This window comes from Miscanthus floridulus, chromosome 19 (genome assembly GCF_019320115.1).
Source record: "Miscanthus floridulus cultivar M001 chromosome 19, ASM1932011v1, whole genome shotgun sequence".
NCBI lineage: Eukaryota > Viridiplantae > Streptophyta > Magnoliopsida > Poales > Poaceae > Miscanthus > Miscanthus floridulus.
Window position 1 is genome coordinate 74,478,787 of NC_089598.1, and position 72,089 is coordinate 74,550,875.

The following is a 72,089-nucleotide window of genomic DNA, read 5'->3' on the forward strand; positions in this document are numbered from 1 at the left end:
CGTAAACTGAGTAAAATCCTCCCCAAAGTGAGCCTGTCAGTCGGTCAGTGAAAAAGACTTGGTGAAATTTGCTAAGTGTGGAAATCAGTGATTTGATGATTTTTGAAATCCAATTTCACACATGTTAGGAGCTGAATTAGTCAAAGGCCCAAAAATCAAAGTTGTTCCTTATGTCAAACACTACAACATTGCTTTAGTGAACTCCTCCATGCAAGGTCTCTAACACCTAGTTCCAAATTGATCAAACACGTCACATTTAAAAGAGGAAACACATCAAAGCATGGCTTAATGACCAAACTAGCCCTAGCACTACATACCAAAGTTGTTCCTAATGATATCCTAAGCATGTTTAAGCAATTTGCAAGGCCATTCAAGCATTTCATGTAGTAGTCACTCATAGAGCTATTGAAAGTAATCACATGAAATATGCCTTAAAGACTTGACCATGAAAAATGACATTCATGATCCAGGTTCCATTTGTGAACCTAAGCATTGCCAAATATTTCTGGTGACTCAAATCTACCAAGCACATGTTTACCTTCATGATCAGTTGCATAAGTAAAAAAGAAACATGCAATAACAAGCAACGTTGCATATGTTTCGATTCAATGTTTCAATTATAAATGCTTGTTTATGAATGCGTGATGATCATGCTCATGTTATGCAAGTCAAGTTATGCAAGGCTAACACCCGAGGTGTTACAACCCCTCCCCCTTATAAAAATCTCGTCCCGAGATTTGCAAGACCTACCATTCTTGGAAAAAGGTGGGATAGGCTTCTCGTAGATAATCTTCTCTTTCCCACGTAGCATCTTGTTCACTATGATTGTTCCACACCACCTTATAGAACTTAATAATCTTACTCCTTGTCACTCTCTCCATCTCTTCTAATACTCGAATTGGCTTTTCTTCATAGGTCAAATCCGATTGAAGCTGCACGTTGGTGGGTGCAATCGCTTCTTCCGGTACTCGAAGACATTTCTTTAGCTGAGAAACATGGAACACATCAAAGATTGCACTCATCTCTGGTGGTAGTTGTAGCTTATACGCAACATTTCCTTTTCGCTCCAAAATTTTGTATGGCCCTACATATCTTGGTGAAAGCTTCTTTCTCATTCCAAATCTTTTCACACCTTTCATGGGTGATACTCTCAAGTATACATAGTCACCCACTTCAAAAGTTAGTGGTCTTCTTCTTCTGTCGGCATAACTCTTCTGTCTTGATTGAGCTGCCTTCATGTGCTGTTGGATGATACGTACTTGTTCTTTGGCTTCATTGACAAAGTCAATACCAAAGTATCTCCTTTCACCGGGCTCAATCCAATTCAATGGAGTTCTGCACTTTCTGCCATACAAGGCTTCAAATGGAGCCATTTTGATACTCGCTTGATAACTATTGTTATAGGAGAATTCAGCTAACGGTAACCATTTCTCCCATGAACCTTTTGAAGATATAACATAAGCTCTAAGTAAATCTTCTAGGATTTGGTTCACTCGCTCTGTCTGTCCCGAAGTTTGCGGATGATAAGCTGAACTTCTGATTAGTTTGGTTCCCAAAGCCTGGTGTAAGTGCTCCCAGAAATAAGCTATGAACTGTGGTCCCCTATCTGAGATTATGGTTTGGGGTACTCCATGCAATCTCACGATCTGGGATACATATATCTCAACGTATTTCCCAACTATATACCGCGTGTTCACGGGTATAAAGTGTGCTGACTTGGTGAGACGATCAACAATGACCCAGATTGAATCGTGACCTTGTGGCGTTGTTGGAAGGCCTGTAATAAAGTCCATACTGATTTCCTCCCATTTCTATCCTGGAATAGGCAGTGGCTGAAGTAATCCAGCGGTTTTCATATGGACGGCTTTCACTCTACTGCAGTTATCACACCTAGCAACATAGGCTGCGATCTCTTTCTTCATCTTAGTCCACCAAAAATGGGTTCTTAGATCTTGATACATTTTACTACTACCCGGATGGATAGACAATTTGGACGAGTGAGCTTCTTCTAAAATTTGATTCCTTAGCTCACGGTCTTTTGGTACCACTAGCCGGTCCTTGAACCATAATACACCTCTTTCGTCCAATCTAAAATGTTTGGTTTCTTGCTCTTGCATTTTTCTCTTAATGTGACTTATTCCTACATCTGTCTGCTGTAGCTCTATGATTTTGCCCTCAAGCAAACAACTGATTGTGATATTGTGTAGTACAGCAGGATGTAGCAAGTTGAATCCATCTTCTAATAGTGCTTCCACAGTGTTGCAATGGGACTTCCGACTAAGTGCATCGGCTACTACATTGGCTTTACCCGAATGGTAATGCACTTCCAAATTGTAATCCTTAATTAATTCCAACCATCTATGTTGTCTCATGTTCAGTTCTGGCTGGGTAAAGATATACTTGAGGCTTTTGTGGTCAGTATAGATATGACATACATTGCCCAACAAGTAATGCCTCCATATCTTTAATGCATGGACAACGGCTGCAAGTTCCAAATCATGTGTAGGGTAGTTGACTTCATGTTTTCTCAATTGCCATGAGGCATATGCGATTACTCTCCCTTCTTGCATAAGTACACATCCTAAACATATTCCTGATGCATCACAAAATACATCAAAAGGCTTTTTAATGTCTGGTTGTGCTAGCATAGGTGCGGTAGTCAACAAAGTTCTAAGGGTGTGAAAAGCTGTTTCACATTCTAGTGTCCATTTGTACTTCTCATCTTTCTGAAGTAGTCTGGTCATAGGCTTAGCTATCTTTGAGAAGTCTGGAATAAACCAACGATAGTATCCTGCTAACCCTAGAAAACTCTGAACTTCATGAACTGAAGTTGGGGCTTTCCAATCCATGACCTCTTGTACTTTTGATGGGTCTACTGAGATTCCATCTCTTGATAAAATGTGACCTAAGAAAGGTACTTTGCTCATCCAAAATTCACATTTGCTAAACTTGGCATATAGCTTATGCTCCCTCAGTCTGGATAGGACAATCCTCAGATGCTCTTCATGATCTGACTCATTTTCTAAATAAATTAATATATCATCGATAAACACGACCACGAACTTATCAAGTTTGGGCATGAATACCGAGTTCATTAGGTACATGAAATAGGCTGGAGCATTTGTTAGTCCGAAAGACATAACCAAATACTTGTATAAGCCGTACCTAGTAGAGAAAGCAGTTTTAGGTATATCCTCTGGTCTAATCTTTATCTGATGGTAACCTGATCTCAAGTCAATTTTGGAGAATACCTTTGCCTTCGCTAGCTGATCGAACAAGATGTCAATGCGGGGCAATGGATATTTGTTCTTGATGGTCACAGCATTGAGTGGTCTGTAATCTACACACATCCTCAGTGACTTGTCCTTCTTTTTCACAAACAATGCTGGGCATCCCCACGGAGATGAGCTAGGTTGGATAAGACCTTTGTCCAATAGATCTTGCAATTGAACCTTAAGTTCTGCTAACTCATTGGGTGGCATTCTATAGGGCCTTCTGGATATTGGTGCGGTACCTGGCACTAATTCAATCTTAAATTCCACGTCCCTATCCGGTGGTAGACCTAGTAATTCCTCTGAAAATACATCCGAAACTCACAAACTACTGGGATATCACACATGATGGTGGCTTGGATAGCACAGGCTAAATGTTGGGGTTTGAAATCGCGGGAGAGTGGGACAAGAAAAGCATTCCCTCCCATGGGTTCTCTCAACATAATAGTGCGAGTGCTAGTGTCAATAAGAGCACCATGATACTTCATCCAATTCATGCCTAAGATTACACTTATCGACAACCCCGGCAATATTATCAAATCTGTTGTGTACTCCCTCCCTTGTATCGAGATGAGTACATTTTTGAATATCTTTTTGGTAGCAACAGTTCCCCCTGCTGAACTTATGTTAAAACCCCCTTTGCTTACTTCAATTATTTCTTGATCATGTCTAGATGCAAATGCTTGACTCATAAATGAATGAGAAGCTCCTGAATCAAATAAAACAACAGCGGGATGCTTGTTGACGAGAAACATACCAGCCGTGACAATTTCTCCGGCAGGCACTTCCTCCACAGCGGTATAATGCACTTGTCCCTGACGTGCCCTAGCATTCACCTACCTCTGATTGTTCTGATTTGGGTTGCCATTCCTCTTAGGGTGGGGGCACTCCTTGGACCAATGACCCAGTTGGTTGCAGTTGAAACATGGTTGATTACTTTTGAATCCGGTGGAGCTGTCCTAATTACCATTTCCTTTTGGTAAGGCAATAGTGAACGCCTTACGAAATGGTTTCTGTGGCCTATTATTCTGAGCTTTTGGTGGTGGAGGCCTGAACTTGGGTGCAGGTGGACGGAATTGTGGCCTAGCGGTGATAGGCGCTTTCGACTGGAAAGATCCGGATGCACCGGCCTCATATGCCCTCTTGCGACCTTTAGCAACTGCATGCATGTTGTTGTGGTTTTCTTGGGTCAAGGCATCACTAATAAACTCATTGTACGTGGTACATCTAGAATTTGCCATAGTCTTCATCAGTTTGGTACCCAAACCTCACTTGAAACTCTCAATCTTTTTCTCTTCAGTATCCACAAAACTTGGAGCGTATCTTGACAAGTTGTTGAATGCATGCATATATTCTGTGAGTGACTTTGTTCCCTGAGTGAGCCTCATAAATTCCGCTGCTTTCATGCGCATCAGGCCCGGGGGAATATGGTGTCCCTAAAAGCCAGCTTGAATTGATCCCAGGTCACTCTCGCATTAGCAGGCAGAGACGACAGGAAGTGCGTCCACCAGATTCCTGCTGGTCCTTGCAGCTGATGAGAAGCATATTCAGCTTTCAGGTGCTCTGTGACCCTTAGTAGACGAAATTTCTGCTCGATGGTATTTAGCCACTCATCGGCCTACAGTGGTTCCTCAGCCACCTTGAAGATCGGAGGCTTCGTGTCCAGAAACTCCTTGAATGAACTGTGCTAATTTGGCTCGGCCCCCGGTTGCTGTGGGTGGCCACGAGCAGTGTTTTGCGCGATGAGGCGCAAAGCTTCTTCCATTGTCCTCTGGCTCCCCAGGAACTGGGTAAAGAATTCCTGAGCAGACGGCGGCGGTGGGGGTGGCAAGTCATCCTGGTTGCCGTCCTGGCTACCACCAGCTCCAGCACGGGTGCGCGTCATCTACGAAGTTGCAACAATAAGCGATTATTGGTTGATGCCAAGAGATTGCAGATGAATTAGACTCATGCCAAACTGAAATTACTGGAGAACTTTCTCAAAAGCACAATAAAAATAGAGGCATAACAATTCATTCCTGCAACCTGACATCGCCAATTTGACCACTTATCGTGCTCATAACGCATGCAAATTTAAAGCGTGATTATCGACAAAGAACTGGAATTGTATTGACGTTCATCCAACGTGCGATAACATTACATGAATAAAGGTGATACATTAGTCTTCCCACTACATGCTAAGCGATCTAATCCTCATCATGATCACTATCAAGGTCAGATGCAGAATCATCTCCTTCCTCAGGTTCTACTTCTTCTTCATCGTCGTATCCTTCTAGATCCATTTCTGCGGCTCTAGGTGGGACATAAGGGTGGAGCTGATTGTTCAGTAGATGAACCTCTTCATGCAGATTATCGTTGTATTCTTCCGCATTGGCCAGCTGCTGTCCTAGCTCAAACTGTCGAGCTCTTAGGACATCTTCCCTGGACCAGGCTGCATTCCGCTGGTGAGTTAACTGAGTCATTTCTTCAGTGAGCCTTTCAATCTCGGCGTCGTGCTCCCTCTAAAGCTGATGTCGGTCCTCGCGGGCATGACCAAGAGCACCAGACACACGTCTAAGGCTACCTTCTACTCCCTCTAACACTCTCATCATTGCGAACATGGCGCTCATGGAAGGGTTATCACTGTTCTGCCCTTCTGCTACACCAATCTCCAAAGACCTTCCTCTTGCCTGCTGCCATGAGTTAGTGGAGGGGTTACCTCTTGGAAAGACTCCAACCAAAGCGGCTACCAGCTCTTGAGGAAAACGATCCATGATATCCCTTAGGATCCCAAAGGCTGCCCTGCTAGCTGCTTCTTCCGCAGTCCTGCCAGTTGACTCATAACACCAGCCTGTCCACTCAGAATCGTCACCACAGGGGCGAACAACGGCCTCCACAGTAACTAAGAGACCTTCTCCCAACCGCTCATTTGCCTAGAAGTAGCGAGGTTCCATTCCACCCGGATAACCTACATAGCTGAGCACTCTCCATAAGAGTCTAGGCATCCCAAACTCTCTAAGGAACGTGTGACATTGACGGGTACGTGGAGCAAGCTGACGGCTAGGAGCTCTGCCTCCGGTGGACTTGCGAGCAGTCTGCTTGGTGCGTGCCATCTACACCATTAACATGTACCCTTTGGTGAGACAAAGCCATAATGGATAAGAGTTACATAACCGAGTAAGAATTTTATAAGGGGAGGAACCATGTAGTTATGTGAATGGTAATTTTAACATGATGCATGCTCGTTCCGTACCTCCTCACAAACTTAGGAAAATTTTGTTTTTAACAGTAGACACGGTGGCATACATACGTTCTCTCACAAATAGCGTAACTAGTCGAGCTACATGTTTCGTTGTTAGTGTACCTGCATAAAATTTCATTTCAGCCCTAAACCCAAAATGAATATGCAGAATGTATATGTAAATACTTTCATATATGTATACCCATACATATACTTCCGTATCAATCTACCCGACAAGAATTTAAACCCACAATTAAATACGTACCATATACGCATGCAAGCATGCATACATAGCCGTACCAAAGCTATCTCTTCCCGACCGCACGCTCACATCTTGCGGTCATACACTCATCTTACCTTGGCGTAGAGGCATTTGATCCATACATTACCACTCAAGTGAATGGCATCCATACTATAGCACGCCGTATGGACGACAAAGTAAAAACCCCCATGTTAGTACTTAAATAGCCACCTAATAGTCCTTAATTTGGGCATAAGAAAAGTGATCATTGGCACACTTAGATTTCAAATACCTATTAAATAACTATTAGTTGCCAGAGAAGGGTTTTTGGAAAACAAAAACTTTTATTTTAAATACACTTGTGACAATTAACGTTGAATCTTGCTCTGATACCAGCTGTCGCAGAACCGACCAATTTATAAGAATACAAGTACAATGGTAATCCACAAGCGGTCGCACTATCATACTTGAACCTATATAAACCCGGTAGTCCATCGAGTACCATGACGGGTCTCGATAAACGATTTACAATAACCAAGATCGTACAGGATTCAACATACATGCCACATATTACATAAAGTTCACAGATACTTTTCATCATCAGAGTACGAATAAAAGTTATTACAAACCGAGTTTGATAAATAAAGCGAAAGCAAATAAGTTTGAAGATAAAGTTTCCAACATAGTTGATACAGTGCCAAGCCAGATCACGGTCCATAAAAGCAAAGATAGGAATTACTAAAGAAGCCTGCCCAAGGCTTACTCCTCATCCACAGCGGGATAGAAGCAACTCTTGCAATACCCATGATACACAGTGCCATCTGCAACAATGGGAAAATAAACCCTAAGTACGAGAAGGTACTCAGCTAGACTTACCCGTCATGAACCAGAAATAAAATGACTCCAAGGATTATGCAAGGCTGTATAAGTGGACGTAACTTGACAACATTTTGCGTAAAAGGCAATTACCCGTTGTACAATTATGATTACTTTATCAAGTTAATTATAACTATCCATTTCTAGATTAGCAACTATCCTGTGCCAAACATGTTGTATATCATTAAGAAGCATACAATAGTAACCATAGCAGGTATTGTAATTCCATATTCATCTGAACCATCATGTTTCATAATATAGTTGCTATGATGTTGGAACTAGCCAAGTTTCTCACTATCCGGGAGAGACGGCGATTCGAATCGATTTCAACCAGCTGGGAATTTATTCCTAACACAAACCCAGATCTACCAGCCACTATAGTCTTAGGTCACCTTTGGTACAACTCCGGTACACATTTCATGGGTCCGTACTGCGCCGCACAATCTGGAACACCAGATGCCAGGATGCTCAGGCCAAGCCTGCCCTTGGGCTCAGTCTGATCGTTCCCCGGAAGGAGCGCACAACAGAACGATTCCCGGCCTGAGTTGAATTACTTGGCTTCGCGGTCGGAACGAGTTATCCAGCCAGCTAAGTGAGAGGCATGCGTTCAATCTTGTCAGAAGCACCAACAACGGTACGGTCCTTAATCGACACAGACAGGGATAGATCCACACCCAAGACCTCCATGTCTTGTTGCTTCTCTATCTACCTCCCATCTGGTCTCGATTTATTTTTACCTCATGGTTCTGTTCCACGATAGTAGATATAGCCAACCGTGCTCCGGTATCCACCTACATCTCGCAGGTGACAGGACATCACCCGACTTCTACCGGTCTAAGCATGGCTAAGCATATATTTGACCCTGGACCTATACCGGTTAAAGGGTTAATATCTGGACAAGGAATTTACATGCATCAAGTGGTTTCATTCAACTCTTATAACCTAATGCATCAATCATAAGTATGTAAGTAAACATTTGTAAATTACTGGGAGACTTATAATGCTCTGGGGCTTGCCTCGCAGAAAGGAAGTAGGGCGATGGCTAGGGCACTCCGGAAGCTCTTCAGGGTTCTGCTCCACGCCTTCGGGAGCTGCGGCTTGCGGATCCTCCTGCGGGTTCCCTTCCTCTGCTTCTTCGAATTCCAGCAACGTGATCTCTTCCTCCGATCCTAGATGCATGAGTATGGTATAAGTATTACGAATGCATATATGTTAACAAGTGCATCACGTTGTCTGAGTAGGTGCATATCTCTTCTCGATTATTGCTTAACTACTTCTACAATGCATCGACTATGCCACAAACAGTAGCTACTTGTTTCACTCATAACTGGAGTTCTACAAATCCAAAAACAGTGATCCTGGACTTTCTGGAAAGCTTATCAAATTCTCTACCACTTTGTTATTAACCATTTTTACAGTACACATCAGTTTCAACATACAACTCATCACACTCTAGAATTAGTCCGGAAACCATTTAACATGCAATATAAAGTAATAATACTTCTACTTCATGTAATCATTCAAAATTTGACAACATATAATTTACCAACAGTTTAAGCATACTAATTACATTTAATATAATATAATGGTGGAGCCCAAACTATTTATTTAATTGCCTTTATTATTTTATTTAGATACCTAGGTTAAATAATAAACATATACCATATGTACTTAATAAATTCTCAAAAATTTACAGTGCCTTACTAATGCTATCAAAGGACTACTATAAAAATTTCATGTCATTTTACCAAGTAGAACATTCTGTACAAAAATGATAAGGCAGCAAGGCTTGAAATAGCATAAATGGAAAATCCTATTGAAAAGTGTCAAGCAACAGATTTCCTATTTTTCTTAACATCCATATGGTACTAGGATTACCTCCAACAAATTTCATGAATTTTGGACTCATAAAAAATTTATAAAAATTCATGCAAGGATTGATTAGTCATAAAAGAAAAATCTATAACTATAATTCTACACGTGCACTGGTCCTCAAATTTTTACCCAAGCTCATATATGCTAAGACTAGCTTACCACAAAAATTTCATAATTTTTGGAGCACAGGAACTCTAGATATAAAATAAACAAATTTGAATGCATTCAAAAGCACATTTCAAATCATTATTTAAATCTCCAAAACTTTCTACTGTAGATGTTAAAAACATATTTTTACTAAATACTACACTTCCTAAGGAACACTACAACATTTATTTCACAAATTTAGCAGCTACCAAACTGAAGATACAAAATTCACAAAACAAATCAAAATCTGGAATATTTGAACTAGCCTACAACACTGCTGTCGCTGACCGGTGGGACCCGCTGGTCAGGGGACCCCACGCGTTAGTGACACGAAACAGGGCAGCGGCGCTGCACAGCGCTGGCACGGCCAGAGCTCGCCGACGGCGAACTCGCCGGCGGTGACATCATCACGGCATGACCTAGGTGACCTGGCGCATTGATTGAGCTACGTGGGTGGCCTTCTCGTCGGAGCTAGCGACTACGGCGGCTACAATGGCGGCACGGCGGGGCGGAACGACGGCGACACGTCGGAGGAGGCCACGGCGAAGCAAGCTCAAGCTCGGACGAGCATATACTAACTAATACGCACTCGACGCACTAGCTAACGCATGGAGAGGTGGACGGTGGCGCTCCGGCCACGGTGACGGGGCTCGCGGTGAAGCTCCGGTGAGGTCGCACGCGTGGCGGTGGCTTACCAAGCACGGTCAGCGAGCACGGGAGGAGGCAGTGGGTCACTGGGGCACTAGTGGAGGCGTTGCAGGGGTGGAGAAGCAGTGAGGGTGAGCTGGCATTGGCTATGGCGACGGCGGAGGTGCGGGCCAAGCTCGGCTGTCGCGACGGCGAGGAAGACGGAGCAGAAAATGGGAAATGAGGCGCGGGATGGCTCGGGCGGGCGCTGGTGATGTTAAGGCCGCGCTCGGGCATGTCGTGGCCTGGCTGGGTAGAGAGAGGCAACGCGCGGCTGTTTCTCCTCCACGCGGCGGCCATGGCCTGACGGCGGTCGGCCACTGAATCAGCCGATTCAGTTCGCCAGTCGCGAACGGTGATGCCTGACAGCGCGTTCTCAAGTCGACATACCTGCTAATCCATGGCTCCTTTGTGTAAACATCCTAAACAAATTTTGTAGACTCATGTACCAGCTACAAATGTTGTTCAATGATCATGTTCCAATTCTCAACGTAAACTGAGTAAAATCCTCCCCAAAGTGAGCCTGTCAGTCGGTCAGTGAAAAAGACTTGGTGAAATTTGCTGTGGAAATCAGTGATTTGATGATTTTTGAAATCCAATTTCACACATGTTAGGAGCTGAATCAGTCAAAGGCCCAAAAATCAAAGTTGTTCCTTATGTCAAACACAACAACATTGCTTTAGTGAACTCCTCCATGCAAGGTCTCTAACACCTAGTTCCAAATTGGTCAAACACGTCACATTTAAAAGAGGAAACACATCAAAGCATGGCTTAATGACCAAACTAGCCCTAGCACTACATACCAAAGTTGTTCCTAATGATATCCTAAGCATGTTTAAGCAATTTGCAAGGCCATTCAAGCATTTCATGTAGTAGTCACTCATGGAGCTATTGAAAGTAATCACATGAAATATGCCTTAAAGACTTGACCATGAAAAATGACATTCATGATCCAGGTTCCATTTGTGAACCTAAGCATTGCCAAATATTTCTGGTGACTCAAATCTACCAAGTACATGTTTACCTTCATGATCAGTTGCATAAGTACAAAGAAACATGCAGTAACAAGCAACGTTGCATATGTTTCGATTCAATGTTTCAATTGTAAATGCTTGTTTATGAATGCGTGATGATCATGCTCATGTTATGCAAGTCAAGTTATGCAAGGCTAACACCCGAGGTGTTACAGACTTGACCTGATGGGTGGGTCACTTGGACGTATCTAGGTGAACATGATATGATACCTTGGTGAATGGTTAGTCAATCCATGCCTAAGATAACATCTAGGCTCGTGGAAGGTAACAGGGTTAGGTCGGCTTTAAAGATAAGACCCTCAATGGTAAGACTCACTCCCTTACAGATGTGGGTACACTTTAGGTCTCCTAAAGGTGAGCTGGTGATGATAGGCTTTCCACGTGGGGTTACAGGCAGGTCATGCTCTCATGCAAACTTGGATGATATGTAAGAACAAGTTGCTCCAGAGTCAAATAAAACTGATGCAGTATTGCCATTAACTAAAAACATACCGTACACAACATCAGAGTCAGCCTGTGCTTCCTCGGCATCCAAATGGTTGAGATGTCCACGAGTAGCAAATCCCTTGAACTGAGACTTCTGAGCAGCTGAGTTCTGAGGGCACTCGGCGGCTCTGTGACCCAGTTGGCCACAAGCGAAGCAGGTGAAAGGCGCACCGCCTGTAGGGGTTAGCGCGGGTGCCTTCCAGTTTCTAGTGCCTAGTGCGGAGCAGTTCTATGTTGGGCGTTCATTCACAGAGCGGGAATGGTTGAAACGGTCCTGAGTGTTGGGTCCTGAGCATAATGATCTTGGGTGTAGCGATCCTAAGCAGGGCGGGAGTATTTGGTGGTGTAGCCTCCACTACCCCTACTCGAGCCAGGGTTGTCATCCCTATTGTGGCGAGAGCGTTCCTTGGGTGGTGCATCTCTGTGGAACCTCTTGCGATCACATCCACGAAGGGACTCCTCAGGCTTATGCTTCCTCTCCCTGTACTCCTCTCCAGCTTTAGCACGGTCCTTCTCAATCTAAATGCAGCGATCCACCAGCGCTCACAGCATGCTACTCTCAATACCGCCAAACTTCAGCTTGATGTGTGGGTTAAGTCCCTTGTGGTAATAGTATAGCTTCTCCTTCTCAGAGTTCACAATATAGGAAGGTGCATAGCGTAGAAGGTTGGTGAAGCGAGTGGTGTACTCTGTCACCCTGTCCTTTCCCATCTTGATGTTGCGGAACTCCTCAGCTTTGGCCTCCATGATACCCTTGGGAATGTGATACTCGGTGAAGGCTTCAGCAAACTCATCCCACGAGATGTTGGCAGGGTCCTCATGGGAATCACTAAAACTATCCCAGCAGGTGCGTGCTGCACCTATGAGCTGGTGTGTGGTAGCTCCAACACACTCATCGTCGACGAAAGTAGTGAGGTCAAGCTTCTTCTCCATCTCCTTGAGCCAGTCATCGGCTACCAGTGGGTCAGGGTCGGTGCCATCATAGGTAGGTGGCCTTAGCTTCAGAAATCCTTCTAGCTTCCTTTGGAAGTCATTCTGCTGTCCTCCCTAGCGATGGTTTGCTCCGTCAACAAGAGCTGCAAGAAGCTAGGTCTGTTGTGCCATCACCTCTACCAGAGTCGGTGGTGGTGGTGGTGGAATGTTCTCCTCAGGCGGCAGGGTATTCTCCAGGTTGAAGGGTATCCCTCCACATCCACAGCCATGGCCACGGCCACGATTGTTGCCACCACGCCCCCCATTTGGTTTGACTGGTTCGGGAGTGGGCGCACGTCCATGGTTCATCAGGCGATCAGATCGTTGGTTCGGCATCTGCAACACGGATCACAGGAATTTTGTGCTTGTGCCATAAGTGCTTATGATTCAGTATGATTACATGATTTTGATGATTTAAAGAAAACATTTATACTATCCAACACTCATTACAAAGAAACAACAAGATCCATAAGATGCAATAAGATCCAAAACATTCATTACATGGGTTTTATTACATAGCGTCATCTCCAGTAGCTACACTTGGAGACCTGCGAGAATCGTACTACGCATAGTGTCTCATATTACATCTCATAAGGGGTACATCATGGGGTACAACTGATGGAAGCCACTGACATGACTCATGACCACGCAGGGCCATCTACTCTAACTCGTATACCGTAGCTGGGATACGACTATTCTCGATCTCGATCTCCTCATCAGACTTGTGAAGTCGGGACACGTGCTTCAAGGCCTTGGCGAGCTCCTCAGTAGGCTTGGCTCCAGGTAGGGTAGGGCAGGCATCTAGGTTGAGGCAAGTCGGGGCTAACTCAAACTCCTCTATCCTAGGCTTTGTCTTGCTGCGAATCTCCTTGGGTAGCTGATCCCACATACCCTTCATCTCCCTGAGGCGCTTCTTGTTAGACTTCTGCCAAGCCTGCCAGGTCCTCTCACACTTGTCCTGTAGGTACTCGGTCTGCCTGAGTGCCTCGATTAGGTGACCCTGGTTGCGAACGGCCTTCTTCCTAAACTCCTCTAGCTCCTCGGTCATGGTCTTGTTCCGAGATTGGATTTTTAGCATATCAATCCCCTTGGACCTCTCTCTGTCTCCTCTGCGGCTGAACTCAGCCTTCCTATCATCCAACTCTCTCTGCAACTCTAAGACCTTGCTATCAAGGTAGCAGTTCCTGTTACCTAGGTCAGCGGTTTTGTCCTGTAAGTCCGCGACCTCAGCTCTATGGACTTCTTCACGACGGTTGAGCTCATCTTGTAGTTTTGCAACTGTCTCGAGCAGACTAGCTTGCTCCTATGCTCCTTGCGAGTCTCGCTCCTGGTACTCCCATAGAAGGGCCTAGTCATGTCATCTCTTTTGCTCCAGCTAGGTTACGTACCTGTCCTGCTCGAGTAGGTGGATAGCTAAGACACAAAGGCATCTGTCCTCCTCGGTGAAGATAACTCTGCCGGCTGCGAAGCTCTGCTCACTAGGGGTAAGGCTGAGGTTGAGGGCCTAGGGAAGTAGATGGAACTCTATTGTCTTTAGGTGCTCATAGTGGTCCCTCATCACTCTATGAAGTGCCTTGTGTGAGATAGCTTGTAGTCCCTCCTCGACTATGTCCTCTATAGTCATCTCGATGAAAGCTGGGACAGAAGGTAAAGTAGTGCTAGCTAGAAACTCGACTGAGGTGACAATCGGTCCTTCGATTCCTCCTTCCTGAGCTAGCTTCCTGGTGTAGGTGACCTTAACAAGCTCGTCAGGGACTCCTAGCGTGATGAGAACTCGACAGAGGGTTTGTGCAAAACCCCTGAGCTCACGTAGGTCGAAGGTAAGCTTGGCGTAGTCCAGAGGTAGCGATCCTAGAGGCGGCCAGTCGACGTTCGTTGCCATCTGTAAATTTTAAGGAACAGGTGTTAGCAGGTCCATAAATAGATAAGCCTTGCATAAAAGTAGATACCGGGTCGGTATATAACCGAAAGAAGGGCTATTCACATCCTATTCGATCGTCCATTTCTGAGGGTTTTGTCCTAGGGTCAAGTATGGCTCTGATACCAACTAAAACAACCTGATTTCCACGAAGAGAAATCCACAGAGTCGAAGTGTAATAAGACCAATGTAGATCATATTACCCAAATTCTAGTCGAATATCACATCCATACAATGATAATATCAGAGTACAAATAGTGCGAAAATACATAAATTATTACATCGCCGCATTGGTAGAATCAAAGTAGCATTCATTCAGAATAGCTTGAAGATAAGATCACCAAACTCGAGCGTAGGAACGAACCCCTCAACCATCAAACTCCTCGGAGCTATACTCCTTAGCAGAATCTGTGTGCCAAAATTTATCAGTACGATTTGTACTGACCACTCCCAACCCTATGAGCATTGCTTTGTGGAAATTGGATGCAAGTTGGATCAAAAGGAACCTATAAGGCTGGGGTTTCCTATATTATAGCATATCAAGTATATAATAATAGTTGGTCAAGTTTTATCACCATTCCCACACACATTCCACCCCATTCCTGTCCAGAGCCAGGTTTCGATCCTGGGATCGATATACCACCATCTCCACACCATCACCACATTTCCACCATACCATCCCACATCATCTCCACACCATCGCTCAGTCGATAGGCCAACTCCCTCTCGGCACTGTCTCAAGGCCCGTAGCCCCTGGCTACGACCGACACTCTCTCTCGGGGGAAGAAGAGAATGACTCATCTCCTATCTAGTTTAAGCGAAACCTAGGAAAGGTCCATAGCTATCAAGTCGGCATATGCATCAATCGATCAACCATACACTCTGCAGAGGTTTTACATGCCCACAAGATTAGCCATCCTTAGAGTCTAGAATCTCCTAGGCAGAATTATGGTCGCTTGCTAGCCTAGAATGATGCCACCCTACCTCTCAGCCCTAGAACATCCCAAGTCTAGTCTGGGATGGCTGATACTGTGAGTCGTAGATAGAGCCGGGGCCCTCCGGATGTCAGGAGCCGGGTCCATAAGGTCTCCTAAAGTCTCGGAAGGGGGGGGGGGGTGAAACCGCGCACCCCGTACCTCCTTGCACACGTTCACCTAGCAGTAGTGGCACCGCTCTACCAAGTAGTCCGACCGTCCCGCACCATATAGGGCGAGTGAGATGTAAGGCTTCCCGATGAATCTGAGTACTAGTAAGTCCTTAGGGATGACCAAGCCAGAATGTCTTCATCAGGGTTTCCAATTACTGTGCCACCACAGCACCTCTACCCCAGGCTCCACCTCTCCGAGGTTCACACCCGAGGCCACCTCCAATTACCATTTACCCGCCATAGGTATTCCATATCCAAGTGCCCAGGTAGCACCACATGGCAAGACTCGCCCTAGGCTCGTTATTATTCCAGCTCGGTCGACACAACCCTCACCCTCCATGCACCCAAGTCACACATGCAGCACTCTCCCCCATAGTCCAGATAACACCAGTTTCCTACCATGCATCAATGTAGTGCAAGCGTAGTAGTAGTGATAAGCGATGAAATATAGCAGCGAGCGTGTGACTAGCCTATCAGCAGGGTGAGCAGGGGTAAGGTTGTGTCAAGGTAAAGGTCATCAAGAAAGCATACTACCATGCAATTCCTATCATAGTGTGTATATAACATTAAAGTAAAGCAATAGCAGTTCTACATAAGCCATGCGTAATGGGTGCTATGAGATTGGGTGGGATGTGGCACCTTCAGTGTAGTCGTCTCCGTACTCCTCATGGTACTCTCGGTCCTCGTCCGTCTGGTTCTCCTCCGAGTCTGCAAACGATCGCATTATAGTCGCGTTAGCGATGTCTATAGAATAGCACAAAGAAGCAATAAGAATTCGAAAGAGCCAGATGCACTCAAACATGGGTTCATGGCGTAGGGCTCAATGAATTTTGGTCCTGGTCTGGTGTTTTTCTGAGTTCGTATGAATTAGTTATGAATTTCCGAAGTTTCAATCATTTCTGTTCAATGGAAAAAGGTTGAATTAATCTTGGGCTAACACGTGCCACGCTGTGACTAGTTCATGTGACGTGTGGGAACTTGGAGTGGTGAAACAGCTGGTGAGGTGGTTAGAGAGGTCACCGAAGTGGTCGGAGGGATCGCCGAAGTGGTCGGAGAGATCACCGAGGTCCCCGACGCTGGTGTGGTCACATCGTCGGCATGACGTCGGCGTGGTGTTATCAGAACTAAACCTTGGCTGACAGGTGGGTCCTGCTGACGGTGTCACTAACATGTGGGTCCGGTCTAAGTGAACGTCAAGTCAATCGGTGAGTCAACGTTCAACGAATCATAGTCACTGACATGTGGCCCCGGTCAATGGTCAACGTCGACCGGTCAATGGTCAATATAGGCCGGGTCCAAACTGGGCCGGTTGAGCCTGGATATGGGCTAGACCTTGGTCCGCCATGTGGCGCGTGCTGGTGCGGCCACGTCATCTTGCTGGGCCATTAACGGGCCATGGTCCACGGGCGCAGGTGAGGCGCGGTTCATGGTGAACTAGCCTGTGTTGGTCCATAGACCGTAGAGCCGGTCTATGAAGGACTTGGTCCACTTACTCCTTCCTAGGGTTCGGTTCACGTGCACGACTTGGTCATGGTCGGAGCTCGGCGGAGCTGCTCGGGGTGTAGTCGACGTGGTCGTGGTCGGCGTGGTCGACGGGGTCGTGGTCGGAGCTGCTCGTCGAAGCTGCTCGGGGTGGTCGACGTGGGGAAATCCCCTCTTCTTCCCCGATGGGGCTTCCGCCGGTGGTGAGGTCACCAGCGAGCCTCTCGGGCGGTACTGGTGCGCGATTTAAGGTAGGCAAAAGCGTCGCCAAGCCTCGGTGAGTGCAGTGGTGGGGTCAAGGTGGCGGCTAGGGCTTCCTAGGGTCCCGACCACGGTGAACGGCAGCATGGGTCCATCGGCGTTCATGGACAGGGTTGTGGTGGTAACGAGAGTCCAGTTGGAGAAGCATGTGAGCTCCACGGTGCTTCTACGGCCATGGTGGGCCTGATGAAGGAGCTCCTGGTGCTCCCAGTGGCTCTGGCCATGGTGGTGAGGGCAACACAGAGGCAGTGGCGCTCCGATAAGGTGCGGTGTGGCAACGTAGGGCTCCGGTGGGCTTCTTCCTCGGCTAAGGTGAGTGCGGTGTGACTCTCGTCATGGCAGGGCCAGTCAGTGTGTCAACGTCGCCTTTACCACGACGTAGAAGACATGGTGGTCTCGCCATGGTTGTGCTCTCGGCCATGGTGAGCATGCTCGTGCATGTGCGCTCCTGCTCCGATGTACTACGTCATGGCTGGGGTCCTCCTTTTGGCTGATGACAACACGCACGGCGCGTCCTGGGTCTCGGTATGCATGGCCATGGCGGTATCCTTAGCTAACCAGTTGGGCTAGGCCGGAGCTCGAAGCTTCAGCAAGGTTTCGATCATGGTGGTGCGCGTTCCATTTGGCTAGGGAGGTGGTCTCAGCAAGTTGGTTCACCGTAGGGTTCGTGGTGGTAGGATGGCGGTGCAGTGGCCAGGCGAGGCCATGATGAGGCAATGCAGTGCCGTGCCGAGCAGCTACGTCGTTGTAGCTGATCGGGGCGGCGCTCCTGGATCCGGCGAGCTCCTCCCTGCAGCGGCCTCCTTCTCCTCTGTGCTTCTCTCTCCTCCCTCTCTCTCGACTTGTCACGGTGTGGTGCTGTGCCACCAGCGGCGGCGGCGAATGGGCTGAGGGTTAGCTTTCACGGGCGTTGGCTTTTATAGCCGAGCTCCAAGGGCTTCAATGGCGGACAGCGATGGGCGGTGGTGATGCGCCAAGCGCATCCGACGGCTCGCGTGCAGTAGCGTAGGCGCGGCGCAAGGGGAAAACAGGGTCATGCGATTTGTGTGACCCCGGGTCCACGCCTGCTCTGCGGTCGGCTCCCGGTCGCGTGGTGGAGGGAGCGTGGGGAAGACGACGACGCTGTAGCTGGGCGGCTGACAGAGGGGGCCCATTTGTCAGCTGTCCTGATGCGGTGGTGTGTGGTGCGTGATGTCTGACGGGCGGGTCTGGCTCGTTAGTGGATTGTGCGCGCGCGGGTGGTAGGGCGTTGCTAGGTCGGCTTCATGGGCCGCGTGCGCGTGTGGGAGGGCAGGCGGGCTGGTTCACAAGGCCGAGTAGGCCTGGGCTGCTGCTGCTGCTCTCTATTCTTTCCTTTCTCTTTTATTTATTCTTTCTTCTATTTTGTTTTCCTTTCTCTTTTATTTGCACAACAAAAGATCAATAAAAAGCAACTCACTTGTTTAGAATTAAAATGCATGCAAGAATGTAGGTGTTAGGGATTCTAAACACACACCTATACAACAATTGACATGCTATGCTTATGACTAATGCAACACTTAGGGTTAGCTCCTACAAATGTCACTCATCATCACATGGGGTTAAAAACAGAAAAATTTTGTAGTTGGGATTTTTGGTGTGTGGATTTTTGGGTTGTTACACCTTACTTGTGGGTAGGTTCTTGCGGTGTCCAATTGTGTGGACAAGGTTTGTGCAACACCTCTTAGCTGCCGAACCATCAAGTGTTGCTCGACACAACGGGGACTAGCGTGCCGGCAAGCATGTGAACCTCGGGAGAAAAATTGGTGAGTCACTTGTCTCTTGGATTTCTCCCGATGACTGATTGGTATTCATCTTGTGATTGGTTCATTCCTCAACGCGGCGGTATAATCACCTTACTCACTCCATTACTTTCCCACAAACTAGTTGTAGCAAGCTCTTTAGTGTAGCTAGAATTGAGAGCTTGCTTTGTAGCTTAGTTTCATCTAGTGGAGCTCTTTAGTGTAGCCTTGTTGAGAGCTTTTAGTGAGTAGTGACATAGCCGCTTGTGTGACTAGAGATCATAGCAACTAGAATTGTTGGGTAGATGGCTTGCAACCCTTATAGAGCTAGAGCAAATTTGCATTTCGCCTTTTGTTTTACTAATCAAATTGTTCTAGTTGTTTTGTAGAATTTTAAATAGGCTATTCACCCCCCTCTAGCCATATTAGAACCTTTCTATTGGCAGTGATACTATTATTTTCGGGTGGTGTTGCCAACCAGCAGTGATAATTACTCATCAATGCCGGATGTTTTTCAAATTCGGCAATGATAGGCTTGTCGCTTATGAACTGGTAGTGATACCCCTATCACTGTCATATTGAAATTATCCGGCAGTGATGTGCCAACAGTGATTGTCTATTTTGGTGTAGTGTAGGGAGAAGCTTCACTACCGGGTAAACACAAAAAGCCAGCAGCGATGCCATTGTATCACTACGAGGTAGCTACTGAACCTATAGTGATCATTTGCCATCACCATTGGGTTGTCCTTTACCCAGCAATGATCATGCCAGATTCTAGAAATTTGTTTTAATCATTGCATCGGTTTAGATTGTTGGATGCACCTACCCAGAGTGAGTAGATGCATGAGTCATCAATCGTTAGACTCAACTACTGTCCGCCACAACCTTATAATAAATTGGCTAGATCGACTATGAGGAAGCATAAGGTAGAGAGTAGGATGGCCACGATGGCTAGGAGCCATTTGTCGCTACCATAGGAGCAATTGCTTTTGAAGACACCAAAAGAATGCTTATGAAGATAAGGCCATGCCGAAACTAGGACACACTAGGAGCGATGCTCGGGTACCTTCATTGTTGCATGGACTACCTAGTTGGTTGTTCGGATGCTTTGGAGTTTTGGTTGATCCTTGTTTCTCATGAAAAATGTAAGGGTATACTAGATATGTTCAATAAATGCTAGAAAAAATGATGTAAAGTTACTTTATACATTTTCCTTGGTTGCATGTTATATACTTACGTTTGTGACCTTGCTCTATTTACTTTAGATACACAGGCAGAGATTCATGCATAGAGACCTTTAGATTGGTTGCCAGAAATGGTTGTTTTGATGTGTCGGTTTTTTGGTAAGGTGGTTAGGTTGATTAGAGCTACACAATAGGCGACCAAAGGCAATTGTTCGCACACTGGTTTCATGGCTACCAACGGTTTGTGACGGCTATCCTTGCATAACAATGGTCAGTCCGATGCAGAACAACATTGGTGGACGACGCAAGTAGCAATGATGTCACGACAACTACACAGTTTGCAACGGCCTACTGCAATTTTTGCCTTGCATGGCAGTGGCTTGGTTGGTGTAGGACATTGCCTTAACGGTGGCACAAGTATATCAATGGTGTTTTTGACTTGGTAGTTTTTTCATCTGGTGATGGTGTGCGGTTCCGGTTGATTAGCGGAGTGGTAACACTTATTCCTTTTTTTGTAGAAGGGCAGTGACGTGGTTTGGTGGTGTGTCATCAATGTACGGACCATGTTGATATCTCATTTCAACCGTACGGTGTAGTTTTTGTTATTTTTAGTTGTGTGCTCTTTGCTATTTTTATTGTTGGAATTGCGTTATTTTATTGTATAATCTTATTGTCTTACCCATCTCAATTCTGGTTTACCTTCTTTTTAATATAATCGGCACTGCCCGTTATAAAACATGTCACTCCTTCCGTTGTACAATATTTGTCCATAACATATCGTGGGTATGAATCAAGAAAGTACTAGTTTCAAAAACCAAAAAGAAAATCATTGTGAAATGATCATCTATGCCCCTATTAATTGTAGTAATATAAATTGTTTTCTTTTATCGAATAATTTAATTAAAGGTAAGGAGTAAAAAGACTAAAAATCTACACTTATAATTAGTGTTATCCTAAATGGTAAACGGTAAAGAGTCGGTCACTTGTCGTTAGCAATTATTCAAGCTAAAAAGGCACTTATTAAACGAGCAAAATGGTTGTTCAAACCGGATAAACAGTTGATGAGCTAAACAACGGCTCACATGAACAGTGCTCAAAACACCTCATTGGGAGTGTAATAATGTATATTGTGAAATGCTTTTATCCTGATGATATGGACAAATGGAGTTCCTTTATTAGCGGATGCTGTGGTGAGACAGATACCTTAGAAAATCTCTCAGGCACTGATCATTGGCCTCATCATTTCCAAACACTCTGGCTAACTCTTTGGCCTTAACCCCCAACTCCTCGCCGTCGCGCTCCGCCATGACCTTCCTCAGGGCAGCAGCAATATCTTGGGGCGCGAAGGAGCCGTCCTCCTCGTCCCGCGGTACCTCGACGCCGATCTTCTTCTCCACGAGATGCCTGGCGTTGAGTCCCTGATCGAACATCAGGGGCAGTAGCACCAGCTTGACGCCGCGCGTGAGGCCCTCGATGATGGAGTTCCAGCCGGCGTGAGTCAAGAACGCCCCAACGGATCCGTGAGCCAGGAAGCTGACCTGAGGTACCCAGCCTCGGCAGACGACTCCGCGGCCGTCGACACGCTCCTCGAAGCCGGTCAGCAAGTCGCCCGTCCCTTCTTCCCTGCTATTGTTGGCGTCGCCGGGAGCCCGGAATGCCCACAGGAACGGCAGGCCGGAGGCCTCCAAGCCGAGAGCGATAGGTTCCAGCTGTGCACTTGTCAACTTTGCCTCGCTGCCGAAGGCCGCGTACACGACGGAGCCTGGCGCCTGTTCTTCTAGCCATCGCAACGTTGCCTCGTGGCCTGCGACGTCTTGCGTTGGCGGTGGAGGCAAAAGCCCCACCGGGATGACCGGCTTCTGGTAAAGCTCGCCGAGCAGCTGCAGCCACTCCGGCTCGAACTCCCTACTGCTCCTGATGCCCACTACCTGGCTCCCGTCGATGGACATGCCGGAGCGGTAGAGCTCCGCCACCCCGGACACATCCGGAGCCACGGCCGGCTTGAACATCTGTCGCACCTCGTAGCCGCGGTACGCGATGGTGGTCGGGAAGGGCACGAAGTCAGGGACCTCGGTGAGGTGCTCCGGCGCCGTCTTGGCGTACCTGCCTCGGCCCATGAGAGCCTCCGGGGGTCCGAAGAAGCTGAGCACCGCGGCGGCATACAGGCTGAGGTACGCGCACGGCACGCCGTGCCTCGCAGCGGCCTGGGGCGCCCAGTACGCCGCGTAGTCGGTGAGGACCCAGTCCGGCCGCGACGTCTTTGGCGCCTGCAGGATGTCCGATAGCGCAGGGAAGAAGGCGGCGTCGTAGGCCCGGCGCAGGTACGGGCGGAGATAATCGGAGGCGTAATTTTTGTATTTTGGTCTCTTTTGAAAATATTTTTTTGCAAAAAGACCTATGTCAAAACGTTTGCTGAAAATAGACCATTTTTAGGCGTCTTAGAATATGACACCAAGGTATGAGGGTCGGCGTCGACTGACACGACGCTAAGGTCTTGCCACGTCACGGACGACCTCGGTCGACGGCGACATGGTGGCGCGTGGGGGTCCGACACGTCGGCGTCGTGTCAGCCAACGCCACAGGCCCAACCTCAGCGCGGCGGGACTACGCGCCGAGTTATTGGCATCATCCGGCGCGCGGCTCAGGCGGCCCAACAACGCTTCGTGGCCCAATAGCTCGACGCGGGGTCACTTAACGCCGAGCCACCAGACTCGGCGCGGCCCGACTCAACGCCGAGGTCTGGTTTCTTGAAGCCGCGCCGCAGCCCCCTTCTTCTTCCTCCCTCCATTTTAAAGACCGGCGGCTCTCTATCTCCCAAATCCCGCCACGGCCCCCACGAAACTCTAACCCCCAAATACGACCATAGGTGGTCGGATCTCATCTCCCGAAGCCTCCTCGAGGTAATGGTCCCTCCCCTCCTCCAATCTATCCGCGTAGATGTGCTTGCATTGTCTCTAATCATGTGGAATCATGGGTGTATGGTGTTTTGGTATATGTGTGTTTGCATTTGCAAAATATATGGCTTAGAATGATTGAGTGCATTGTTGTTTAACTGTTTTATGTGCTGAACATGTTATGTTAGTTTGGTTTCTAGTTATTTTGGTTATTAGGGTTCTTTGTTTATTGTAGGTGTCATTAGGGTTAGTTATTTGTTGGTCATTAGGGTTAGTATGTATTTTAGTTATTTGTTGGTCATTACATTTTAATTTTTTATGACTAGAACATTTTGCCAAGGTACTCCTCTTTTCCATCTTTCATTTCATCCATTTAGATTCGGTTGTTTTTTACTTGGCATTATAGGTTTGGTTCATGTTCATGTCATTCGTGCAATGTATGGTGGTTCAAATGATTGAATGACCCAAATGTATGATTGTTGTTGTTGTATATGTTCTGGTTTATAATCATTGAGTTAAATTTTATGTTTGTTGGGATTCAAATTTGCTTAGAGTTTGTAATGAAAAGCTTATTTAGGAGGTATGATGATTTAGTGTTAGTAGCTTTACATTCGTTGCAAGGTACTTTGGATTGATTTTTTTTCTACGTAATGTTAGGATGCCCGACGTGGTAAAGCTCATATTTCAAGGTAATCCCAATGTTTATTCATTATTTGTGCAACAAATAGAAAACCCTAGGTTTAGGTTTGATTCTCCGTTAATATGACTAAATTCTTTCAATTGTAGCTATGGTCGCCAGAGGGTAAATCCCTACGACCTAAAGCCTCTCCCTGAAGATGTTCCTCGACCAATGTGCTTTTGTGGTGATCCTTGCAAGGTAGACATCTCTGAAGATGAGGAAACATATAGACAGAGAACCTACAAAGCAACAGCGCCGTGCATCGATTGTGAGAAATTTTTATTGTGTGTTAATTAATTTTTTTGTGATATTAAGTATTGCTTATTTATTTGTTTTGTAACAATTTGTTTTTCTTGCAGATCGTTCCACAACTGTGTGACTTTGAGCAGTGAATTGACACTGAGATCAAGAAGTCGGACAAGCAGCATCTAGAAGGCCTGAAGGAGTGAGATGCGGAGGTTAAGGAGAGGTTTGAGCAGAGACGCAGACAGGAGGCTATAGAAAAAGAGCATAAGGAAGAGGAGGAAAGAAGGCGTGTTGCTGCGTACAGGGCGGAGAGGGAGAAGAAGCTTGAGCGTGTGCCCCGAGCGAAGGCAGCGATGGAGGAGAATCCCGATGCCCAGAGGAAGGGAAAGTGGCCTCGTTGCACTCAGTAGGTATTTGGTTTATTCATGAGCGATGTCATGTAGCCCTGAACTTTTTTTACTATGTTGTAATGCACTCTGCTTTTATTTCAGATGAACTTATTCTCTGGACTTTTTTTATTATGTTGTAATGCGCTATGCTTTTATTTTAGATGGTCTTATGACCTGTACTTCGTTAACTATCCTAGGACTGTAGTGCCAAGTTAAAAAATAACCGAATCTAAATGGATGAAATGAAAAAGGAGAAAGAGGAATACCTTGGCAAAACGTTCTAATCATAAAAAATTGAAATGTAATGACCAACAAATAACTAAAATACATACTAACCCTAATGACCAACAAATAACTAACTCTAATGACACCTATAATAAATAAAGAACCCTAATGACCAAAATAACTAGAAACCAAACTAACTTAACATGTTCAGCACATAAAATAGTTAAACAACAATGCACTCAATCATCCTAAGCCATACATTTTGCAAATGCAAACACACATATACCAAAACACCATATACCCATGATTCCACATGATTAGAGACAATGCAAGCACATCTACGTGGATAGATTGGAGGAGGGGAGGGACCATTACCTCGAGGAAGCTTCGGGAGACGAGATCGGGGCACCTAGGGTCGCTTTTGGGAGTTAGGGTTTCGTGGGGGCGTGGGGGAGCCGAAGAGCAGAGCCGGCGCTGGTCTTCAGAATGGAGGGAGGAAGAAGGGGGCAGCGGCGCGGCTTCAAGAGACCAGACCTCAGCGTTGAGTCGAGCCACGCCGAGTCTGGTGGTTCGGCGTTAAGTGACCCCGCGCCGAGCTATTGGGCCACGAAGCGTTGTTGGGCCGCCTGGGCCGCGCGCCGGATGGTGCCAATAGCTCGACGCGTAGTTCCGCCGCGCCGAGGTTGGGCCCGTGGCGTTGGCTGACACGACGCCGACGTGTCGGACCCCACGCGCCACCGTGTCGCCGTCGACCGGGGTCGTCCGTGACGTGGCAAGACCTCGGCGTCGTGTCAGTCGACGCCGACCCTCATACATTGGCGTCATGTTCTAAGACGCCTAAAAATGGTCTATTTTCAGCAAATGTTTTGGCATAGGTCTTTTTATAAAAAATATTTTCAAAAGGGATCAAAATACAAAAAAATTCACATCATCGGAGGGGAGGTCGATGTTCGCCTCGGCACCCTCTGGCAGGTGCTCGACCGGAGGCAGTGAGACGTCCACGACACGGATAAGACTGGCGAGGTCCGTAGGGACGTCAATGAGCCGACGAGTGTTCCTTGGCGTGGAGAGGAGGGGTGACGCGGTGGCCCTGCCGAGCTATGCGCTTCGCGAGCTCCGTAAAGGGGAGGATGTGGCCGAACCCCAGCCATGGCAGCATCAAGACGTGCATTATTATGCCGCTGTTGACGGCTTTGGCAACGGAATCCAGAGATCTTGTCAAGAAGATTTGTCGTTGTTGGCTTCTTTGGCATCCTACCACACATCTAAAGATTCTTCAGTTTCGGTTCTCCCAATTTCGCTAATCAAATACTGCAGCAATTCGGCCAGGGCCAGTCACGAGCCACAACTTCGCAATGAAAAAAATCATCGTCCCACGTGGATGATGTGAGAACATTTAAACAACTAAACAAGGACAGCTTTAGCAAGAAGATGTTGCGATGAAAGCGCATATTGCAATCATATATTTCTAAGTGTTTTGGACGTTTCAGATGTATGTTGCAACTATTTCATATGGATGTTTGGGGATGTTGCACATATTGCATATGTTGCAAGTGTTTCAGAGGCATGTTGCAAATGTTTTCAAAGGTTTGTTCAAAATGTTTCATCTGTTCCCGACACATATTGCAAGCATTTTGATCTAGATGTTATGTTTCACACATATGTTGCAACAATATGTTCCAAATGTTTTAGTTGTTTACTAGCGCGTCGTCTGTATGGTTAAACTCTTCTTCTTAATTACAATGATACGCAAATCTTTTGCGTATTCGAGAAAAAAAAGAATACTAAAGAAATTACTAGCACATTCACTAGATATGGATGGTGGGTCGGTTATGTTCAGGGGACGACGCCTTTCATGTCTGCGCGCTACCGGCCAACAGGTCTTTTTCCTCTCTGCGTCTCACCGTCTCTCTCAAAAATATCTTCTACTCCCGTGCTCGTCCATCGTATGCTACTACATTATGCGCTCGCTGCTGTCATCTTCCCTGCCACGCACCCCATCCCGTCACCACGCCGTGCTCCATCCTTGTCACGCCCGCTGCAGCTCCTGTGTGTGTGCAGTGCCCTGTACCCCACATGCCAAGGTGCTGTCGACACTGTCGTTCCTCACCAGAAGGTTGTGCCCGCTGTCGACACCGTGGCCGCCACGATGCTCGACCTTAGCAAGAAGATGTTGCTATGAAAGCGCATATTGCAATCATATATTTCTAAGTGTTTTGGACGTTTCAGATATATGTTGCAACTATTTCATATGGATGTTTTGGGATGTTGCATATGTTGCAAGTGTTTCAGAGACATGCTGCAAATGTTTTCAGAGGTTTGTTCAAAATGTTTCATCTGTTCCCGACACATATTGCAAGCATTCTGATCTGGATGTTATGTTTCACACATATGTTGCAACAATATGTTCCAAATGTTTTAGTTGTTTCAGTAGTATGTTGCAATAAGTGTTTTCATGTTACAAGTGATTTTGGATGTTGCATATGTTTCACACATATGTTGCAAATGTACATTCCAGATGTTTCATCAGTTTCGTACGTACGTTGCATTCAATTGTTTCATATTGTGTGGAAAGTTATGGAGCACGAGGGAGTGATGGTGGCACGAGCACCAGGAAGTGGGGTGCAGCGGGCCCGATGGACAGGTCATGCGATGCACTGGGGGGCGTGCGTGTGCAGGACAACGTGAACAACCTCGAATCAAGGAGGATAGGACAAGCTGCGTGTGCGAGGCGAGTCGTCCGTACGCGCGAGCGCTGCGACAGGGCAAGGTGCGTGTGCATGGCGAGAACAAATCAACAAACGGGGATAGGCTGCGTGGGCATCTAGAAACACGCGTCCGTCCAGACATCCGGGCGCTAGCACCGCCGATGATGGATGTTTCTTCACTAGCTCACTTTTTATAATGATGAAAAATCCTATCGATGAGTTGGGCCATGCTGAATGTTGTTTGAAAATATTGCTTAGTACTCCCTCCGTCCAGGAAAGAATACAATTATAGGATCCACGCCAGTCAAAGTAGGTTAAGTTTGACCAAACTTATAGTAAATGATATTAGCATTTATGTCTCCAAATAAATTTATGTTGAAAATATATTCCATAACTAATTTAGTGATATTTATTTTGTATCATGAGTGTCAGCATGTTTTTATATAAATTTTGTCAAAGTACAAATCGTTTGACTCCTCGAGATGCGAAAATTGTATTCTTTCATGGACGGAGGGAGTATATTCTTTCTTGAAAATCGCAATGCTTGTAGCTAAGGAGAACGGTCCTATAGACGGTGACAATCTATGTTCCATCTAAGCATATGCGTTGCTCATCGAGATACATAAGACGCATGCATCTACTACTGATCCATCAGGCTTGTGTATAAAAGTTTTCTAGTTGACCGCGAAAAAATCAATGCAAGTTAGAGGATCTTTGAACTCAACATAAACTGACAATCTAACCGTGGAGTCCTAGAACGTAACCCACATGAGAATTCAGCCAGTTAAGTCTAAAGACCATAAACCAATAAACCATAATAGTCCTTCGGCCATGACCAATAGATTAGAACCGGAAAAGCGAAATAAAACGGGCAACATAGCATATAATGGTGTCTGTTAATTTATGCAATTGGTACATACAATAGCATGACATGAGGACATGTATATCGGTGGTCTCTTATATATACTGTCACTAATGCTCAACATAAATTTAGAAATAACATTAGCCAAATGGGTTGTCAGTCAGGAGTCTATTTGCCACTAAACTATATAAGTTGTTTTATGTAATTTCACCATTCATCCTAAGATTTTTTATGCTTAAAAAAACGATTGCCAATGGCCTTAAGTCTTTGAAAGTACATGAAGCAATACTACAGATTTCCTGGACCCTAAAATACCTGCTTTTGTTGTACAACTAGCTCAATTCTGCTTTTTTCTCAAAAGAGGTTGAGAACAGGTAAAATGCAAAATAAAACTAGAATCGCCAAGTCATGCATGATCAGATAAGGCGGACAGATAAATAGAATTATGACAGAGAGCTCTATCAATCTCTTGATATGCGAGCAAGCAAACCAGTGGGTGTTTGAACTGTTTTTATGTGCCCAGATCCAATCAAATCGCGAAGGAGGAACCGCGTATCAAGAGGTGATAATCTTAATTTTGTATTCTCCAGTGAAGAGAGCAGCATCTCCTTGTACTTTCTACGGTTCAACAGCGAAAGAATTTCCTTCCTGCCCTGCTCAACACAACCAACTCAGATGGTAAAAGATGTCCACGTTGGCAACTTTGTAAAACAGGAACTGAAAATATATATCAAGGTGCACAAACCTGGGATAGGCCTTTCAATATGGGGCCAATTCTTGGAATAGAAAACCAGTAAATATTTGGATCAATAAGTTGGCGAGTCTGGAAGGAAAAAGGAATCCAGCATAAACAGCAATATACAGTTAGTAAGAATTGGTAAATAGAAGATAGATCATTTTATTTTCATACTAGGTGTAGAGATGGATAAGCATGAAAACAGATGATACAAGTACAGCCACACTACCTGTGATAATGATCTTAAAACAATAAAGAGGAAATTACTTACTAAGAGACCAGCATTCATCAACAGTGTGATATGTTTGTCTGTTACATCACCGCCCCGTGATAACAGTGAGCACTGCAATGAAAGATATTAGATATATTCAACTATTTCTTTAATAGAAGATATCAATGAGGTGGAAGTGTTACTATAGCAACAGTGTAAATACTATATCTTGGTTCATCTCCTAGTTATATTTAAGAAACATTTGACCACAAAAAAGGTCATCTAAAGAGTAGCAAATGCAAAATTCTGACAGAAATCTGTCTATATTTTCAATAGCAAATGGTAATTACCTCTAATAAGAAAAGGTCAAGATAGAATCCTGCACAGAAGTAACTAATACCTAATTCTTGATACCTACCAGCTCTAATTGATTTATGCTAACATCCAGTTTTGAAGGGACCACATATCTCTCAAACCACTCAAATACTTCACTACCATCTTGGTCTTTACCCCCTGACCGTTTAATAGCAAAAGCAACCTGCATTAGTTTAATGCAAGAAAGAAACATATAAAATAGTTTAATATGAAAAATGTAAAGAAAAAATGATGAATTACATATTCACTGCTTTGATACCATTTGTCAAATTTGAACACTTGGCTTTATCATAATCCCATGAAAAACAAAGCCTTTACAGAATTTATGACTAAAACAATGCACAATTTAAGCCTGTGAAGGATTAAAGTACAGTTGAATATTGAAATAATCGATCAGATACAAAATGTATGTGCATAAATATACACATAATGCCATGTCTTCTATATATCCATGCCTTTGTAAGCATTTCATTTATCATTATATATAGAAATATGTTCAGAAAAAAGATAGGGTTTTCATATGTCCAGAAATCTTAAAAATGCTTTTCCAGGATAGCCATTGGACAAGACACAAAACCTCTTCTTTTCATCTTAAGGTTGTAAAAAGACATAAAAGTAACAACTAGAACTACATTCACATGGTGAAAACAGCAGGTCAAAACTTTTAAAGAACCAAACTTGTCTGGTGCATACAGCTATTATTGCAATTATGTACAGGTACAACTCAAAGATTTGCTCTAAAGACCTATGTTTCGCGAAAGGTCCTCTAGCTGAGTTGGTTAGGTGGCTTCAATAGCACTTTCAGGTCCTGGGTTCAACTCCCCATGGGAACGAATTTCACACGGTAAGGTTAAAAAAATCCCCTCGTCCGTCCCACGCTAAAGCACAGGTCTAAGGACCGGCTCAGTCTCACATGGGCAATAGTGGCGCTATGTATAGGTGGTGCAGGGGTTCGGGGTTTTGTCAACCTGCGTGAGAAGGTTACCTTCTATCTTAAGCAGAATGCCCGGGGGGGCGTCATACCCCCCCTGCAGGTCGAGTTTTAAGAACCTATGTTTCCAACATTTCCTAGCAGACTGCAAAGGGAAATGTCTGCCTCTTCCCTTTCTAGCACAGAAGGTTCACCATGGGATCGTTCAGATATACTGACCGAGGATGGATATTAAGAGGCTCAGTATTGTGAGTTCATACTTGCCACATGGCAGCTTGGTGTTGGATCCTTGTTTCGCTGCATTCATTGCTTGCATGTGGTTGCTGCTGAGTATACATGGCCAAGAAAATACTAGTGCCCGGTTGCAACCAACCGTTCGGTTATCGTGTGGGTGTTAATGGCTACTTCATTTCTAGGAGACGCCTAACAAGAAGGACATTTCTCAAACTGCACCAGCGCCTTACAAACGGTACCAGAGGGAGTATATGATAGTAGATTCGTACTACAATTACTGTCACCTAGTGAACCTATTAATGCTGAAACAGGAGACAGACATACCTGTTTCAAATAATCATCCATGAACATGATTGCATGATCATCCTGCCCAGAACTAAGTTTGAATATTCGTAACACTTTGTCTTTCTTGAATGACTGAAAAACAAGAAGCGTTCCATTTTTCAATGCCATGGTGATAACCAAGAAAACAAAGTATCTTCACAAGTTTAGTTTCTTTTTTGTTATTATATCGAATCTATGAATGTGATGAGCAATAAAAACTATCATGTTAATATGGTAATTCTACAAACCAATGCAATAACAAAGACAAAAAAAACACATCTTATATAAACAGCAATAACATAAGTTTAAAACAAAACCTCCAAGTCTCTGTCAACTTGTGTTCTGTCCTTCACGCTGCTATACAATTGTGACTGCACAATGAATGGCTGCGCCACAACCTGCAAGTGATGCCAAAATAGGATATAACTTACACAATGCCAGAAACAAAACACAATGAAATAATGAAACAAGTAGCACATGATTAACAAAGTTCACAATAGAGTTTATGATGACATTTCCACAGTTTCATAGTGCACCCTCCTGTTATTTGTACGTGACAAATTTTGGAATATTTGTCTCACAAGTAAAGAGTTCTTATTGCATTTTGTCTATGCATCAATGATTCTAAAGTTGTAAGTTAAGGTTAAGGAGCTGAGGAGTTTCATATAATATAACAGGGTAAGAACAGGCTAAACACTATAAACAGTACAGTCAAATTCTCAGACACATAGGTAAGGTGCATCAGGGGAATTGCCCTTCAAACTGCAAAAGGTAAGGTGCAGTGTCCTATTCAAGATACACACTTTCAGCAGGAACAGACGGAATGATATGCCTTAGTAATTTGCTTCTGAATCAATCTACCTAAAGAGATCAAGATAGAAAAAATGGAGAAATTTTTGTTTCAGAACAGAGAATTTACACATAATGGATTAAGCCGTTTATAAAACATGATATGGCTAAACTGCCAGCTGCACAATGGATTAAGCCCTCTACCGGCTGCACAGTGTGACTACAGTTTACGTACTCTCGCCGTCATCCCAGATTCCACAGCAGTCTCCTGCTCCTGCCCCAGTAGCTCCTGCTCCACTTCCGCGTGGTGCTGTTTATGTGGCTCCGGCAGTGAACCATCATGCCATGACCACACGCAGGAAGCATGGATTTCACCTTCCTGCTCTCTACAATGCAAGTACTCTGTCGCCAAAATCCCAATAATGTATCGCGGTGCTTTCACTGATCCGAATTGGAGGTCTGCGGTCTGCCATGCAGGAAGAACATGATGCTCTCCTGGTTAATTACACCAGGGATCTTGTTCTGCGTCGCCCTTAGGCCAATATTGTCACTACCAAGGCTGTGTTCGGCTGCTGGGAAGTTACTGCTGCGGCTGGCTGGTCCTAGGTGTCGGCTACAGTAACTTGTGAGGGAGAGCAGCCAGCCCAGCCAGCGGAAGCTGCCCAGCCGAACAGATTACAAGTCAGTCTTTCCCACAAGTTCACTGTTGATGGTACACTGGAGCGCTACAAGGCATTCCAAGTCCAAAAATATATGAAACAGAACATGTTCTTTACCCACCACCACACACACACACACCAACAGCATTCCAAGCACTGAACAAAGTTAATAGGGATTGCAGAACATATAAAGCGATAAATTGAAACTTATTTCTGTTGATCAAAGATCTTAGAGGACTGAAAGTTATATTTCCAAGGAACACAAAATACCTTATCCAGCTTTGGAAACTGTGCACGCATCAATTGAAGAGCTATCATGGTATCATTGAATGTAAGATTATCCTCTGCATCAGGAAAACTGTTATATATAAGAGCTTCAGTTTCTTATGACTGAAGGCATGAACAGAGGAGACAAAACTGGAGAAAGAGAGTAGCGCACCAAGGCTTGAACAGATTTGATCTCTGTCTAGTGAATGTTCATTATCATCAGGAGAGCGTTGTCGCTTTTTAGAGGGCAATGAATATGATGACGATGGCTCTGTCATCTTGATCTTGACACAGTCTATTTCTGAGAGATGGCATCAAATGAACAAGATGAAATGTCGCCGTACAATGACTGGAGGCAGATCCTCTGTTCTACATCAGTTTCAGGAGATGCTTCCTTCAAACAAAAATAATTGACACAACAGTATGTCATACCAAATATTAACACAATTGCTGACTCAAGATCATCAATTTTAAAATAGGGTACTTGAAACAAAATACTGTTAGAACTGACACAGATAATGAACGGAATTTCAAACTTGAATGGGAAAATCGAAATGATTATATTGTTCAGGATTACACAAAAGACTTGTTTGGTAGAGCTCCACTCCCTTGTTCTTAACTCCAGATTCTTTATTCTCTAATGGAGTGATTCCAATTGATTCTGTTGGGGGAGCAGGTGAGAATTGGTTCTGGTGTGGATTGAATAGAGAGCAGGTTTCTTTAGCTCCTAACGGAGAAGTGATCCTTGTCTGCTCCATACCAGAATCAATACATTATTTTGCTGTTTGGCTGAGTGATTCTCACGGAGCTGCTCCAAGGTGCGCTGCCAAACATGGTCAATGTATTGCTGATATTCATTGTACGTGCCAAGTTGACATTATTCATCAAGAGAAACAACTGGTATACTTATTAGCTGGTTGCATCGCTGCGCATTTCTTGGTTGTATAACTTGTGTAATATCGAAACTTGAATTTAAACTCTTCGACCTTAATACAAAATGATGTGCAAATCTTTTGCACATTCAAGAAAAAAAACTTATTAGCTGGTAAAAACTATTACACTAAGTTTTGGTTTGTTTGAGTGGTCAACTGTCTTAACTGCCTAAGCAACCAAGCCCTAACCAAATCAAAAGACCCAGTTTTGCACAGCCGCTCCTACTGCAGCCGCGACGACAGCGAGTCCAAATGGCGCTGCAGGTTGACCCTGAGCCGGCGGAGCATCTTGGCGAATTCAGGCAGCTCATCCTCCCCGAGCTCGTCGGAGTCCGCCTCCCACCAGAACTTTCTACCGGACTTTCCCGCGGCCTGCCTCACCGTCTTCCCGATGGCGTCCATCCGCGCCTTCTCCGTCGCTGAACGCGCCCTGGTCTCCTCCGTTCCCCGCACAATGGCCTCCGCCTCCGCGCGGTCGGCGATAGCGCTTGCGTCGTCTGTGTCCTGAAGCACCGCTAGGAGCTTGGCGTCCAGCTCCTCGCCGGGGATCGGGGCGTAGCGGCGGAGGACGTCATCGACGGAGGGAGTGCCCCGCGCGAACGCCTTTTTGCCGGGGGAGAAGACAACGAGGGCGACGGGCGAGCCGCAGAGCAGGAAGAGCTCGGAGGCCTTCTTTTGCAGGCCGGACTTGCGCTTGGAGAAGGTGACCTCGAGCCGGCCGGCATCCTCGATGCGGCGGATCTCGATGCGCTGCCGCCCCTTGCTCGGCCTCCCCATCGTCGTGGCAGCCCGTCTGCTGTCCTGCTTCTCGGGCTTCCTTCCTCTGCTTAGTGCCCCAATGCCTAATTTTTTTTCTCAATTCTAAATTCTCATCTCAAGAAGAAGATGCGTTGATGCTAGGAAGATAGAGGGGGGAGGGGTTATATATAAGTAGAAGAATCACTGCTAAAAATGGCAACGGATCCTATTGGTGATTTCCTTCCTTGCTTGCGTCTTTGGTGGTACGGTGCGGGTAAGGCAACGGCACGCGGATACGATCATATTTAAGGAAAGCAGGAAATCAATCGAGGTCCTTAATTGATGGGAGGAAAATCAATCAGCACTGCCCTCCTCCACGCGGCGACTGAGGGAACAAAGAAAGGGGATTCGATTCGATTGCTCACGGCCTCACGCACTAAAGATCCCGCTGAAGAAAGCTCGCTCAATTGCAATTAAACGGCACTTGGGTAGGGCTTCATGCTTACCGAGAAAGGAGCCTCTGTGTCCGGACCTCTGGTTCTCCGTTCTGCTCCAGTCTAAGGCGGCGAGAACGAAGAGCAGGAAGAGGGCAGCTCCGCAGGCGCGAGGGTAGGAAGAAGAAGAAACGTCCGTGTTCGGGCGACGAGGGATGTGGTTGGTCTGCTGCGTGTGTTTGGAGCGACCGACTTGGACTTGGACGGGAAAGAAGGTGGGCCGTGGGCCGGATGTGTAAAACATTTTCGGCTTTGATTCTTTTATTATGCTCAAATATAATAAAAAATCATGAAAATGCACTAAAATTTATAAGAAACTAAATATTTGAAATACAATCTCGCAAAACTACAGAAAAAAATTTAACAATCCATAAAACATGGACAGATCTTCATGATAAACTAATAGTGTGTTTGGTTTGTAAAATCATCTCATGCTTCATGAGGTGATGTATTATGATTTATTCTCTGATTTTTTTGTGAAATCAACATATTTCTTAGTGTATATACTAATTATTAACTTGTGAGAAATGAGGCGACGATGAATCAACCTATTTTATTTATTCTATGAAAAAAAGAGGAGTAAAAACAAGATGAACCATCTTATTTCTTAAACCAAACACACGGTGAAGCATTGTCTAGCTTCAGTTCTTGCACCTCATGCACTATAGCAATGACTTGTTTTTTTCTTCCTCCTTAAATTGAATTAAACAAGGGACCACTTAAATCACTATTTAAACTTCACCGGCTTCGAACCCTCTATTCACTATAGCTGGATCCGCTTAGAGACGCTCTGGAACACAACACGAACACATACCGGAGCCGAACACATCTCACCGTCAGTGGCGGAGCTGGCCTGGCCCAACGCCTAGGGCCACTCCATGGCCTCATTTTGGTAGATTAATTGAGCCTCTTTGGAACAGTGTGCTACAGGTAGATAAAATGGGCCAACGCCTAGGGTCGTGGCCATAGTGGCCCTAGGCTTTCCTCCGCACCTGCTCACCGTTCCTAAGCCTGGGCGTTCGGGTTACCCGATTTTTTCGGGTCGGGTAATTCGGGTAATAAAAATTGCTACCCGATATTACCCCCGAAAAAACACTACCCGCAAATTCGGGTACCCGATAATTCGGGTTCGGGTTCGGGTATTACCCGATATATCCAAATTTACAGAAAACAACAAACTACACTAAATTTCAGTAGCGATCTATACATAATTTCAGTAGCAATTTGTATAGAATTTCAATAGCAATTTGTAGAGAATAATATATTACAGTCATTCATTCAAATAGAGAGAATTATATTCTAATAAAGTGATAAGTTAAATGGTTCAGCTAACAACACATGATGAATACAAAGACAAAACAAATATTTGGGTAGTTCGGGTAGTTTGGGTACTGGGGGATATTACCCGAATTACTCAAACTAATTTCGGGTAATCAAAATCGCTATCCGAATTTGGGATCGGGTACCTCAGGTTCGGGTAATTCGGGTCCGGGTTCAGATAATTCGGGTACGGGTAATGGGTATCGGGTATTTTGCCCAGGCTTAACCGTTCCCATTGTGGAGCTAGAAAAAACGATAATGCTAACGCCAGCGACTCCCTCGCGATGGATGCATAACATGATGTGCACCATAATTTTGCCATTTTTATTCCCTGCTCATTTTCATGTCTCTTATTCTCAGCCGGATACCGTGCCTCCCTTCGCTCGTTGCTGCGGCGTTCTCCCACCGCGCCCCGACCTTGCACCGCTCGCTCGCTCCTCGCTCTCGCACCGTCGCACGCCCCACCTGCGTCGCTCGCTCCTTGCTCCTCTCCCTCGCCCATAGCATGCCCCACCCGCACCTCGTTTAATGGGAACGGGGGTCCCGATCTTCTGTCAAGTAGAGGTAATTATCGTTGTGGTGGAGAATGACACACCGATCCGGCTTCAGATCGAAAGATCGAACCCTGCAATCTTAGCACCACAACTCATCAGGTTATCAACCGAGACACGAATCCAGTTGACCTCACCAAGAAGGCTAATCCCTGCCTGTGCAACGAAGAACACAAGCAAGAATAAGAAAGAAAGCAACCAAATTGTAGATGAATGATTAATCTCACGAAGTTGGGGTCTCACAAACCGATGAACGACGAAACTGTTCTTGACAGATTAATCTAAGCAAAACCCAAAACCTAATAGCAGCGGTGGCATATGATTATATAGGTCTTAGGGTCATTGCCTACTCTGGATGTGCCTCCTAATGGGCCCAAACACGATACACGATCCAACGGACCAAAAGACGGTGTCGCAGCACCCTGATAGATTCTAAACGCTAATTTGTTTCAACGATTCATGTTTATTCTGAAGGGCTTTTGATGTGAGACCACTTGAATTGGCTTCCTTATCAAATTAGCTTTCCCACCATATGTGGATCGTCAAAAATAGAGTTCGGATGCGTCCTGGGTGACCAATTTAAGGCAGACTGGTCCTAGAGGCTGAGGCAGACTCGAAATCATGTTGGATCAGGCCTCTGGTTTCTGTTGGACATCCTTGCTGATCATCATCACCTCCACCACGTCCCCTAAGTCCCTCATGACCCTCTCTAATGTTCCTAAGCAAGATAACATCATTAGGTAGTAGTCTATTCTCAAAAGTATGAAAAGGATCGCTTAGGAACGAGCTCACCTCTAAATTGAGATGACGCATTCGAGCCCGGGTCATTGGACCTTGCATAACGGTTGGAGGATCAGTGGGTACATCTGAAGGAGTGATGTTCTCATCATCCTCTCCCTCTTGAAATTGAGTCGTCCTCGACTCAAGCTCATCTTCTTCTCCCAAATAAGGTTTCAGATCTACAATGTTAAAGGTGGGACTAACCCCGAACTCGGGTGGCAACTCAAGTTTGTAGGCATTATCATTTATTTTCTCAATTATCTTATAAGGACCAGCTGCTCTTGGCATTAATTTAGACTTACACAGTTTAGGAAATCTATCTTTTCTTAAATGTAACTAAACCAAATCACCTGGTTCAAGTTTAATTTCTTTTCTACCTTTACTACCAGCAATTCTATACTTTTCATTCATTCTTTCAATATTTGCTTTAGTTGTTTCATGCAGCTTACGAATGAAATCAGCATGCTCTCTAGCATCACTATGTGTTCTTTCAGTGGTAGGTAAAGGCAAAAGATCAATAGGAGCGCGAGGGTTAAAACCATACACTACTTGAAAAGGACTTACCTTGGTGGTAGAATGTTCCGCCATGTTATATGCAAACTCCACATGCAGTAAACACTCTTCCCACATCTTCAAATTGCGCTTCAAAATTGCTCTCAATATGGTGGACAATATTCGATTCACTACCTCTGTTTGCACATCAGTTTGGGGATAACATGTTATAGAAAACAGCAGCTTGGTCCCCAATTTACTCCACAAAGTGCGTCAAAAATGACTCAAGAATTTTGCATCGCGATCTGAAACAATAGTAGAAGGCATACCATGCAAGCGAATAATTTCTTGAAAGAAAATATCAGTAATATGAACAGCATCGTCGCTCTTATGACAAGGAATAAAATGTGCTATCTTAAAAAAATGATCAACCACCACAAAAATAATATCCCTCCCCCTCTTAGTCCTTGGCAAACCCAACATAAAATCCATAGATATATCAGCCCAAGGAGTAGAAGGAACAGGAAGAGACATATACAAACCATGTGGGTTCAACCACGACTTAGCTTTTTGACATGTGGTGCACCGAGCCACGTACTGTTCTATATCTCGCCTCATCCTAGGCCAAAAGAAATGTGTGGACAGCACCTCCTCTGTCTTCTTAGCTCCAAAATATCCCATCAATCCATCTTTATGTGCCTCCTACAACAACAAAAGATGAACGGAGCCAACTGAAATACATAGGCGGTTAGCTCTAAACAAAAACCCATCATTGATCATAAACTTATTCCATGTACGTCCCTCTCTACAATTTAGCAATGCGTCCTTAAAATCAGGATCAAGCGCATATTGTTCTTTTACTGATTCAAGCCCAAAAATTCGACAATCAAGTTGGGACAGCAATGTATATCGTCTAGACAAAGCATCAACAATCACATTATCCTTCCCTTTCTTGTGTTTGATAATATAAGGAAAATATTCAATAAATTCAACCCATTTAGCATGCCTACAATTCAGATTATGTTGAGAGCGAAGATACTTAAGTGATTCATGATCAGAATGAATAACAAATTCTTTAGGTCATAAATAATGACGTCACGTCTCTAAAGAACGGACAAGTGCATACAATTCCTTATCATACGTGGAATAATTCAGAACAGGACCATGCAATTTTTCACTAAAGTAAGCAATGGGTTTACCATCTTGCATCAAAACACCCCCAATGCCAACTCCATTAGCATCACATTCTAGTTTAAAAATCTTACCAAAATTTGGAAGTTGCAGCAATGGTGCGTGTGTGAGCTTGTCCTTCAAAGTGTCAAAGGACTCCTCATGTGCTTTTCTCTAATGAAACACCACCCCTTTCTTCGTCAACTCATGTAACGGGGTAGCAAAGGTGCTGAAATCTTTGATGAAGCGGCGATAGACTCCTGCAAGACCAAGAAAACTCCTCACCTGTGTAACGGTTTGGGGAACCGGCCAACTCTTTATGGCTTCAATTTTTATCTCGTCCACCTCAATTCCCTGTGGAGTTACAACATAGCCAAGAAAAGAAACTCGACCCGTGCAAAAGATGCACTTCTCAAGGTTACAAAATAAACGTGCATCACGTAAAGCATTAAAAACAGCATGTAAGTGATCCATATGTTCATCAAAAGACTTGATGTAAATCAATATATCATCAAAGTAAACTACCATAAAATGACCAATAAAAGCTCTTAAAATCTCATTCATTAAGTGCATGAAAGTGCTAGGTGTATTTGTCAAACCAAAAGGCATTACTAACCACTCATACAACTCGAATTTGGTTTTAAACACAGTTTTTCATTCATCTCCAAGTTTCATTCTAATTTGGTGGTAGCCACTTCGCAAGTCAATCTTGGTGAAAATTATAGAACCACACAACTCATCAAGTATGTCTAGCCTAGGAGTAGGATGACGATACCGAATAGTAATATTATTGATGGCTCTACAATCAACACACATACACCAAGTTCCATCTTTCTTAGGAACCAAAAGTACAGGAACAACATAAGAACTAAGGCTTTCACGTACATACCCACGGTCCAAAAGATCTTGGACTTGCCGCTGAATTTCCTTAGTCTCTCCGGGATTGGTTCGATAGGCAGCTCGATTGGGCAAGGTTGCTCCCGAAATCAAATCGATTTGATGCTCTATCCCTCTTATAGGTGGTAGCCCCGGGGGTATCTTAGCTGGAAAAATATCCTCATACTCCCACAAAAGGTTAGTGATAGCAGGAGACATCTAGCTAACAATATCATCAAGCAAAAACATAGCTCATTTGCATACCAAAGCATAGCAAATATCATCATCAGAAATTTCAGCAAAGTCACATTTTGTTGCAAGCATAACACCACCATTCAATTTAATCCCCTCGGCCTTAGAATTAGATGTAGACTTATCCTTTTTAGGTGGAAGAATAAAATTAGCAACTTGCTGATTTTTAGATTGAACATCATTCAAACTAGCAGCGCGTTCTCTATCAGCTTATACAATTTGAGCAGGGGTCAAAGGTACTAAAGTAATTTTCTTTCCTTTATGCTCAAAGGTGTATTTATTACTTCTACCATGGTGTGTAGCATCATTATCATGTTCCCAAGGATGACCCAATAAGAGTGAACATGCTTGCATAGGTACCACATCACAATCAACAGAATCAGCATAAGAACCAATAGAAAAATAAAACTCTACAAGTTTGTGTTACCTTTGCTTTTCTAGAATCATTTAGCCACTGAATATGGTATGGGCATGGGTGTGGGCATGTGGTCAAGCCAAGCTTCTTGACCAATTCAGAACTCACCAAATTATTGCAGCTACCTCCATCAATAATGACATATGCTCGACGGTTGCTGATGACGAAGAAAATCTAGAACAAGTTATGGCATTGTAGCATTTTAGGTTGCTGGACTTGTGAGCTGAGCACCTGTTGTACAATGATGCTCCTATAGGTCGTCGTGGCCTCGTCACCAAGGACTTCGCCGTCCTCCTCATCTGCATCTTGGTCTTCTTCATTCTCAATGTCAGAGGTGCTGATGTAACCATCTTCTATAGCAATATATGCCCGCTGACTTGGGCAGTCCTTCTGCACATGGCCAATGCCATGGCAGCGGTGGCACTGAATGCCCGAAGTGCGCCCCATCGATGCAACGAATAAGGCACTCTTGGTAGGCACCTGCAAAGAATTTTTACTTGAATCTGAAGGTCGTGTGGGAGGTGCCTTAGGTTTAGCGGAAACTCCAGAGACTATTGGTCATTTGCTCGCTGGTGGTTGTGGCCGAAAAGTGGTTGGCTTGGTCAGTCCCGAAGATGGTGCCGATCATGGCGTGTATGTGGTGCTGACCTTACCCTTGCTCTATTGTTCACACCCCTGTAATTCCTTTTCTGCAAGCATAGCAAACCGAAACAACTGGTTGACAGTGTTAAATTCTTTATAATCAATAATGTCCTGAATCTCATGCCTCAAAACTGAATAAAAATGACAAATGGAATCTTCGTTCCCCTCAACAACACTACAACGCATCAATCCCTTTTGGAGCTCACCATAGTAATCCTGTACAGATTTATCTCCTTGTTCTAAACGCATCAATTTCTTACGCAAGTCTCTATGATAAGAAGGAGGTACAAAGCGATCACGCATAGCTACCTTAAGTTCTTCCCACGAACCAGGTAAAGCATCCTATGCAGCTAGCCCATTCCACTAAATAATAGCAAAATCCTTAAACTCACTAGTAGCTTGTCAAACTCTATGATGCTTAGGCACAAGGTGGGCGCTAAACTTTTGTTCTACTATCATCTCCCAATCAAGATATCCCTCAGCATCATAATAACCCGAAAAAGATGGTATTGTGAACTTAATTTTAGCATAAGGATCATCGGGCACACGGTGATTATTACCTTGATGGTGGTGGACACCACCCATACCTGTCGTGTTGCGGCGAAGACGTCGTCGTAATCTTGCTTGTCGGAAGGCTGCTCAATCTATGTTCCCACTGGCATCATGCACCGTGTCTTCTGGCAAGAGACCATTGGTGTTGCTGCCGGAGACGTCGTTATTGCCCACCACAAAGGTTTCCAACTCAGTAACCTTGTCGGTTAGCATGGAAATTCGTTTGTCCAATCTCTCCATGTTGTTGCCAATGTTGAGTTCAATGAGTGCGTCAATGACGGCCTTCTTGATGGCCTCATTCATCCTTTTTTGGGCATCCTCTACAACAGGTTGCAGTTGCTCTTGACTGACACACTCGTTGAAACCCTTAGGATTGTTATCTCCAGTCTGATCATCTCCTGTCATTGTAAACACAAAAACAGAAACAAACAGTGAAAGTTATCCCTACGAAATGACTACATGGTTGCAGTTGTAGTGGCAGTGGTGTCACTTTTCACAGCAAGTGAAAGCGTCTTACCAAGCTCTTATAAAGTTCTTACCAACACAAGCAGTGGGCGGTACAACCGGCGGCTGGTTTATGATACCTGTGAGGCAGTGGTACCGAGATTGCAAGGCCATTTTTTTATACTAATCTAAAGAGTTTGTGGAGTTTGGAAGGCACACAAAGAATAATATATATATTTGGCACATAAGTCAATAACAAAAAGTAATGTTGAATTATAGTCCAAAGTACTTATTCTCGTTGCTGGTCTAAAATGTTTCAAGTACCAGGTGTGTGACAAATAAGTATGATGGATAGCAAGGTGACAGGTGTGTGAAAAACAAGTATGGTGGATAGCAACAGCAACACAAACAAGGAACAAGACAGCACACGCTAACACAACTCACTTTGGCCTTCTCTATGTGCTCCTCTAGATATTATTCCTCTTTTGCCCCTCTCTTTTTTCTCTATTTTTTGGCTGTCGTTGTTTTTTTAGGACATTTTGACTTTTTCTTTCTATTTTTTGATATTTTCCTTCACTTAGGAGCACAAAAGAAGTAACCACAGAAAATATGAGCCTAAACAAGTGAAAGACGTGGCATGTGAAAATTTGAGAAGACGTGCTCAAAATCGACAAAAAACTTGTGACCACGAAAAGAGGATCTTGTGACTAGTTTTTGACCAAAATAAAAATCTCCGACCCTGACAAAGCGAGGGATGGATGGATTTGAAATTTTTTTCTGATCGATTTTGATATATGGAACGTCAAAATCCGAGTTCGTATGTGAAAACTAGACCAGTTTTAAGAATTGACTCTGAATTAGAGGACAAAAAGGGAACAATGTGCGCAAATTTGGTCACGACAGCAAAGATTTGATGGAAATGATAGGGGATAACATACGAACTAGACTCTAACACGACCTAACCAGCAACAAGACCTCGACCAGGATACAAACTCAATACGACGGACTCCGAAACTGAAATATGCAAAGGCTATAGCGCGGAAAGTTCTAGGACAGGAAAAAATAAGTATGGCACTAGACTATGGGATGAATGCAAAACACTCAAAACTAGGGGATAAATGTGAACCTGACGGTATACCTTAGCTCTGATTACCACTTAATGGGAATGGGGGGCCCGATCTTCCGTCAGGTAGAGGTAACTATCGTTGTGGCGGAGAATGACACACCGATCCGGGTTCAGATCGAAAGATCGAACCCTGCAATCTTAGCACTACAACTCCTCTGGTTATCAATTGAGACACGAATCCAGTTGAGCTCGCCAAGAAGGCTAATCCCTGCCTGCGCAACAAAGAACACAAGCAAAAACAAGAAAGAAAGCAACCAAATTACAGATGAATGATTAATCTCATGAAGTTGGGGTATCACAAACCGATGAACAGTAAAACTATTCTTGACAGATTAATCTAAGCAAAACCCAAAACCTAATAGCGGCAGCGGCATATGATTATATAGGTCTTAGGGTCGTCGCCTACCCTGGACGCACCCCCTAATGGGACCAAACACGATACACGGTCCAACGGACCAAAAGACGATGTCGCAGCACCCTGGTAAATTTTGGACGCTGACTTGTTTCGACGATTCCCATTGATTCTGAAGGGCTTTTGACGTGAGACCACTTGGATTGGCTTTCTTATCAAATTAGCTTTCCAACCATATGTGGATCGTCGAAAACAGAGTCCGGATGCGTCCTAGGTGACCAGTTTAAGGCAGACTGGTCCTAGAGGCCGAGGCAGACTCGAAATCATGTTGGATCGGGCCTCCGGTTTCTGTTGGACGTCCTTGCTGGTCATCATCGCCTCCACCACATCCCCTAAGTCGCTCATGACCCTCTCCAATGTTCCTAAGCAAGATAACATCATTAGGTAGTAGTCTATTCTCAAAAGTATGAAAAGGATCGCTTAGGAACGAGCTCACCTCTAAATTGAGTTGACGCATTCGAGCCCGGGTCAGTGGACCTTGCATAACGGTTGGAGGATCAGCGGGTACATCCGAAGGAGTGATGTCCTCATCATCGCTCCTCGCTTTAGCCGTGTGTCGCGCTGCCTGCTCCCTCTCACAGCGCCCGCCACCCACTAGGCTGAGCCAAGGCCGGTGCTGCTGGTGTTGGATGGTGGTGTTGCTCGCGCGCCGCTTGATCCCACCTCGGTGACCGGAATCGACCGACTCCGACCTTCCCCTCTCGTATGTTGTAAATGTATGTTTTAGGTTTAGAGGTATGTTGCAATTGCTACATATGGATGTTGCAAAGGTAAATCGGGGATGTTGCACATGTTACATATTATTTTAAGTGTTTTCAGTGTTATTTGCAAGCGTTTTGAAAAAATGTTTTCAGATGTATGTTACAACAAGTGTTTTTATTTGGATGTTGCATATGTTTCACACACATGTTGCAAGTGTTTTATCTGTATGTTGCATATGTTTTATACACGTGTTGAAAGTGTTTTATTTGGATGTTGCATATGTTTTCACACATATGTTGCAACAATATGTTTCAATTGTTTCATCTGTGTCCGACGTATGTTGCATCCAAGTGTTTCATGTTGCAAGTGTTTTACGGGGGCATGGTGAGTGATGGGCGTCGGGGGATGGGGCGCGATAAAGCTGGGGACCGACGGACGTGGGGCGCAGCGAGCTAGGGACCGGCTCCGGAGTCCCGCCCATGTGGAGGGAGAGGAGGGGTCCGGGGGAAGGAGCAGGGCGCAGCAACGGGGGCAGAGGTGCATGCGAGGTAGGGGTAAGGCGGACGGGGGCGAGCTACGTAGCCGTCCATCTGGATGCGAGGAGCAGCGGGCGCAGATCGCCAGCGGTCCCACGGGCATGGGCCCTAGGTGGGCGCGTGACATGCAGGCACGGAGTGTAGGCGTGCGCCAAGGGAACGAATCGGCTCGGTCGATGGTACCGTCCGACAGATCAACGTCCGATCAGACGTCCGGGCGCCAGCCGTTCCCTAGTAAAATAGAAAAATACACGATAAAATAGGTTTACGGGTGAATAGAATTGTTTAAAATTTCGTTGATACTCCTAGGCTTGAGTATACAGTACCACTCACCGAACACAAAAAAAAAAAATCACTATTCATCCCCTAATTATTTGTACCCAGAAGTAACATGGGGATTAAAAACAAAACAAAGAGAACTCAGCTCAACTATTGAACACAAAATACATTACATTTTACACTTCGCCAATGCAGATCCTCAGCCGTGGTGATCACAATGCAATTCACAATCGTAGACAAGAAATCCCCCACCACCAAAAAGCAACGAAACAAAAGACCTCCACTCAAATGGAGCTCCATCCTTTTGCAGCGGGAAGAGGAGGGATGCTCTGCTCATTCCTGAAGAAGTCATCAGGATCCACCATGGCCTTTACAGCTGCCAGCCTCTCAAAATTACCTTTGAAATACTTCTCCCCCCAGATCCTCGCCTTGGCGTAGCTAGTCACATTATTGTCCTCCAACTCATTCGTCCCAAGATCCAAGTCCTTGTAGTTGATATAGCCAGTTCTTGGGTTCTTGGATACATACGGCTCCATCTGCCCGTACAACCCTCTGACCCAGGTCATCCGCTTCTCCAATGCTGCAGTGCCATTCTCGAACCAGTACGAGTAGTACTGGATGTTGTACAGGTTCCCCTTCCGGTGCGGGAACGGCGTCGCTGACGGAGAGATGCTGCCCATCCGGCCGCCGTAGGGGTCCAGGATGAGCAGCCCGGCCTCGGGCTTCTCCAGCCACGACCATGTGTTCTCCCACACGTGCCGCGGGATGGGTTCTTGCACGAAGTCGGACTTGGCCTTGACGTACCTGCGCGTCTCGCCGCTCCTGTCCAGGAGCAGCTCCAGCGGCTTGGAGCTGGAGTAGAAGGCGAAGTACACGGTGGACTGGATCCAGCTTATCTCCTCGCAGTCCGGTTGGGTGACGCCAAGGTCGGGGAAGTGAGCTCGCATGTGGTCAAGGAGGCGGCTGCAGCGGCCGAGGAACAAGGCCTCAAATTGCGCGTGCTGGTTCTGCACGACAACCCGGAGGATGAGGTCCCGGGGCAGCGCCGGCGCGATTGCCTGCCATTTGGTGATGAGATCCGAGGCGGACTGTCTTATTGACCGGCGCACGGTGAACACGGTGACTGTCTCCGGCACGCGCACGAGGCGGAGCTTCCAAGACAGTACGACACCGAAGCTCTCTCCGCCGCCACCGCGGATGGCCCAGAACAGGTCCTCCCCCATGGTGGTCCGGTTCAGGAGCCTCCCGTCGGCGTCAACGAGGACGGCGTCAATGACGTTGTCCGCGGCGAGGCCGTACCTGCGCATCAGCGTGCCGAACCCGCCGCCGCTGAGGTGCCCGCCGACGCCGACGGTGGGGCAGATCCCCGCGGGGAACGCAAGCACGCGGCTGGCGGCGGCGACGGCGTAGTAGACCTCGCCGAGCGTGGCTCCCGACCCGGCCCACGCCTCGGCGCGTGCGGAGTCAACGCGGACGTCGCGGAGAGCGGCGAGGTCGAGCACGGCGAAGCGCTCGCGGGGGTCGAGGGAGGCGTAGGATAGGCCCTCGTAGTCGTGCCCGCCGCTTCGGGCGCGGACGCGCACGCCGTGGCGGCGGCCGCAGCGTACGGCGGCCTGCGCGTGGGCGGGCTCGGCGGCGGCCACGATGGCGAGCGGCCGCGGGGTGCCCGGCGTGACGTAGCGGAGGTTGCGCACGGAGGAGAGCAGCAGCGCAGAGTACGACGGGGACGCCGGGGTCTGCAGGAGGCGCGGCGGGACGCCGGCGCCGACGAGGCAGACGAGGAACGCGTCGGTCGCATTGAAAACTGAGGCGACTGGGATGCTGCCGCTGGAGAGGGCGCAGATGGCGGCCACGACGACGAGCTGGTACAAGATTCCGCGCATGATCGAGGATTTGAGGTCAAAGCAGCAAAATTGATGTGGATTCGGAGGGGATTTGTTCGGTTCTGTACTATATATATATATATTTTTTGTTGGAACTCGTACCTAGTACTTGACTGTGCAAGTGCAAGGGCATGTGGACCGAAGGGGATTTCTTCAGGACTTTTAAATAAACAAGTATATAGAAGAGAGACCATGTTAAAGAAAAAAAAAACTACGATCCCATTTTACCGTCGTTCCTTCCATAAGCCATGATTTTTCCCTGGTCCCAAACAAAATCCATAGATAGAACAACTGAAAAATATCAACAAGGTTAAACACCGACACTCGAGTGTAAACCTGATTTTCGTTACCATCCATCAATAAAAAAAAACCTGACAAGCCCGCCACCGATACTCGACGGACCACTAGTAAGATGAGAAGAGAATTAGAGGACCATTATTCCAAATACCATCGTTATCAATTAGATAGCTTTGTCCAGAGATCGATGCAATAGAAAACGAAACTCATAGCCAATGGTGCCATCAAGGAAGAAACAACCGAAGCAAAGATGGACATGCTATTAGTTTCGTAGGACGATCTAGGTGTAGATTATAGGGTGAATCCGGCACTAGTTGATTCAAAAACAATCTTGAACATAAATTAGGAGAGGGAGACAGAGAAAGAGAGAGAGACTCATACCTTCGGGGTTGGTAGAGGAGATAGAGGAGGAGGCACGGTAGAGTCCAGAGGACAGGGCGCTGCCAGCGGGGCTTCCCGTCACTTGCAGCACTACCCATGATCGGAGGGGCCTTTTAGGGTTACTTTGGTGGGTCAGTGGTGGCGTCGAACCTCGTGTCTAGCGCCCCGCCCCCTACCTTTCTCTTATAGCGCTTGTGACAGGGGCCCATCGACCAGTGATTGGTTGTGTGTCCCCGATCAGGACACGGTCAAGGGGTCCGACTCAATCGTTGGACTGAGTCGGATGAGATCAATCCTAACATTCTCCCCTTTGATCTCACCTTATGACTTAAACTTAACTTACTTACTTTATCTTGTTCCCATTTCATCACAGATCAGTGCATAGAGCGTGTCTCATCATCACAATCAGTTGCCATTAGATTTAATAGCTACAATGCACCTCTCTGTTTTGAAACAGATACTCAACTAGGCCCTTAGTATCTAGAAATCATAGGCTTTCCCATAAACCCATATCGACTATATGTTCTCTGAACGCACTGGTGGTTAGCCTTTGATAAGCGGATCCGCAAGTACTTACTCGGTACTTATGTGCTCAATGCTTTCAGAATGATTCTAGTTTTTCTTATTTACAACATATAACTTAGTGTCAATGTGTCTGGCAGCACACTTGACATGTTGTCTTAGGAGTTAACTTACTTTAAATGGTTATTGCTGTTGTCTATCATTGTTAAATCCAGGTACAAATTCCCTTAATCTCCTTTTGTCTGTTCCTCAAGCCTCATGTCATGCTATACTATGGTATGCACCACCGATGACACCACAACTGTTTTTTGGAGCTTTTCCATAATAATACTCCAACTGCGAGTGTTAGCAACTGCTATGGATTTCACTACACATCTCGCTAAGACTTTACATTTGTACCCTCAACTATTTGAGAGTACTTGTTCTTTCTTGCTCAGCATGAGGCATATGATACTTTGCAAAATTATAAGACATTTTCAACTCCATTCCAATGATCTATATCTAGACTAGACTTCTGCCAAAATATCTCGGATACGTAAACTACGTTAGGGTAAGTTCTTACTTGTACATGTACACTCATCAAGCTTCCAACAACTAAAGCATATGGAACCATGTTTATTTGATCGATCTCATATCGGTTCCTGGAATACTTAGAGTTCCCAAATCTATTACCCTTGACTATAGGAACAGGCGCAGGTTTACTCGCATGCATACTTTATTTCTTTAGAATCTTTTCTAAGTATGTCTTTGCGATAGTCCTAATACCCTATTTTTCTATCTTGGTGAATTTTGATTCTAAGAACCAATGACGCTTCACCAAGATCATTCACATTGAAACTTGAGGACAAAACTACTTCTCCAATGACATATTAACATCACTACTAGTGAGTAGAGTGTCATCTATTCACAAGATGTGGAAAATGAATTTTCCATCCTTGAACTTCGCATAAACGCCATTGTCCTTCTCATTTTCTTTAAAACCCAAACTTTCTTCTCATTTTCTTTAAAACCCAAACTTTCTCATTGTTTTCATCAACTTCAAATACTACTGTCTAGAGACTTACATTTAACCCATAAATGAATTTCTATAGGTGACATCCCATATGTTCTTTTCTTCCACGACAAAACCTTTTGTGTTGTGCCATGTAATCGTTTTTATATAAATCCCCGTTGAGGAACGTCATCTTTACATCCATCTGATGTAACTCTAAATCATAATGTGTCATTAACACCATCATGATTCTAAAAGAATCCTTACATAAGAATGGAGAGAAAACTCTCATTGTAATCTATTCATTCTCTTTGCTTAAAGCATATTGCCACAAGTTGTGCTTTATATCTTTCTACATTCCCTTTGGAGTCACATTTTGTCTTATAGACCCATTAACATCCTACTGTTTTGGCTCCATTAGGAATTACTTCTAAGTCCCAAACATCGTTGGTACTCATCGAATTCATTTCAACTTTATATCTTTCTATATTCTCTTTGGAGTCATATTTTGTCTTGTAGACCCATTAACAACCTACTGTTTTGGCTCCATTGGGATTACTTTTAAGTCCCAAACATCGTTGGTATTCACCGAATTCATTTCAACTTTTATAGCTTCTTGCCATTTAAACGAGTAAACGCTTCTCATGGCTTCTTCAAATGAGGTGGGATCACCCTCCATTTGAATTTCTTTACTAACATAGACTTCATAGTCATCAGAAAAACTGGTTTACTAATTCTTTAAGACCTTCTGGGGCTTCAGCTATTGGCACTTTCATATGAGGCTGTTGTTGCTCTTCATTGCCAAGAGGCAATTGATTTTATAGGTTCGTGTATTACAAGATCCTTGTTTATATTATTCATCTTCTCCGAAGAGCTAACAACGGGTGTTGTATTAGTCATACAATATTAACAGGTATTGAGAAACTTTTTGCTCCTGAATCACTAAAGTGAGCACACAGTCCTGCTTCTCTTCAAGTCATAGGTCTCTACATACCGTGCTCCCCCAGATCTTCCCATCTTTTCTAAAAAATGGTATATCTTCAAATATCTTATTTTGGGTTTAATCTGTTAAAACCTTATATGGCGCTTTAAGCACCACCTTTATATCTTTGATGCTGACTATGCTATCTTACTATTGGAACTTTAAAAGGTTCAGGAATTTAGCTATTTCTTTGCCTAGGGGTATCATTATTATGACCGTTGTACTCCTCCGACGGTCGCATACATCTTAATTAATCTTTATCTCACTCTTAATGAAGAGTATCTTTCTTAATTAATCTTTATCTTACTCTTAATGAAGAGTATTTTTTCTTAATTGATCTTAATATTCTCCCCCTCGAAATATGACATGAACTTTACTGCCATAATTTCGAGAACCATTAAGAAAACATGTGAACGAGGAGACACATATAACTTACTTCATTCACATGATTATGTCATGCGAATATTATTATTTCTTTATTCGTATAGGAGTACACTTTTCTTATTTCACTTCAAGAACTCAACAAGGTCTATCATTAGTTGTACTTTTGCAAGTCATGCTTGCATGTTTTCTTATCCTTTGGTTAGTATTGACCGTGACGATGCATTTCTATTGTGACACGGTCAATGCTCGGACAACATAAGAGCTATCCAAACTTCTCTCGCTATGCGGGATACAAAACATGTGAATCATCACAAAACTTCTCCCGCCATGTAGGATTAACTAGCATAAGTACTATGCCAAACTTCTCCCCGTGCAGGATACATCTATACGAAAACTTAGTCATGACGACTAAAACATTCACTTATACTTTATTTTCTAATTAAATCTTCCCGTTGGTTCTAATTTAATTAGAAAATTAGTAAACTAACAAAAAATTGTCCCAAACTGGCTTGACTCAAGCATTTTCTTTCACATACACCAGCATTGCAGCCCGTTAGCATGTAGCCGAGTGATCTCATCGGTTAAAAAATAAAACATACAATATGCTTCTACGTCACCATTGGCCAGAAAATAGAATTAATGCATAAAACTCATAAATTAACTTGAAATCCATATAACTACTCTTCAAAATTAAATTCTCCTGTTGGTTCGAATTTAATAAGAAAATAATCAACTTCATTGTAGCGGAAACATTTTAATAAGATACATTATATTAGTTCAGGAGCATTTCTTGGTTCTTATCTACTCTCTGAAAAATTGACCATGTTGGTGTGAAATTTATTAGAGATTTAAACCTCAAACTTGAACTCATTATAATATTGTCATCATCAACATTGGTCAAAAAATGACAATACCATAATTTGACTTAAACAAACGGACTACTTCTCTAATTAGATTTTCCCATTGGTTCCAATTTAATTAGAGGATAAGCATAATCATGATTTACTAAATATAACTGCTCTTTAAATTAAATTCTCCCGTTGGTTCGAATTTAATCAGAAGATAATAAACTTTAAACTTTGCAGCAAAAACTTAAACATAATTGGTAAATATTACCCATAGAAAAATTCTTTTTGCTAATTTTCTTTGAGCCATTAATCATTTTCTTGGAAATAAACATTTACTGGAAAAAGAAAAATAGAAATTGACTCATTTCTTTACTGTTGCTCGGCCAGCGGCAAAAACCGGCCAACGGCCCATGGCCCACGGCCGCGCGCTCTCTCCTGCGCTCAAGCCACAACCTGGGCCTAGGCCAGGAAAGTGGCCCGATGTCCACACCCGCCTGGGCCAAAAGCTGGCCCGATCACTCAGAGCCGTTCAATCAGATCGGACGGTCTCCCGTCATTATCGCTCGCATAAAACCCTGTCGCGGCCGATCACGTGGAAACCCTAGGATCATTTCCATCTTCACTTTCTTTCTCTTCTTTCCTCAGCGCCGCAACGGAGAGCGAGAGGCACAACAGAGTAGCACCACCATCGGTCCCCTCGTCGGTGAGCTCACTCGCTCGAAGCGAAGCGTGCCACCATCGAGCGGTCTGGGCGATAGTGCTCTTGACTCCACATGGCTCCACTCCCCTAACCCTAAGTCCATTCCATCTCTCCCCTTTCTCTCTCTCAGTGGCAACCACTGACTGAGCGAGTGTAGAGAGCCCCCGGAGCCAAGAGAGAGAAGGTGGCACCATTATTGCCCCCCTCGCCGGCGCGCACGCTCCCCAGCGGGTGAGCGCGCCATCGTCGAGCGGCCTAGCCACGACGCTCTAGCATGGCCGTGGTGTAAAGGGGCGGAGGTCCTTCCTGGAGTGAACGGTGAGTGGAGGCCAACGAGGTAGGACGCCTCCCTAGCCCTTCCCCTTTCCCCTTCGCTTTCTCTTTGTTTGGATTTTCTTTTCTCTTCTTCCTAGAGCAAGTCCGATTTAGGGTTTGGGTTAGAGTTAGGGTTAGGATTAGCCCTACTATTCATCTTCCCCATCTGTCTTTGTGGGTTAGGGTTAGGGTTCGAGTTGTTCTCAAAACCAAGACCCCCTTCTTCGCTCTTTCCTTCACCTGATTAGGGTTAGGGTTCACATCGAACCCTTTGCTTAGATTCGAATCGGATCTCTCATCTACTTCTACACTGCTACCCCTGACACTATCTACATACTAGCTCGATGGCTCTGATACCATTGTTAGTTTCTTAGGATGATCTAGGTGTAGATTAGAGGGTGAATCCGACACTAGTTGATTCAAAAACAATCTCAAACATAAATCGGGAGAGGGAGATAGAGAAAGAGAGAGAGAGACCCATACCTTCGGGGTTGGTAGAGGAGATAGAGGAGGAGGCACAGTAGAGTCTAAAGGATGGGGCACGGTAGAGTCCAGAGGACAGGGCGCTACCGGTGGGGCTTCCCGTCACTTGCAGCGCTGCCCATGATCGGAGGGGCCTTCTAGGGTTACTTCGGTGGGTCAGTGGCGGCGTCGAACCTCGTGTCTAGCGCCCAGCCCCCACCTCTGTCTTATAGCATTGTGTGATAGGGGCCCATCGACTAGTGGTCGGTTGTGTGTCCCCGATCAGGACACGGTCAAGGGGTCCAACTTAGTCGTTGGACTGAGTTGGATGAGATCAATCCTAACACATGGGACTAACACAAGGAGATTTGTGAGCACCACCACTATTGGCAAAGGTCTAATTTTGTTGTGTTGTTTAAAAAGCTTTCTTATAATTTCGGATATCCTAATCTAAACTTTTGATAGTGACATGAACTAAAACTCTCAACTTATATTTTTGAAATACAGCATGGAATGATATGTCATGAACTTTCTTTTTCTGCAATTTAGCAAATTTGTGATATGGAAATTTTGAACTTCGAACACAATACTATGATCTAAAACCTAAAACTTTGATTTCTACAACTAGGCGTAATTATGTGATCTGAACATCCATATCTAAATTTATCTAATACCATGATCTGCCTGCAAAGTTTCTTGTTGTTTTCAGTATGAGGTTCCTTGATCATGTTTAGTACATATGTATTGTACATTTGTACTCATGCATTGTTGACCATTTTCTAGATCCTATCATAGTTATTGATCGCATTCACGTGTTATTTGCATATGCTGCTGGTAGCCACCATCATAGGCAAGAGGGCTACTGCCTCATCTATTTGTGAGAGATTGATGATTTCTACATGAAAGATCCGACTTCTCATATTATACACAATGCATCCATATTTTATAACCAATGGTGGACCTAGGATTTGAACTCAGGGTATGCCTAGCAAAAATATCTCCCGTTCAATATGATATAATATAATCCAAGACATAACCTCGACCTAGCGGATACCAAGTGCAAACAAAAGCACCAATCGAGTGGAGGGATGATCTAGAAATTGAAATATTTAGGACTGTTGGAGTTTTTAGTTTAGACTTTCTGAATTATACTAGTACTAATAATTTTGGCTAAAATCTACGATAGTAATAGGACTACCACGACTAAGGCTGGGTCTGCCCATATGTATAACTGTCTTTCTTGGAGAATTCATGTAGTTGGATTGGGAGATGTTCCATGTGAGTATAGAGAGCTCTTTTATGGCTTGGTTGCTAATAACTTCTTTTTTCCCATGCTAATAGAGTGTTTACCCGATGGGTGCATACCACACATACCATGGACTTTGAAATGAAGGTCAAGCTTACTATTTGTAGAAAACTATTATTGGCAGAGTATAAATGCATAGTTATGCTCTAAGTACATGATTATATTGTAAATGAGCATACACACATTGTGCATGAATGTATGATGATGTAATATGGTTTAGTACCACACCCCATGGATTTTGAACTAAAGGTCAAGCTTACTATTTGTAGACAACATTGTCACTGACGGAGTGTTGAGGCATGGTGTTTATTGTACATGTTTAGTGATCTAGATGTTCTACATTATACTTCTCTTAGATAAATCGGAGTATGAATGCATAGTTGTGTTCTATGTACATGCTTGTAAATAAACATACACACGCTGTGCACGAATGTATGATGATGTAATATGGTTGAGTTGATTCATTGTTAGCATTGTCTAAATAAATCACCTCTACATACATGATCGTTGTCCTAGTTCAACGCATGGGCATAAACCTAGTTAGGGTAAAATTTCCTTAGGCATGGCAAAGTTGGCTCCAAATTATCTATTTGCCATAATTCTAAGTTTAGTTGCTACAAACTATGGCTGTAAATCAGACAACCCCTTAATCATTGAGCAAGTCCTCTATACTTGGATTTCAATGCAGAGTCTTGTGAAAGTGCTTAGGGAAGATTGAACACATATGTTAATTTTTCACTTAAATTATACAAACCTTGGATGTTTGAATATATACAAGATTAGTGTTATGTCTTTTGCTTACAACAACTTGGTTAGTTTAGATACTTTTATATATTTCCTTTACATATGTATTTCTTTGATAATGTCGAATGCACATCCATTGATTTTACTAAGGTTTTTCCTGCAGAATAGATTTATAGATCTATCATTAAGTTTATGTAGGTGAGCTGAAGTTTATGTTCAATTACTTCAACCTAGCTGAGGTGTTGTGGGTGAGAACTGAACCGATTATGTACTATTCATGACGGTGTCCATGGGCATGAAGTACATCCCTTTTGCTGAGCTATTGAATCGTATTAAGCTATGAGAACTCTTTTGAAATCAATGTAAATTCAAATACATGTTTTGTAAACATCAGGTGGTCTTTACGTTGTGATCATGTATTGCTTGTAATGTGGTTATTATAATGATCCTTGTGCATTGCAGGGATGTGTCGATGGTTTTAAAAGATTTGAGAAGACTAATGGATGATGGTAGTAAGTAACTTGGTTTAATCAGACAATTTTCATTTGTTCCATGTAAAACATTATAAATTTGATTGTTTGTGACTATAAAATCATCTATTGTTCAATCAATTTTGATCAGAGGATATCTTATTAGTAGTTTCATTACACTTTGCACTTCTATTTACAAAATATAGTGTCAGATATCTATACCCAGGTATCCGAGCCAAAGGATTAAAAAGCATCATGTCACCTCATCCGATGGTTAAAGACGCAACTACGGTCTCGTCCAACTCCAAGGATGAGGTTTCCGCCTCGTCCGACCCCTAGGGGCCAGGCCACGTCTCGTCTGACTCCAAGGACGAGGTTTCTGCATCGTCTGACCCCCAGGAGCCAGAACATGCCTCATTCGGTCCCACGGGGAGGACCTCGCCTCGTCTGACCCTCGAGGTGGGATTCCATCTCGCCCGGCTCCTAGGGAGAGAATTCCACGTCGCTCGGTCCTTAGGGGATTGGATCTGCTACCGGACCAAAGTAGTGGTACTAGGGTAGGGCTCAAACCACTTCAACAACTATGGCATGAAAGCACACGCCTGGGAGCATGTCTTGGGCGTGTCCTAATGCGACTAGTGGTTGCATTGGGCCATGCTAGGAAATTCGCGCCACCCATTGCGTCAACAGGCCAACACTATGCTGCCAACTCTCTGCCTGACCACTGTCCAACATTAGTCAACTAGTATCAGTTGACTGGCACTGTACCACTAGCCCCCCATATGGCTTATGTCAGTGGACCCTTTGACCATTTCATCCGCTCGGATGGAATGGAAGACAAGAAAGGCACGCGTGACGCCCACACGTAAGCTGCAGTGGCCAATAGGACCCTAGTACGATGCCGCTGCCACCACAATCTATAGGGTCAGTGGGACCCACACAAAGAGGAGGACGGTGCACCTCTGGGAGCCTTATTTCTCTTTCTTTTTCTCCTGTTCCCTTCGGTTGTAACCCCTGCTTTCCTTTGACCTATAAAATGGAAAGTAGGGCATCCCACTAGGGGATCGGATGATCACATGGCGATTCATCCAACAAACATACCACATCACACCAGAGACTTGGGAGCTACCTCCCTCTCTCGCTCATTTGTAACCCCTACTACAAACTCAGTGCTAGTAAAACGAGCAGCTCAAAACTGGACATAGGGACATTTGGCCCGAACCAGTATAATCCTTGTGTCCTCTTAGCACAGCATCTAGGTCAGACAAGCAATATACAAATTTACCAGCTGGTGCTTACTCAAAACACCGACAGTTGGTGCGTCAGGTAGGGGCCTTTTTGCGCGTTTCGACATCAACACCAGGCCTCGAATGGCTAGTCACGGCATCAGCTGGGTCCTGGGCGCACACGTGTGCTTTAGGGATCTGGACTTCATCATCACGGTGGAGGAAGAGCTGATATGGGCGCCCATCATCATTCAGCCCCTCCACTCCACTAGCCTCGACATGATCGCCGAGGCACTTGAGGAGCTGTAGCTACACGCACTGGAGGCCCACGCCCCTAGAGGTGACCAGCTTCTCAACTTTGACTACAAAAGGTTGGAGCGTCAGCTCGGCATCTTCCTAGGACCCTAACTGCCCCGAGAGGACCTGCACCACCTCACCTTCTCATTCGCCAATGTCATGATGCAGCTTACTAGGGGAGAGCTAATCTCCTCGGAATACCTCATCCGGAGCGCCCCGATAGTGCTCCCGTTCAGTCTCCGCAACGTCGCAGAGACCGTTGGCCACCTTGTGGCGCAACGCATGATTATGTCCCCCATGAGCAATGAGTTCATGGGGGTGATCAAACACATTGTGGAATCTTTCCACGACCTCCTCACAGAGGAACTAGAGTCGCTCTTTGGCTCTGACTCCAACAAGGGGAGCCATCACCCCTCTCATGAATGCTTCATGAAAAGTACCCCTGAGGAACATGTTGAGAGCATCCATGAAGAGGAGGCTACCCTAACCAACAACCTCGATGATGAGGTCGAGGGGGTGCAGGAGCCCCACCTCACCTATGGGTGGAGCAGATGAAGGCTCGACACTTGGAGCTTGTGGAAGCACGACTCCAGCTCGAGTAGGACCACACAGAGCTCGATCGCGAGATCGAGCGCCATGGAGACGGAGGACATGCCCATGACATGGCCTGTGACATGAATCGGAGGATCATCAAGGATGATCAGGCGCTCCCATACTTCGCACAGGCAAGCCAGAATATCACTACATCAACAACCTTGCTCAGGGGACTTCTGGAGCCCACAATGCCTGAGGATCGATGGGCCTACCGCGAGGTTTGAATGCTGCTCGAGTGGGTGGCTACGCAGTAGGCTAAGAGGTCATTGTCTCAGTGATGGGAGCTCGATGCCAGCCAGTTCTTGCCCTCCATGCGACCCGATAGGGACATATTTGTCCACTAAGGGCTGCATGGCAGCAGGCTGCGCATCACGATTCCGATGCAGGAGCGCCTCAGCAGCAACCGTGATGCACGCGACACCCTCGATGCCCACCGGCATACCCGCAATGATGTAGGGGAGGGAGCCAGTCGCAGTTACCACCCTCGACGGGGTGGACGATATGACGGTGAGGAGGACTGAAGTCATAGCCCCGAGCCGATGGGGCCCCAGGCTTTAGGTTGGCATATCCTCAAGGCGGCACTCCCGCCTTGATACCGCCCACTGACTAACATCCTAAAATACTCTAGGGAAACAAACCTCAGTCTATGGCTTGAGGATTATTGGCTCGCTTGCTGGGCTGGCAGTGCAGTTAGTGATGACTTCATCATCTGCAATCTCCCCCTATTCCTAGCCGACTTAGCTTGAACATGGCTAGAGCACCTTTTGCCCAACTGCGTTTAGAGTTGGGCGGACCTAAACCAAATCTTCGTAGGGAACTTCTATGGCACCTATGTGCGCCCTGGAAACCCCTGAGACTTGAAGAACTACCAACAGAAATTGGGTGAGACTCTCCATGAGTACATCCGATGCTTCTCCCGGTAGTGCAACGAGCTTCCCAATGTCACCGATGCTGACGTCATCGGAGCCTTCTTATCAGGGACCACCTACCACCACCTGTGAGTCCCTGGTCCACAAGTTGGGATGTAAGGGTCCATGGACTACCAAGGAACTCCTCAACATCACAACCTGCCACGCTTCCAGCGAGGAGGCGGTTGGAGCAATTTTTGATCACTCCAGAGGCAAGGTGAAGTGGGACGAGGACGTCGACGAAGGCCCCTCTGACTGCTCCAATAAGAAGAAGAACCAGAAAGGGCACGGAGGCTCGCTCGTGGCCACCACCAAGCGAAAAGCCAGTCATACGATGGCCGAGGGCACCCCCAATCACTTCGACATACTGCTCGAGGGGCCATGCTCGAACCATGCCTTCTCTGTCAAGCACATGTACAAGGATTGCTCCCTCATGAAGCGCTTCTTCACTAGCGGCTCCAAGAAGTGGGAGCAGAAGAAGAAGCCCGAGGTGGAAGCCGATGACACTAGAGAGAAGGACGGTAGCTTTCCATCGCCGTATGGCTGCCTCATGATATTTGGTGGGATGGAGGCAAATGGCTCCAAGCGCCGACAGAAGCTCGCGCACCAAGAGGTCTACAAAGCCAAGCCCGCCACGCCTATTTTCCTCAAATGGTCAGGGTCTCCCATAACCTTTGACCGATCCGATCACCTAGATAGCATCACACACCCAGGTAGGTACCCGCTCATGGTCGACCCTATCGTCAGCACAAAGAGGCTCACCAAGGTACTGATGGACGGGGGCAATGGCCTCAACATCATGTATGCTGAGACTCTTGATGCCATGGGCATCGACCGATCGTGCATCCGGCCAACTAGGGCACCTTTCCATGGCATTGTGCTGGGAAAGCAGGCCATACCGATTGGGCAGATCGACCTACCCGTCACCTTCAAGAATCCATCCAACTATAGGACAGAGACCCTCACCTTTGAGGTAGTCGGGTTCCCCCTAGTCTACCATGCCATTTTGCGGTGACCATATTACACAAAGTTCATGGCCCTCCCCAACTACACCTACCTCAAGCTCAAGATGCTGGGCCCGCGCGGGGTCATCATCGTTGGCACTTCCTCTAAGAGGGCCTATGAATGCGAGGTCGAGAGCTGCGAGCTCGCTTTGGCAACCCTAGCTTCCGAGGAACTAACAGCCATTGAGAAGGACATCACCGAAGGAGTGCCCGACGCGAAGCGGGTGGCCGGATCCTTTGAGCCTATGGAGAACGTCAAGGAGGTCCTCGTCGACCCCGACAACTCCACCAATAAGACGGTGTGCATCGGCACCGCCCTCTCCCCCAAGTAGGAAGGTGCACTCGTCAGCTTCCTCCACTCCAATCGAGACATCTTCATGTGGAAACCCTTGGATATGCCAAGAATTCTGAGGGAAGTCACCGAGCATGCCTTGAAGATTAGGCCGGGCTCTAGGTCGATCAAACAACGCCTTCATCGCTTCAACAAGGAGAAGCGGAGGCTCATCGACAAAGAAATCACTAAGCTCTTGGTGGCCGGTTTTATCAAGGAAGTATACCACCCAGAGTGGTTATCCATTCCCATTCTTGTAAAAAAGAAAAGTGGGAAATGGAGAATGTGTGTCGACTACATGATCCTCAATAAGGCATGCCCAAATTATTGATTTCCTTTGCCATGCATAGATTAGGTAGTTGACTTGACCTCAGGGTGCGAAACCCTATGCTTCCCTGATGTGTACTTCGGGTATCATCAGATCGCGATGAAAGAGTCCGACCAGCTCGCGACCTCTTTCATCAGCCCGTTTGGGTCGTTCTGCTACGTTACGATGCCGTTCGGACTTAAGAACACCGAGGCTACTTACCAATGCTACATGACCAAATGCTTTGGAGACCTCTTTGGGCGGACCATTGAGGCTTATGTGGACGACATCGTAGTCAAGTCCAAGCGTACCAACCAGCTTGTGGCCAACCTAGAGCAGACCTTTAGGAAGCTCCGGGAGAATGGCATCAAGCTCAACCCCGAGAAATACATCTTTGGGGTCCCAAGTGTAACAACCCAAAAATCCACACACCAAAAATCACAACTACAAAATTTTTGTTTTAGCCCTATGTGATGTTGAGTGATACATGTAGAAGCCCAACCCTAGTTTTGGATTGGATGTGACCCAACTAGGTTAAAATCATAAGCATAGTTTGGTTTTATGCCACATGTGTAATTAAATTCCTAAATAAATAAATCATGCATGCATCCTTAAACCCACTTGTGATTTGGATTCTTTTGCCTTATGTGATGTTTAACTAACTTACTTAATATTTATGATAAACCCTAACCAAATTGGCAACAAATAAAAGAGAAAGGAAAGAAGAGGGAGCAGCAGCAGCCCAGGCCTGCTCGGCCTTGGGAACCAGCCCGCCTGCCCTTCCACGCATGTAGCCCACAAAGCCGGCCTAGCATCACCCTACCGCCTACGTGCGCACAAGCCGCTGACGAGCTAGACCCGCCCGTCAGCCATCACGCACTGCACGCCACCGCATCAAGACAAGCTGACAAATGGGCCCCCTCTGACAGCCGCACAGCAACAGGGTCTTCTTCCTCCCCACGCCAACCTCTCCCACGTGACCGTGAGCTGACCAGCGTGGCAGATGCGGGCCTAGGGTCACGCAAATCGCATGACCTTGTTTTCCCTTGCGCCGCGCTTATGCTACCGCACACGAGCCGTCGGATGCGCCACACGCATCACCACCGCCCGATTGCCGTCCGCCATTGGAGCCCTTGGAGCTCGGCTATAAAAACCAATGTCCGTGAGCCCTAACCCTCAGCCCATTCGCCGCCGCCGCTGGTGGCACAGCACCACACAATGTCAATCCGAGAGAGAGGGAGGAGGGAGAAGCAAGGAGGAGAAGGAAGCTGCTGCGGGGAGGACCTCGCTAGAGCCAGGAGCGCCGCCCCGATCAGCTACAACAATGTAGCTGCTCGGCACGGCACTGCATCGCCTCATCATGGCCTCACCTCGCCACCGCACCGCCATCCTACCACCATGAACCCTACGGTGAGCCATATTGCTGAGACCACCTCCCTAGCCAAATGGAACATGCACCACCATGATCGAAACCTTGCTGAAGCTTCGAGCTCCGGCCTAGCCCAACTAGTTAGATAGGGAGACCGCCATGGCCATGCTTGCCGAGACCTAGGACGCCCCATGCGCGCTGCCATCAGCCAAAAGGAGGCATAGCCATGACGTTGTACATCGGAGTAGGAGCACATATGCACGGGCACGTTCACCATGGCTGAGAGCACAACCATGGCGAGACCACCGCATCTTCTACGTTGCGGTAAAGGCGACATTGACACCTCGACTGGACCACTGGGAGCACCAAGAGCTCCTTCAACACGCCCACCATGGTCGTAGAAGCACCGAGGAGCTTACACGCTCCTCCAACTAGGCTCTCGCTACCACTGCAGCCCTGACCGGGCACGCCGACGAACCCACGCCACCGTTCACCATGGCCAGAGCCCTAGGGAGCCCTAGCCATTGCCCTGACCCCACCATTGTAGACACCATGGCATGGAGAAGCTATTGCCTATCCTAATCGGACGCTAGCACTGCCGTGGTGGCTTGCCGGTGACCTCACCGCCGGAGGGAGCCCCGTCGGGGAAGAGAAGGGGATTTTCCCCTCATCGACCACGACCACGCCAACCACATCCTGAGTAGCTCCGCCAAGCTCCGACCATGATCACACCGACCATGATCATGCCGACCATGATCATGCCAACCACGTCCCGAGCAGCTCCGCCGAGCTTCGACCACGACCGCGTCGTGCATGTGAACCAAACCCTAGGAAGGAGTAAGTGGACCAAGCCCGTCATAGACCAGCTCTGCGGTCTATGGACCAACACAGGTGGGTTCACCATGAACCGTGCCTCACCTGCGCCCGTGGACCATGGCCCGTTAGTGGCCCAGTATGACGACGTGGCCGCACCAGTGCGCGCCACGTGGCGGGCCAAAGCCCAGCCCGTATCCAAGCCCAACTAGCCCAGTCGAGGCCCAGCCTGTATTGACCATTGACCGGTCAATATTGACCTTTGACCAGACCCACATGTTAGTGACCCAAGAGCCCTCGGTCCCACCTGTCAGTAACTGATGACATAGATGACGTCATGATGACATCATGATGACGCCAGCGGGACCCCACCTGTCAGTACCAGAACCGAGACGATGACATCATGTTGATGTCATACTAATGTCAGCATGCCAAGTGGACCAGTCATAGTGTGACACGTGTCAACCCAGGATTAATCAGCCTTTATTATTTTCAGAAATGGATTTAAATTTCAGAAATTCATAACTAATTCATACGAACTCAGAAAAATACAAGACTAGGACCAAAATTCATCAAAAATCGAGCGCTACGCAATGAACCCATGATTGAGCGCATTTGGCTCTTTTGAATTTCCACTACTTTGTGTGCTATTCTATAGACGTCGCTAACGTGACTATAATACGATCGTTTGTAGACTCGGAGGAGAACCAGACGGACAAGGACCGAGAGTACCATGAGGAGTACGAAGATGACTTCACTGAAGGTGCCACATCCCACCCAACCTCGTAGCACCTATTACGCATGGCTAAAATAGAACTGCTATTGCTTTACTTTATTGTTATATTCACACTATGATAGGACTTGCATGGTAGTATGCTTACTTGATGGCCTTTACCTTGACGCAACCTTACCCTGCTTACCCTACTATTAGGCTAGACACACACTTGCTACTATATTTCATTGCTTATACTTCTACTATGCTTATACTACATTGATGCATGGTGGAAACTGGTGTTATCTGGACTATGGGGAGAGTGCTGTGTGTGTGACTTGGGTGTGTGAAGGGTAAGGGTTGTGTCGACCAAGTTAGAGTATACGACAAGCCTAGGGCAAGTCTTGCTGTGGGGTGCTACCTGGGCACCCCTGGAATGGATACCTATGGTGGGTAAATGGTACATGAGGTGGTCTAGGGTGTGAACCTATGATGGGAGGAGCTCGGGGTGGAGGTGCTATGGTGGCACGGTAAATGAAAACCCTAATGAAGACATTCTGGCTTGGTCATCCCTAAGGACTTACTAGTACTCAGATTCACTGGGTAGCCTTACGTACCACTCGCCCTATATGGTGTGGGACAGCCAGACTACTTGGTAGGATATTGCCACTATTGCTAGGTTGATAGCGGACAGTGTAAGGAGGTACAGGGCACGGAGGATTTCCCCCACACCCTTCTGAGACTTCATGGAGACCTTGTGGACCTGGCTCATGACTCACAGTTTCAGCCACCCCAGACTAAACTTGGGGTGTACCAGGGCTGAATGGTAGAGTAGCATTATCCTAGGCTAGCAAGCGGCTGGAATCATCCTAGTTGACGATGGTCAGCGAGGAAGGCAGATCTTGTGGTTATGTAAAACCTCTACAGAGTGTATGGTTGATTGATCGATACATGTGCCGACTTGTCGGCTATGGACCTTTTCTGGGTTTCGCTTAAACTAGATAATGAGATGAGTCCTTCTGTTCTTCCCCTGTGAGAAAGTGTCGGACGTAGCCAGGGGCTACGGGTCATGAGACAGTGCTGAGAGGGAGTTGGCCTATCGACTGAGCGATGGTATGGTGATGATATGGAGATGGTGGTATATCGATCCCAGGATCGAAACCTGGCTCTAGATGGGAATGGGGTGGAATGTGTGTGGGAATGGTGTTAAAACTTGACTATACTATTATATACTTGATATGCTAATATATATAGGAAACCCTAGCCTTATAGGTTCCTTTTGATTATATCCAACTTGCATCCAATTTCCACAAAGCATTGCTCATAGGATGGGAGTGGCTAGTATAAATCGTACTGATAAATTTTGGCACACAGGTTCTACTGTGGAGTATAGCTCCGAGGAGTTTGACGATTGAGGGGTTCATTCCTACGCTCGAGTTTGGCGATCTTATCTTCAAGCTGTTCTGAATGAATGCTACTTTCGATTCCGCCAATGCGATAATGTAATAATTTATGTAATGATATTATCATTGTATGGATGTGGTATTCGACTGGAATTTGGGATAATATGATCTACAATGGTCGTAATACACTTTGACTCTATGGATTTCCCTTTGTGGAAATCAGGTCGTTTCACCAAGGGGAATGCTGCTCAGATTCATCGTCTCCGAGCGTGGCATCGAAGCCAAATCGGTAAAAATCTTAGCCATCATAAGGATGGACCTGATTATGAACCTAAAGGGGTTTAGAAGATTACCAAGTGCCTCGCAACGCTTAGTCACTTCATTTCATGCCTCGGCCAGCGGGGGCTCCCTCTTTACCGACTCCTGAAGAAAATTGACCAATTCGCGTGGACGCCTGAGGCTTAGGAGGCGCTTGACAAACTCAAGGGTCTCCTGATGAAGGCCCCAATTCTAGTCCCGCTAGCTAAGGGAGAGCCGCTCCTACTCTACATTGCAACTATGACTCAAGTGGTCAGCGCTGCCTTGGTTGTAGAATGGGGAGAAGAGGGACACGCCCTCAAGGTACAATGCCCCATGTACTTCGTTAGCGAAGTCTTGTACGACTCCAAGACGCGCTACCCCTAGATCTAGAAGCTCCTTTACACCATCCTGATCACCAAGAGGAAGCTGCGCCACTACTTTAACTCACACCAAGTGACCATTGTGTCATCCTTCCCCCTCGGTGAGGTCATCCAAAATTGGGAGGCCACGGGAAGAATCTCAAAATGGGCGCTCGAGCTAATGGATTAGGGTGTCATGTATGCCCCACGAACGGCCATCAAGTCTCAGGTACTGGCTAACTTTGTGGTCGAATGGACCGAGTCCTAGACGCCATCAGCGGTCGTCGATCAGGAGTACTGGATGATGTACTTCAATGGATCACTGATGAAGAAGGGTGCCGGCATCGGGCTTTTTTTGTTTCCCCTATGGGGTGCGCATGAGGTACACAATTCGCATCCACTTCCTATTTTCAAATAATGTGGCTGAGTACGAGGCACTCGTCAATGGCTTGCGCATCGCCATTGAGTTGGGCATCCGACGGCTCGACGTCCGAGGCAACTCGCAACTGGTCATCGACCAGGTCATGAAGGAGTCAAGCTATCACAATGCCAAGATGGCTGCATATTGTCATGAAGTCTGGCAGTTGGAGGACAAGTTCAATGGCCTTGAACTCAACAATATCCTGAGGCATCTCAACGAAGCAGTCGACATGTTAGTGAAGGTGACATCGAGCCAAGAGCCGGTCCCCACAAGCATCTTCGCTAGCGACCTGCACAAACCCTCTGAAAGGATCAAGATGCCCAAGAGGGGGGGTGAATTGGGAAAATTCTAAATTTCTTTGCAATAATTAAATCCTATGGTTAGCCCAATTAACCCCTTGTGCCTAGAAAGTGTTCCTGATTGTTCTACCACACAAAAGACTTGCAACCTAAGTTCCAATCCTACTCTAGCATGGCAATTCTAAGAATGTAAAGACATGAATTGAATGGCTCAAAGTAAATGCTCAAACTAAATAGAGAGGAAGGAACACGGCGATGTTTTGCCGAGGTATCGGAGAGTCACCACTCCCTACTAGTCCTCGTTGGTGCACCCGGGCAAGCGTGTAGCTCCCCCTTGATCCACGCAAGGATCAAGTGCTCTCTACGGGTTGATTCTTCGACACTCCATCACGGTGAATCACCCACAACCGCTCACAACGTGAGTTGGGTCACCCACAAGCTCCGTCGGGTGATCATCGAACTCCCAATCACCACCAAGCCATCTAGGTGATGGCGATCACCAAGAGTAACAAGCACGAACTCTCACTTGACCACGATAAGCCTAATGAGAAGGTGGATGCACACTTTGCTACTCTTGATCTTCACTAATGAGGGCTCTCTTTGGGATTCTCAAATCTCAATCACCTCACTAGGACCTTGCTCTTCTTGGCACTCTCAAAGGTGTTTCTCAGCTATTAGAATGAGCAAAAGTGCCCCCACACATGAGTGGAGTTGGTATTTATAACACCAGCTAAAAAACGAACCGTTATGTGCCTCTGTGGGGTGACCGAATGCTCTGGTCAGTATACCCCAAACTCCAGTGTTTATAGTGTGACCGGACGCTGGCCAGCGTCTGGTCAGCACTGATCGGACACGTCCGGTCATGATTTTCCCTCTCTGGAACCTTACTAGAGTCGATCGGGCGTAGGCCCTCAACGTCCGGTACCATGACCTAGCAGCGTCTGGTCACTTCTAGATGCTTTCACCTTGGTCAAATGAACTGACCGGACCCTGAGCCAGCATCCGGTCACACTGAAGCCAGCGTCCAGTCAGTATTTGACCCTCCATTCACTTCCAACTCTCGAACATATGTGAATGAAGTTTGTTCCATTGGATCATAGGGCTGTTATGTAGCTACCTAGTGCTAGTTTTAACAAGTGTGCACCACATCTAACTCACTAGACTCACCTAGGTCAAGCTACCCATTCATACCCCCCTTAATAGTACGGCCAAAGGAAAAACAAAGTCCTAAACTACTCTAAGTGTCTCTCCAACTCCAATCGACACTTAGAACTAGTCCATCCTTAACCTTGTCGTCCATCCTTTGAAAACCAAAATGATTTCCATCATAGGGGCATGACAACCATGATTGCCCAATCGATCTCCATTACCGTGACCTAACTCAATTGTTTCTGCAAAACACACGTTAGTCATAGTAATCACGTATTGTCATTATTCACCAAAACCCAACTAGGGGCCTAGATGCTTTCACCCTCGGTCCGATACAAGGAACCAGAACAGACCGGCAATGAGCCACCAGTTCTAGGCTTAGGGGCTAATCGACCCTCAGTTCCATCTAACCCAGAGGTCATGGAACTCATCGAAGACCTAGTGGCAGAGCCCGACCCTCCAACCGACTAGAGAACACCTTATCTTGATTGCCTCCTCCATGAGGTGCTACCTGCCGACAAGATGGAGGCCCGATGGCTCATGTGTCGCGCTAAGTCCTTCATCACCATCAAATGGGAGCTCTGCAAGTGCAGCCTCACTAGAATCCTACAGCGCTGCATCCCCACTGAGCAGGGGAAGGACAGGCTGGAAGACATCTATGGAGGGGTCTATGGACATCATGCCACCCCTAGAACCTTGGTCAAAAATGCATTCCAGCATGGTTTCTACTAGCCAACCGCGGTGGCCGATGCCAGCAGGTCGTATGCACCTACAAAGGATGCCAGTACTATGCTCGGCAAACTCACCTACCGGCTCAAGCGCTCTAGAAAATACCCATCACATGGCCATTCATGGTCTGGGGGCATGACCTGGTAGGGCCCCTCAAGAGGGCGCCTGAGGGCTTCACATACTTACTTGTCACCATGGACAAGTTCATGAAGTGGATAGAGGCTTGGGCGATCACCATGATCAAATCCGAGCAGGCCGTGTTGTTCTTCACGAATATCATCCATCGATTCGGAGTCCCAAACTCCATCATAACCGACAACGACACACAGTTCATGGGGAAGAAATTCCTTCGGTTCTATGATGACCATCACATCCGTGTTGATTAGGCTGTTGTGGCGCACCCCCGCTCGAATGGGCAGGTCGAGCACACAAACGGCATGGTCCTACAAGGCCTCAAGCCTAGGATCTTCAACCGTTTGAACAAGTTTGATAAACGGTGGGTCGCCGAGCTTCCTGCAGTACTCTGGAGCCTAAGGACGTCAAGTAGCCAAATAATCGGTTACACGCCATTTTTCATGGTCTATGGCTCCGAAGCCATCCTCCCAACCAACCTTGACTATGGAGCGCTGAGGGTCAAGGTCTACAACGAGCAGGGAAATGAAGCATCTTTGGAAGACGCCATGGACCTGCTTGATGAAGCACGCGACATCGCTCCGCTCCATTTGGCCAAATACCAGTAGGTGCTGTGATAGTACCATAGTCGACGCATGTAGGGTCGCACCTTCAGCGTAGGTGATTTAGTCCTTCACCGCATCCAGAGCAACAAAAATTGCCACAAGCTTTCAGCATCGTGGGAAGGACCAACTAGGGACCTAGATGCTTTCAATCTCCCCCTTATTGGTGATTGATGACAATACTACCTCGAGTATGTGAAAGAGATGAGGTTTTTAACATGTCTGGTTCATATAAGCTTTAGGCAATAAGAACAAAGGTGTTACACAAGCTTATATGACCCAAGCCAACATGATGTACTCAAAAGATATGAAATAAGCATGAGCATAAGTAATATAGCTCATTTGCATCAGAATAAAATGCGGAAGCAAAGGCAAATGAGCAAAACACAAGTGATATGACATATAAAGAATTCAAAGTAGAGAGCACACAAGTCATATATCACAATCACGTAGATATCACTATCACATAGATATAATAGTAAACATGAATGCATAATGTATCACACACACAAAAGCATAATAGTGTATCTCACAAATAGAAACTCCAAATATAAATAGATAAGCTAATATAATAACTAAGCTCCCCCTAGATAAGTAGCTCCCCTAAGCCTAACATACTCGAACCCTCTCCCCCTTTGGTGTCAAACACCAAAACCTACGGGTCGATCGGTAGGTCTGCAGTAGACGAGCCGGGTGCTGAGGTACGAGGAGCAAGGTGGAACTGGGTGCCATCATCGTCTAATCTGGAGCTTTGTGCTACCTGACCCTCTATAGCTGGTACTGACGTTGAAGTAGTCTGGGTTGGATCAGAAACTGGTGCTGCTGTAGGCTGAGCTAGTAGAACTAAAGCAGCTGGCTCAGATGATGCCACTGAAGAGGGGAGCATCTCTGTCGTCGCTGTGATAGGTGCAGCCATAGAAGGACCTAGAACATGCAGATATGGAGGAGTGGGCTGCCCTGTCAACTCACTGAAGGAAGCACCAAGGCTCCTAGACACTGTGGTCTCTAGGTCTAGTAGCGATGATGTCTCAGCCAGTGTGAAGCCCATACGAAATGGTGTGAATTGTGGGGCTAGCACTGACATAGCAAACCACTAGGACACCTGCTCTGTAGGAGAAGCAAACTGTGCTGGTGGCTATCCCTGACTCTGAAGCCCACTAGGCTGTAATGCTAGAGTCATGGAAGTGGTGGCAGGCTGACCAAGCTAGGGCATAGGTTGTGGTGGTGGATCCCCAATAGTTGTCACTACATGCTGCATAAATCCAAGAAGCTGCTGCTGCATGAGGAGCTACTTCTGATGCATGGCCTACTACTGCTGATGTAGTGCCTATGTCTGCTGCTGAATGACTAGCTGCTGGCGCTGAAACTCATCCTACCGAGTCTAGAACTGTGCAAGTGTAGCAGCTGTCTCTTGAGCATGTCTGGCCTGGACCTACCTCATCCGCTCAAGTATAGCCAGAAGAGCGGGGTCAGTCTACAGGGCAGGTGACGCTGAACTAGAGCTACCAGCCTTATCATCATGTTGTCATGGAGGCATCTATGAAATGGGCTGGTAATCATCATCAGAACTGTCACTAGGCTCGCTAGTGACCAACCCCTCCTACTGAGCAAGCTCCTCCTCCTTTGTAGCTGCAATACCCCTAATGATATCATCCTGCCGGGCTATAGTCTCTAGCACCTCTAGACAATGATGCAGTTAACTCAGTGCATGTGGTGTACTGTGTCTGATCATCTGAGATAGGTTATAAGAAGGGAACTCTATCGTGGCACCATTGTACTCAGCAATCATCTTAGGCGACTTCACAGAAATAGCTCTGTGGATAAGGAAAGTGACCCAGTGAGCATAGGGTAGCTACCTGTGACCTCTGAAGCCCTCAGCTATAGTGTCCTCCATCTCTGATAGAAGAAGATCCCAGATGTTGAAGACTGTCTGCTGCATTAGAGAGTTGAGAAGCCATAGCTGAATCTGAGTCAAACCCTCTCTGTATCCCATCCTTAGGAGTAAAGTCCTCCTCATAACAGCCTCAAGCACGCGAGTAGTAGGCATGAGATCACTAGGGTTCCTCCTTGAACCCTCGCCAAAAGGCTCTATAAAGCAGTGATGTACCAAGTCTGTAGGGGGTACCATGCCACCATGAGGATGTCTGGGGGTGCAGTCTATCCATAGCACACCTCATGGAGCCTGACTGGCTACTGCTAAAGCCTGAGAATCTCCCTGACCCTGGTGCTAGTCAACCGATAGTCTCTACCACCAAATGCAAAGTGAATGAACCTATGGTGGGGGTCAATCTAGAGATATGCGTAGAACTGATGAACCCAAGATGGAACATATAATCTGATCCGTCCAATCAGATCTATCAGCCCCAGTAGATATGCAAGGTAGGGGCAAATGTGCTCTCTAGCTACTGCAACAATAGACTCAATGCTGCATACTCTTTGAGGTCTGAAGACTGCTCCACTGTTCTGATAAGCATTATAGAAGTCCTCCTATAGGGGTGTATAGAATCCCTCTACTGCTCTCTCATCCCTCCTGGGTGGAAACCACACCTCAAAGTCAACAAACCATAGCTGCTACACTTGCTTGGCCGTGGCAGCCCTCAAGTCAAGATGGGTCACTGGAGGCGGACCCTGTGGTCGAGGCGGTGGACAAGAACCCCTCCGCTGAGTGACTGGCCTCGGTGAAACTGGGACACAAGTGCAACAAGAGCGGTGTAACTGTGGCTGTGGTGCTGGCTCTATCTCCTCGGCCTGCTGGACCTGCTCACCCTCCTGAGACTGCTGTGATGGCTGTGCCTCCTATGTCTGCTGCTGTGGCTCTCCCTAAGGCTGAACCTCGTTAATGGCAACTCACCGTCCTCCAATCATGAGAGTCCCAGCTGGACCACCATGAAGACGCTCAGCACGCTGAAGTGTAGCCATTGCCTCTAGTGAGAGTGGATTGGCAATCCGGACTCCACTATGAGCACCTCCTCTCTCGGCATGCTCTATGGCCTCTACAACTGCTACAGCTCTCACTATATCTGCATCTAGATACTTGTGCTTCCT

General features: G+C 46.0%; 3 protein-coding genes, 1 long non-coding RNA gene and 1 pseudogene across 8 annotated transcripts; 1 reads left to right on the forward strand and 4 right to left on the reverse strand.

The window, feature by feature from the left end:
• Positions 1–21,580: 21,580 nt before the first annotated feature.
• LOC136526761 (putative UDP-rhamnose:rhamnosyltransferase 1) lies at positions 21,581–27,821 on the reverse strand (annotated as a pseudogene).
• LOC136526763 (uncharacterized) lies at positions 22,757–24,939 on the forward strand. Of its 3 annotated transcripts, none has more exons than XR_010776575.1 (4): positions 22,757–22,883; positions 22,996–24,145; positions 24,243–24,403; positions 24,495–24,939. It is a non-coding gene; the product is annotated as an uncharacterized lncRNA (long non-coding RNA). The 3 variants fall into 3 exon arrangements; XR_010776576.1 differs by having other exon boundaries at positions 22,860–23,462; positions 24,114–24,145; XR_010776574.1 differs by having other exon boundaries at positions 22,860–24,145.
• A 16-nt stretch (positions 27,822–27,837) lies between the features above and the next one.
• LOC136526759 (uncharacterized) lies at positions 27,838–35,425 on the reverse strand. 3 transcript variants are annotated; one of them, XM_066519355.1, is made up of 9 exons: positions 35,268–35,425; positions 33,264–33,485; positions 33,095–33,168; positions 31,694–31,774; positions 31,377–31,469; positions 29,931–30,050; positions 29,573–29,644; positions 29,311–29,388; positions 27,843–29,218 (listed from the first exon to the last, which is right to left on the reverse strand). In XM_066519355.1, exons 2-9 carry the CDS (start codon positions 33,367–33,369, stop codon positions 29,027–29,029), a joined length of 816 nt encoding a protein of 271 aa, XP_066375452.1. In that variant the 5' UTR covers positions 33,370–33,485; positions 35,268–35,425; the 3' UTR covers positions 27,843–29,026. The 3 variants fall into 3 exon arrangements, with proteins under 3 accessions (XP_066375453.1, XP_066375454.1, XP_066375452.1); XM_066519356.1 differs by lacking the exon at positions 29,931–30,050 and having other exon boundaries at positions 27,838–29,218; XM_066519357.1 differs by lacking the exon at positions 35,268–35,425 and having other exon boundaries at positions 27,840–29,218; positions 33,095–33,182; positions 33,264–33,480.
• Positions 34,024–35,261, reverse strand: LOC136526760 (agamous-like MADS-box protein AGL62). The gene has a single exon (XM_066519358.1). The coding sequence runs from the start codon at positions 34,798–34,800 to the stop codon at positions 34,246–34,248; it is 555 nt and encodes a 184-aa protein (XP_066375455.1). The 5' UTR covers positions 34,801–35,261; the 3' UTR covers positions 34,024–34,245.
• Positions 35,426–45,864: 10,439 nt separating the features above from the next.
• On the reverse strand, positions 45,865–47,753 carry LOC136528439 (berberine bridge enzyme-like Cyn d 4). Its single transcript, XM_066521400.1, has one exon. The coding sequence runs from the start codon at positions 47,685–47,687 to the stop codon at positions 46,089–46,091; it is 1,599 nt and encodes a 532-aa protein (XP_066377497.1). The 5' UTR covers positions 47,688–47,753; the 3' UTR covers positions 45,865–46,088.
• Positions 47,754–72,089: the final 24,336 nt, after the last annotated feature.

Excerpts from the sequence above, each read along its gene's own strand:
- LOC136526759 (XM_066519355.1), bottom strand. The coding sequence starts at position 33,369 with ATGACAGAGCCATCGTCATCATATTCATTGCCCTCTAAAAAGCGACAA. Across the intron at positions 33,169-33,263 it reads TCAAATCTGTTCAAGCCTTG|AGGATAATCTTACATTCAAT; the intron begins GTGCGCTACTCT and ends TTCCTGATGCAG. Across the intron at positions 29,645-29,930 it reads GCATAAATCAATTAGAGCTG|TGCTCACTGTTATCACGGGG; the intron begins GTAGGTATCAAG and ends CTTTCATTGCAG.
- LOC136526760 (XM_066519358.1), bottom strand. The coding sequence starts at position 34,800 with ATGGGGAGGCCGAGCAAGGGGCGGCAGCGCATCGAGATCCGCCGCATC.
- LOC136528439 (XM_066521400.1), bottom strand. The coding sequence starts at position 47,687 with ATGCGCGGAATCTTGTACCAGCTCGTCGTCGTGGCCGCCATCTGCGCC.